The sequence below is a fragment of the Pinus tabuliformis genome, chromosome 8 (assembly GCF_031772625.1).
Source record: "Pinus tabuliformis cultivar Carrire ecotype Pingquan chromosome 8, CPIR1, whole genome shotgun sequence".
Classification (NCBI taxonomy): domain Eukaryota; kingdom Viridiplantae; phylum Streptophyta; class Pinopsida; order Pinales; family Pinaceae; genus Pinus; species Pinus tabuliformis.
In genome coordinates, this window is record NC_142294.1 from 650,579,997 (window position 1) to 650,652,085 (window position 72,089).

A 72,089-nucleotide genomic window follows, 5' to 3' on the forward strand; every position below is an offset into this window, starting at 1 on the left:
GACCCAAAACCTCCCTCGCCGAGCTTGTTACTTGCATTAAAATTGGAAGTAGCTTCCCTCAGAATTTTGTAGTTGAAAATGAATTCCGAGTTCGATATACTGAGCGGGAAGTTAGATTCTCCTGTGTCATCTGCGCAAATAATTGCAGAGCTTCAATATATCTTGGTAAACAAATAGGTGAACAGTTTACAAGATGCAAGATAATCATCGTATCTAAGGTCCTTAAACCTGAATGTGTAGCTGCAGTTTCAGGACCTCTGTTTCTAGAATACTGTTCCGGACGTTTACGACAAGAGAAACCATTCCGCTTCAGAATGAGTATGGCAGCAATAAATCCAAGTATACCGCCGACTATTACGCCCAGAGCTATCCCGTACACCCTAGTGTTATTTCGTCCTGCAAATAATTTGCACAAATATTCTCAGCAAATTTGTGAGTTAGTTCCCCAGAATTTCTGCTGACCTCTTATCCAAAAGAGGTGGTTTAAAGATGGCTCTGGTAAGATCTTTTATGCAGTTTTTGAAAACCATGTCATGATCAAAGATGAGGGTATTTCTGTTTTTTCCTTTTTATGTGGATGTCAAAACATAAAATGACAATAACTTCTTCATTTTTTTAATGTCTATGCTCCCTTTGTGTATGGACACCGAAAGAAGAGGTAACCAATTCTTGAATCTGGAAGAAGAAAGTGAAACAAAGAGTATAAAATAGAAAAACATGGATTTCCAGAGGTGATGGAAGACAAGATATGCAGAGTTTCATAGGAGATAAAAAGACAGAAAATAGGTTATTTATATGGGTAGTCTAATGTATTTGGGCTGGGAAGAAGAATACCATAAAATTTGAAATATATGATATTTTTACTTCCTCTTTTATCTACCCATAGAATTTGAAATACATGATATGTTTACTTCCTCTTTAATTTTTCTAATGAAATGAAGTGTTCTTTTCGTCTGAAAAAAGGTTCTCCAGAATTAAACCACTATATTACTTATTATCGTTCGTCAACTAGGTGAGGATTAATATACCGGAGGATACGCTTATACTGGAGCGTACGCGAGGACTTTCTGCTGGCGGTGGCGGTGGCGGTGGCAGGATAACGGAAATGTTGAAAAATTCATAAACCTCGTAACGTAAATAGCAGTTCTCAGATCCGAATTGTGCGCCAAGAGCTCCACTATGGCATTTAAAAATATCTTCTACGGCATAAGTCAAGCACGATCCGCAGCTTGTCCGGGACAGATCTCTCCAGCACTGTGCTAAGCTGTAGATATTCCTCGTTAAACCAGAGGTGACACTGACGGAATCGGCAGCGAAAAAGTTGGGGCTCCGTTGTGCTTCAGCGGTACTATTCGAGAGCAGGGATTTCACAGCAGTTGTGAACTGTTGTGGCTGACTGCTGTTCCCACCATTGCAGAGAATATTTATTTGCGCATCCTTCGTACTTTCAATATCGTTGTAAAAATTATGATCGTCGTAACGCAAGAAGCAGCCGTCTAATTGAATGAATCCAGAGGTGTTGTGGCATCCCTGAACAAGATTCATTTTAGCCGTGGATGCGCACTTCTCGCAATCCGAGGAATATAAATCTCCCCTGCACTGCACAAGGCCATAAACAGTACTATTGTTGCTTTGACTTTCAACAATAGAGGTATTGAATCCGGTGGCATAAACATTTTTCACCAGTGAATCCAAAACCTTGTTTAGATTAAGCTGAAAAGCGCTACCGTTTCTATATGTATAATTGCCGCACTTGCCCCAAACGGTAGAAATCTCCGGATCAGCTGCTGCGAAGCGCATTCCCGTACACAGACAGATTATAAGTAACACGCTGCCAGTTACTGAATTCATGTTCGTCCCCGCCCAGGTGCTACCAGAAGGCATGGCATTGAAAGGGCAGATGTTGTGATCCAATTGCCTTATAATGTTGAAGTTATAGCATTAATTTTCAGATTCATTTTCCAAAACCCAATCAATACCGGATAAAAGAGCTGCTAAGGACTCTTACCAGCGGGCGATGGAAATTAAGGGCGTAGAACACTGTCACGAAAAAGAAACTTAGTAGCGCGTCAAACTTGCCTGCTGTAGGAAAATCTTATGTTGTGGTTTGTGCGTGACCGGGTGTCTGTTTCTGACCGACTGACTCTGACCCGATGCCTCCTCCACATGTTTAGATAATACATACTGGTTCCATTGCGGCCAAATCAAATTTTGTGACAGCAAAGTCATATTTTTTTATTTGAAATAGTTTAGTCTTTGTCCGTTAACAGCTCCGGGAAAATGGCCGGTTGTGACGCGATAAGGGCGTAAGTTTTCATATGTGGACAAATTTCTAATGAGTTGTAGGATGCGAGTCAATTTTTAGAAATGTAGAATGGTTGGATTGAAGGGTAGAGACACCAAATTGGAATGGTATCGAACCATCTTAAATGGGAATATTTTATTGTAAATCAATTTTAAGTTTTAAATAAATCAATTTTGAGTTTGAATAAAATAAAAACACATCTACCAGGTTTGAAAGTTTGTAATAATTCTAATCAAATATCTATCAATAGGATTGCAACATCTTTACATCAGCCAGACATTGCACCTTCGGGATGGTTAGTGACATAATGTTATAAAACCAAATCACCTTTGGCAACCGAATCTACACTGGTATATAATACTGTAATTTCTATGTATAAATTCGGCTTAGTGTAACGAGGCAGAGGAGTTGCCCAGAAAATTATGGAAAATTTGGTTATATTTAGCGAAAATCTGGCAAAGATTTTTGTAAATCAAAGTTATAGTTGTTAAACTTCAAAATTTTAGGTGTTTTAAACGTTTTTGATGGTGCTGAATCCATTTCCACAATCAAAAACACAATTCAATCACTATCTCTACAAAAAAATTTAAAATTTTTTGGCCCAGATTCCGGCCACTTTTAGCAGTCTAGACAATTCCTCCTCCTATGTCATGAGAAGAATATAAAAATATCATAACATTTCCTTAATATTAATCATTTTTAACCATTTCTTTTACATAGTGACATTAAAAAAATATTTAAAGTTTAGATTTTAAAAAGTGGAGGAATAAACTATCAAACTTAAAAAATGATAGTTTATAAATGATTTAGAAATTTTAAAGGAATGATAGTTTATAAATGATTCAGAAGGAATTATATAAAAATAATGGAACTAAAATATTTGTATTCATTAAAAAAGGTAAAATACAACACGCACATGACGTGCATGTTTGGACGGCTGGGGCGGTTGGCTTTCGCACCCCCCAGCCGTGATCGAGTCCTGCGGCGGCCCCTCGCTGGGCGATTTCGAACGGCTACGCCGTATTCTGCTGGCTTCGGCCGTATTGTAAAAATATCTGTAGGCTTCGGCCATATGTGGATTTTCTCTCTGAAAAAAAATACAATTAGATTTTTATCAAGAAAGAATTTTGACTTTTTAAAAAGTTAATGGATAAATTATTAAATAATTGATCATTTATATGTGATTTAGAAAATTTCAAAGAAATATATGAAATAATGAAATTAAAATATTTTTATTTATTAAATTTTATATTAAATAATAAAATACAAATAGATTTTTATCATGAAAGAATTTTGACTTTTTAAGAAGTTAAGGGACAAGATATTAAAAAAAAAAAAAATTATTAATTATTTAGAAAATTTCAAAGAAATATATATAAAAAGTGAAATTAAAATATTTTTATTCATTAGCTTTAATATTTTATTTATTGAGTTTAATGGTAAATTATAATTAGATTTTTATTATAAAAGAACTTTTTGAACAAGTTTAAGTAATTCAAATTGAGACTTGTAAGACAAAAGTTGTACCCGTTGGTGTTGCTCTTGAGGATTGTGTAGTAGTTCTTCTATAATTTTTATATTTTTTTTATAATAGTTTTTCAATAGTTATTGAAGATTTCATTTGTATTTTAGTTTAAAAGTTGTAAAATGTTATTTTCAATTAGTATTTATCAATATTTCTCGAGGATTGTGTAGTAGTTCTTCTATAACTTTTATATTTTTTTTATAATAGTTTTTGAATAGTTATTGAAGATTTCATTTGTATTTTAGTTTAAAAGTTGTAAAATGTTATTTTCAATTAGTATTTATCAATATTTCTCGAACATTTCCGATTAGTAGTAGTTTGAGGATTTTGATTCCAATTTATAATTGCTAAAAAAAAATATAATTAAATTAAAACTTCTCAACATAATCTTCTAATCATTCCTTTCCTCCTTGGGTCAGCCTAAAGTTCTCATCTATAATATTTCAAAATTTACAATAATCCATATATGTTTTATAAACACTTTCTCCCTCTTTTCTTCAATATTGATGTTTTACAATAATATGTGTTATAAAGACTTTCTACATCTTCTCCTAAATATGGATATTATTTCCATCCAAACGCATAAACCAACATAATCATTGCTTCCTTCCCAATACACAAAAATAATCTTGACATTTGAGCATTGGTTTTATAATCGTATACCAATATAAGCATTGTTTCCTTCAAAGTACACGAGCATAGCCTTCCTTCAATATAAACATTAAAAATAACTGAATTTTTGATGTCAAAATAAATACATGTTTTAAAATTCCAGAAGATAAAAGAAAAACGCACTCCCGTAAAATCCACATGTTCAAGTAAGATGTAAATCAATATAACCGATATTCTAAAAGATAAAGATAAATGTACCCTCATAAAATCTACATGTTCAAGCAAAATGTAAATCAATATAAATTTACTTAGATTGTAAAAATGAAAAAATGAAAAAAACTTTTTATGTGATTCTCGATTTCCTTTATTCAATACACATGGAGTAAGGTTAAGAAGATTAATAGTTGCGAACATTTTATGTATTTACATGTTCAAGTGAAATGCAAATCAATATAAACTTGGCTAGATGGTAAAAATGAAAAACACATTTTATATGATTCTAGATTTCTTTTATTCAATACACATGGAGTAAGGTTAAGAAGATTAATAATTGTGATGCAATATAGTTCTTCTCTGGGTTAATAATTAACGTGCTCATATGGTTTTGTTTTTTATATATGTTTTTTAACGAGCATTTCCGTGCACAACCACTTTCATACATGCATAACCATCCTCTCCGCACGCGCACAACCATTTTCATACACGAATAACCACCTCCACACCTATTTCTGCACTCAATGATACTTTTCGTCACGTGCACAATTACTTCTGTACTCAATGATACTTTCTGTAGAGTCATTGACATTCAAAGTTGTTATTAATTAATGAATATGTTTTTAAATAATTAAACATTGCGCAAAGTTTTTTACATAGTGAAAGTTCTAGGTACATGCATTTGTTTTATGTGCATGCTTTTTTTGAGGAATCACCTCCGCACATCTTCATTTGCACCCCTCGGTGGACCAATACAATATTTTTGGTAATATTTTAATTGTAAATAATGTTTATCTTCATATTTCTCAATATCTCTATATTGTGCAGATCTCCCCATTTCAAATTAATTAAGCACATGTGCGAAAGTGCGGAAAAAGTCCATTGCATGGAGAAAGCTTTCAAGATTTCATCGTGTAGATATCCACACTTCGCATTAAATATTTTTATTGCTAATATTTTATTATTAGATAATCCATCTTTGTTGTTCACAATAACACCGATGAAAGTGATAAACCCATACAATATTATTGATAATATTTTAATTATATCAATAATTAATTGAGCAAAGGTTGTGCAAAGCACAAACAAAATTCAATACAATGAAAATCAGAATTATTTTCGAAGTTCTTGTTAGTTCTCCCACACATAACGACACACAAAAACATAACAATATTAATATCTCATATTATACTCATTATTTTTACAGTTTAACATTAATGTTTATAACATATTTAGTTACCTAATTTTTGTAATAATAACAGGAAACATAGAAAATGTTGGAAGTATTTAGTACTAAAGCATGTGAGAAAGGACAAATGTGTTATATGCAAAAATTCTATTGAGATGGTAATGTTTACACAGACACAAAAATTCGGAAATCAAACTTAGTATTGAATAATTAATTAATGCTTAGTAGTGATATTAATATGTATTTAACAAACCTTTCTTGCAATAAGAATGAGGCAAGCGAAGGGCCCATATGATATTATGAGTAATATTTTAATTGTAAATAATGTATATCTCCATATTTATGAATATCTCTTTGCTTAATATTATCTTTGTCAAATTAGGCATATGTGTAGAACTGCGAAGAAAGTCCATTGTGAAGATGAAGCTTTCATTGTGCATATCTCTACATTCGAATTAATTAAGCACATGTGCAGAAGTGTGGAGAAAGTCCATTATGCGGAGTTTTAATTGTGTAGATATTTGCACTTCACACTGAAGACTTTTATTACTAGTATTTAGTATTAAACAATCTATATTTGTTAATATCTATTTAGCAAAGGTTTTTCGCAATAACAACGAGGAAAGCAGTGGGCCCATACAATATTAGTGGTAATATTTTAATTATAAATAATGCATATCTCTTTATTTTTGGATATCTCTTTGTTTATGGTTATCTTTATCAAATTAGGCACATGTGCGAAAGTATGGAGGAAGTCGATTGCATTCAGGAAGCTTTCATTATGCAGATCTTCACACTTAGCACTAAAGGGTTTTACTGGTAATACTTTAGTATTAATTAACACATACTTATTGTTCACAATAACACCGAGATAAGCACTAGACCCATGCAATGTTATTGGTAATATTTTAGTTATAATTAATTCATATCATTGTATTTCCTTTTGCTGGAAGAGCCCTCTGGTCATTTTAGTATTTTATACATGTCGATAGTCAATTGAGTAAAGGTTGTCCAAAGTGCGAACAAATATTTGTCAAGGAAAATATGAATTGTTCTAAAAATAGCACACGGAAACACACTAATATTAATTGGAGATTTTTCCAGTCACCCTCGCCCCCCTGAGCCTATGCAAAGAACATGCAACCACATAAATTGTTGCATCATCAAGAAGAAGCTTTGTTTATGGTTATCTTCCTTAAATTAAGCACATGGGTGGAAGTGCAAAAAAAGTCTATTGTGTGGAGGAAGATTTCAAGCTTTCATTGTGTGGATCTCCACACTCCACACTAAAGGCTTTTATTGCTAATATTTTAGTATTAAATTATCCATATTTGTTGTTTGCAATATTTTAATTATAACTAATTCATATCTTTGTATTCCTTAATGTCACTAGTCAATTGAGTAAAGGATGTGCAACCTCCCCGACCCCTCCTTGCCTGAGCCTATGCAAATAACCTACAACCACATCAATTATTGGATCTTTGAGAAGAAGCCTTGTTTATGGTTATATTTCTGAAATTAGGCACATGTGTGAAAGTGCGAAGGAATTCCATTGTGCGGAGGAAACTCTTAAGCTTTCATTGTGTATATATGTGTTGTATAAACACTTCATAACAAATATGCAATATTAATTTTCATTTATCAAATTTAATACTGCATATTGTACTTGTTATTTGTTCAATTTAACATTAGTGTTTATAACATATTTTATTATGTAATTATTGTAATGATAATTGGTAATATACAAACTATTGGAAGCATTTAGTACTAAATCATCTTAGAAAGGACAAGTGTATTATATGGAAATTTTTTATCGAGATGGTAATGTTTACCAAGATGCAAAAACTTGGAAATCACACTTAACATTGAGAAATTAATTAATGTTTAACAATTAATAACAACGAAGTAAGTGGTGGAACCATATGATATTATTGGTAATATTTTAATTTTAAATAACAAATATCTCATATGAACCTAAACATATCTTTGTTTATGGTTATCTTTGTCAAATTAAGCACATGTGTGGAAGTGTAAAGGAAGTACATTGTGCGGAGGAAGATTTCATCGTGTGAATCTCCACACATTGCACTAAAGGATTTTATTGATAATATTTTACCATTGAATAACACATACTTGTTGTTCGCAACAACACTGAGGTAAGTGCTAGACACATACGATATTATTGGAAATATTTTAGTTATAAATAATGCATATCTCATATTCCCTTTTGCTGGAAGAGTGCTCCAAACATCTTGTTCTTTTATAGATATTAGTAGTCAATTGAATAAAGGTTATGTGGAGCGCAAAGAAAGTTTTGTCAAATAAAATATGAATTGTTATGAAAGTAGCACTAATTGGAGATTTGTTTCATTGCCCCTACCAACCCCCTCAGGCTTATGCAAAGAACTTGCAACCGCACCAATTCTCGCATAATTGAGCATAAACTTTGTTTATGGTTATCTTTCTAAAATTAGGCACAAATGTGGAAGTGTAGTGAAAGTCCATTGTACAAAGGAAGATTTCAAGATTCCATTATGTGAATCTCGATGATTTGCACTAAAAGATGTTATATTTTAGTATTAAATGATTGATTTTTGTTGTTCGCAATAACATTGAGGCAAACAGTGGACCCATACGATACTATTGGTAATATTCTAATTATAAATAATGCATATCTTTATACTCCCAAATATCACTAGTCAATTAAGTAAATGTTATGTGGAGTGTGGAAAAAATTATGTACAACGAAAATTTGAATTGTTCTAGAAGTCCTAGATCATTCTCCTTCACATAACCATACAAGGAAACATAACAATATTAATTGGAGATTTGTTTAGCTTCCCCCCCTTCCTGGCTAAGCTGATGCAAAAAACCTACAACTGCACTAATCCTCACATCATTGAGTAGAAAATTTGCTTATGGTTATCTTTATGAAATTAGTCACATGTGTAGAAATACGGAGGACTTCCATTATGTAGAGGAATATTTCAAGCTTTTATTGTGTGAATTTGTGTTCTCTACATTAAAGGCTTTCGTAGTTTTCTTCTCAAAACACGTGCGTGAGTACACAAATTTGTTTGAGTGCAGAGACTCAGTGTGGAAAAGTTCAAAGCTAACATGCAATGCCACAGGACCGCTTCATAGCCAATATAAAACATCAATTTTCACTTATCAAATTTAATATCAAATTTTGTACTCGTTATTTGTGCAATATAATATTAGCGTTTATAACATATTTTATTATGTAATTATTGCAATGATAAAAAATAACGTATAAACTATTGGAAGAATTTAGTGTTATAGCATGTGAGAAAGGACAAGGGTGTTATATGCAAAAATATGTTGAGATAGTAATATTTATGAAGATGTGAAAAATTGGAAATCACATTTAACATTGAATAATTAATTAATGCTTAGCAATCTTATTAAGATATATTCAACAAATCGAAACACACTTACGTTATCCTTGAAACACTTAATAGCATATACTCTGACGCATTATGTAATGATTACTAGTTTCAAACATATCAATAAAATCATATCTATTGATATTATAAAATACTCCTTTATATATTTATTTGGTGAAATGAAGATTACATAGTGCTTTTAAAGGAGCAGCTTCAGTTAGATATATTGTTGGTGTTGGTACTAGTGATATGTAGTTTGTATCTACATGTCACGAGTCAGAAATATTAGTCGTAAATGGAGGATATGTGGAGGAAGTACAATTGGTGTATTAGACTTTAAGTTGGAGGGAAAGTGATAATTATGTGAATGGACATAATTTTGTTTCTTCGATGGTAGATTGAAACTATTTTGAAGACTATTTCTTGACTAAATAGTTTGAGATTAATTTCTATTATGTTGTGCCCATATGAAAATGCAATATTGAAATTGATGGTGATATTCTGTTATAGCTTTCTAGTGATGTTCAAAGAAAAATGGTTTTTGGAAATGCAATGATCCTGAAATTTTTTTGGATCCTAAAAGTTTTGTTAAGGTGTTAAAGTGTAGAGTTTAGAATCAAAGCATTTATTTTCCCTACAAAGTTATAATAGTTTTGAAATGCTAGTTTTTAGCTTAAGGAAAAATGATAAAATCCACACGAAGTTGCAAATTGTTAGCTAATTTACTTATTTCAATGAAAAATTTTCATTTAATATTTGGATAATGAGACAAAGGAAATAAGGCATCCAAGTCAAAATTGACATATGAAATCTAAAATCACTTCGTCTTCTACAAAGTAAATGTTGATTGATAACAAGGCAAGTCTACATAGTAAATGTGTTGAATACACATTCATTTAGTGAATAAATACGGAAAATAATTTCATTTTTTGATAGAAAATCTTTAGTTAATCAAAATAAAATGTGGTTTACAATATTGATAAAATAGTATCTTGATATTGATTTATAAAGCGTGTAAAACAGATCAATCATGAAACATAATCATATTAATTGGACTATGTGAAGTTGGAATTTAAGTAAAGCATATATGATTTAAAGTAAAAAATTTACAATATTTTTTTTTTTATTAAAGATGAGGTAAACTAGTACTGGCCATATTGATTATGAACACTGGTTAATGAATACCATTAAAATTGATAGTAGTTCAATGTTGTTTCAATACTTAGATGTCAATTCATGATTTAGATGAATTATCACCTTTGATGCATTATATGTAGGTTTGTTTCCCATTAAAGCAAATTTTCAATGTTAATTTTGTTATAGAATCGTTAGTAATTTATAGGCTACCGACTTTCTCTGTTGTTCTGAAACTGTTAAGTGTTTCGAGGTTTTTCTTTATAATTTCTCTATTGTTTTTTGAATTTGTTACTAACAACGAACAAATGGCCCAAATAAAAAATGGTAGGAGCACACAAGCGGAGGTACATCAAGAAAGCCAACATATCTTAATGCTTAGTTAAGATATTTTAATGTTAGTGGATAAAATATTAAAACTTCTATAAACACTTAAGCCAGATGAAGATGTATTAGATGCCATAAAAATGTTTTCATAAGATCTCTTGCAAACATGAACAGAGAAATCAGTTCTCCATTCTGGCAACATAATCACTAGAAGTGTTAATGTCCAGAAAGATCGATTAATTAGTAAATAAATCGTACCAATTTTTGCTATTTTCTAAACTAATTTTGAAATTTAGTATATGTTAAAGGCTATGTACTATAATATTCTCAACTTGTCCTGACGATGAACCACACTCGTTGGTTCGAAACGTGTTGACAAATGTATTATCATGTGATTTATGCCAAAAAACTTTTTCTCATAAACTTGATATGGATCACAGAAGCCTTAATTCAACAACAAAAAAAACATATTGGACTATTCTGGATTATAAACATATGTATAAATGAAACATGTTTTATAAGTTATATCATAATATTTCTTATTCGATGTTGAAATACGTTTCAACGTTGTATGGCAATGATTTACTTAGACATTTGTTTAAATCTTGCATGAAATAACTTTTTTAATAGAAAGAATATTGGGTTGGTCGACACTGTAAACAAGTAAAACCATGATTGTGAAGTCCATTAATTAATAACATTGTCACTAGAAAATGATTAACTAAGTTGCTAATTGTCATCTAACCAACTTGGAATATTGTCTGACTAGTTATAGAACTTGCAAATTTGATAAATCAACAAAACAATGTAAGAAACGAGACTAAAATAAAGTAAACATGACATAGCATAGTACAAAACATAGAGTCATAACAAAATAGTGCATTGGAATATGTTCTTGTACAATGTCATACTAGTATTTGCATTAGTAGAAGCAATCACTTTGTTTGCTCTAATTATTAAATTGCTAATCTTGTTCTCATAAGTATAGCATATTGATTGACCATGTGAAATCAAATTTGAATCATTAAGTAAAATAAAAGCGTTGTTCGACAAAAGATCAATTACTGAACCATAAAATTTAAGGTAATGTTAGTATACTTGGCAATTTGAGAAACGAGAATTGTGTCATTACCAGATTTCTTGACAATGTAAATAAAGAAAATTGTCATTATATATGCATAAATACATTTTGATTATTTATGTAAATGTGCCACTTGTCTCGAAATTGGACAAGATGTCAATAACATCTATTTATTCTGCATAGTATTGCTCATAGGAAATTTTTCGTAGTGTCAATAATACACTTTCCAGCTCCACGCCCCTCATAATACACTATATTTCAGTCCTATCATTTTGATGTATGGTACAATTTAATCGATGGAAATAAAGTAAGCAAGAATCCTACTTGCAAGCGGTGCAATAAAGCATAGTTTTGTTCATAGTTCTAGTACTTGTAATTGGAGTACTATATTTCGCACATACAATATCGAATGGGTTCGTATATGCACTAATCATCGCGAAGTATCCTTGGAAGTACTATAAAATGAATATAGAAAATAAATGTTTAGTAACATGAAATCAAATGTCTTTTTTATTGCTTGTTCTTTATCTATGTCTATATAAAAATATAATGTAGTTTACATGCATATTCCACTTGGAGAGGAAAACATGTTTCTTATATTTTTGGCTTTCTGTCCTATTTTCAACGGACATATGAACATCGATTGTGAAATTTGGAAATCTCTTTCTTGTTTTCTAACTATTTTCTTTAGCAAGATCAACAAAAATAAATAAATAAATAAATTTTGTTACAATTCTCTTTGAATTGCAAGACATTCTGAAACAGCTTTATCGTGTACTTGAACTTATTACATATGCAACATTTGTAAAATACATTAAAATTGTATAACATATGAAGAATAACTTTTTTTGAACAATAGGATATACAAAGCTACGCATATGTAACTTCATTTTTATGTCAATGAAAATTTGTTTTTTCTAGTGGGAAAAAAATGGAAAATAACTTTGTAATAATAAAGCATCCAAATAAATTAAACCTTATTGTGACCCTATCCTAGTCTACATTGCCTTCTTTGATTTCTAGTACATATTGCATTGTTGTGTGCGTTACTAGAATTGTAATAGCAACGATTGTGCCAACTGAAAATGCATCATCATTACGTGATAGATTTGCAATTGTCATATGAATCAATACTCTTCACAAATAGGGCAAATGTTTTCTACACTGCTAAAACCATTTAGAAAAATAATTTTTTTCACAATCACTATTGTCTTATTTATTCTTTGGGATTATTTCTAAATTTATAATAGAAACACCAACATTTGCAATAAGTTTTGACTCATGTTGTTTGATTAGTTATGTTGGCACAAACAATGTTATTCTCATTTCCACTTTCTTATTTGTTAAGTCTGCACTGAGCATTTATTTTGTTTTTTTTCTTTGTCTGAAAACGTTCGATATGTAACCATGACAACGCCATGAAAAATTCTCCTTGTTATATTTTTACTAATATATTCGATGAACAATGGTGTAGACTCGATTTATTTTTTTCTGGTCATGAGCATTGAATTGAAATAATTTTTAAAAAAAGAAACAAAAAAGACAAATAAAAAAAGCAACCTAATACACAGTTAATTAAAACTGCTGAGAAGTACCTATTTTCCTTTATTTATTCACTTCTTTCTGTTTCTCTCATTTTGTTTGTTGTGATATCTTTTTATTTAGTATTGCTCATTGCTATCTCTACACTGTCGTCCATCTCTACTGTGACATCATTCACATTCAATATCTTTTCCTGTTCACAAATAGTACACTGAAATCACTACTTAAAAGGACATTATACTTGAAACTAAGTAAGAACTTTCTAATGAAAACATAATAAGATAATAAAAATTGATTACTAGTGTACATAAATTCTAATTAGGTTTTAGTTTTAGCAGATACAATGTTTATAGAAATGTTCAAAGTACTTTTTCCTTGTAATTGTTGTCCTGGATCCAAATCCCTAAGTGTCATATGTTTCTTGGAAATTGAAAAAGATTTTCTTTTAGTTATAATACATTAAAAATATGGGAAAAAAAACATTGTGTTGTGTAATGAAAACATAATCAAATTACAATAAGTAGAATAGGAAAATAGGTTCTAATTTCATAGCACAGAAGTAATTCATACGTAATAACTATATGGCAGTAACACATTTTGTGTAAATGTGTTTAGTATTATCACATTATGCAGTATTTAAACAGTTTACATCATTACTACAATATTGTACCATATATTGTATAAATGTTCTAAGCACTCGCATAAAAAAAAATTAATGCGTTGTTTACCTGTAAGAATGCTACACGTTTTGTAATTCCACTTCAAATGAACTTGTAGAGATCATCCCTCATGAAATGAAATTACTATAATAATACCGTGTAGCCCACACGAGCATTCTATTTGTAACCAGCTCGTTCAAAAGGTAATGTAACATGCATTCATAACATGTATGATAAAAATATTGCATGATGGACATCTAGTGAATGCCTCTATGGACAACACAACCATATTGCATGAAGGACACCTGGTAAATGCCTCTATAGACAACACAACCAAAATTAGTGGTTACAATTGTCACGTTACCTTATAAATATTGAACATACATATTAGATAGTCAATCGAGTTTGACGTGTAGATAGGAAAAATTGTAGTAAAGAAAAATCGATAATCAATGGATTTTGACAATAAGCAAGAAGATGTCAACACACATCATTCATGAACAAACTGCTACTAATAATACAGACTTATCATTGAATAAATTTGATCCAATGTATCATTGTACAATGTAAAGAAGACTATTCTTCGAAATTATTATTATTATTGTCATATGAAAAAATGTCATAAGTGAAGAAATATGCGGAAATAGATTTGAAATATTAATTTAATGTGAAATATTGGAAAGTAAGATAGAGCACTAGTTGAAGGAACAACATACCCCTTCCCGCTGAATAAATTTGCAATTAATATTATTATGTTGCATCATTGTGATCACAAATTGTTCTCTTATTATTAAATCACAATACTTTACTAATTCAAAATTATTTTAAAACATTTAAATATTTTTTCTAAGTGCCATGTTTTCGCTGTCATACACAATGGCTCATTATGATACACTTGTGTGGATATTTTCTTGTGTGGATCTTTCCGTGTGCAGAAATCTATACACAAGAAAATATTTGCACACTGTTGGAGAGGGACAAGCTAATATTATTATGTTTTATCATTGTGAACACAACGTGTTGTTTTCTTAATTACTAAATTACAATGGTTTACCAATTAAAATGTATTTAAAAAAATTTAAATGTTTTTTCAAATTGCTATATATTTTTTCACTCTCGTACACAATGGGGTGAATGCATGAAGATGGGTTACACTTTTGGGCCAAATGTGGCAATGAAATTTCAAAATTTTACTCTTTTATCGAATTGAATCCATCAAAATTCATATAAGCATTGTGAATTTTGATTAAGAGTAAAAATACAATTTGTGGAGAATTATGTTGTTGTCTTAATGATACTTTTTGCAAAAAAAATTAGTGTCATATAGTCTATTAATTTTCCATTAAATGAAATGCTCGTCTTTGCAAATTTTTGCACATCTTAAGATGTATGCATGTGTTCGCATAGCATATATTAGTCTAAAATGTGTAATTTTTAACATATACATACATACATACATACATACATACATACATACATACATATATATATATATATATACATACATACATACATACATACATATATATATACACATACATACATACATACATACATACATACATATATATATATATATATGTATGTATGTATGTGTATATATATATGTATATATGTGTATATATATATATATATATATATATATATATAAGCATGATCTAGATGGAGAGAACTAAGTTTTTTCATATCAATTTATTTATGCAAAATTACATTTTTTATTATTTTTTGAAGTTGGCGAAGTAATATTTCAATTTCCTTTTGCATACACGTGTTAACGTAAGTTTTTTTCAACTATTTAAATAAATTTAAAAACCAAGAGTACCCTTTTGAAGAGGACTCATAAACAAAGACACTGGTATTTTTTCTTTAATTTTTTCATTGTGTATATTTTATGTTATTGTTTTTTTATTCAAACCCTTTGAAACTATTGAAAAAAACTGAAGCATTACGTTTAAAAGAAATTAGATCAAAAATATCATATGAATTCAAAAATGTCAAACTCACATTCCATTAGATAGATGATTCCTTCACGAATCCAACATGATCAACTCTGCCACTTAAGGACAAATTTTTTCCCAAGTCGACAAGGATACAAAATGGTGTTGCAAATAAATCTATAGAAGGGGTGCTAAAATTGTTATTTTTAGGACTTTAAGAGCTCGACTGAGCACTTAAAATGCTTGATCAAGCTTTAAATGTGGTTAAACAAAGGCTCAATCTAGATTTAAGGGTCGATTAAGCCACTTTTTCTAATTCCACGCCTAGGATGTATTGGTGGGAAATTTCAAAAACATGACTCGATCGAGCCACTAGCTCAATCAAGCTTCTAGATAACCTCTATTTACACAAGAGCTCAATTGAGGGTTTGTTTTAACGTTTGATTGAGATATCTTTAGGTCCTCAAACAACTTGATTGAGGGTTGAGATATTTCTTGATCAAGTGCTTAGAATGGATCAATCGACTTGTTGTTTTTCACCCAAAACACACCCCTACATAAAAAATGTGTAACCTAGATTCATGCATAGACTTAATGCTTCATTATATGACCTCTTGAGTGAAGCTTTTCTTGTGTGGAGCTTTCCGTGTGCAAAAATCTCTAAACAAGCAAAGCTCTGCATTTCAATATTTATAAATGATCAACTTGAGCTCGTGTTACCTCTTACCCAATCATACATAGAATTTGCGGGATCTGGCATTATGTTTTCTAGGATGTGGCTAATGTTACGAATGCTAGTCTAGTATTCTATATTGTGGAAGAAAAAATATTCTTTAAATATTTGTTTAATTGAAAAGTGTTTGTAAGGAAAGTGTATTGAATGGTAAGTGGACAAGAGCCTCCTCGAATATCCGTATGGGATGATGTTTTCCTATGTGTCAAAGGGAAACATGAGGAAAGAGAAATCAATACAGTTATACGAACTTAGAATTTCAAAAATAGGCCATTGCTATTGCCGAAGTTTGTTCTAAATAGGTATTTTGTTGCTAATGTTTGTAGGCAATATCATCATTGGCTACTTACATTTGAACAGAAAAGGAAAAAAAATTAGAGCTCTTCAACAATATGTCTTGGAGACTAAAGCCATTTTTCTTTTTTGCCACGAACACAATACACTAAACGATAATTTAAAGACTGATTAATAATATTATGTATCATTGTTCAAAGATTTTACTATGAATAGGACAGGGTATGTGCGAGAGAATGAGGGTGCACAAGGAACTTTATTTGGCAGGGATGGAATTAATGTTAAAAGATTTCCTTGTATGGAGCTTCTACTATGTAGATGATGGAGTATGTGCAGGAGAGAAGTTTTTTTGTGAGCCTATTTCCAAGAGTTCTGGAGAATTTTAGAGAAATCATATGTAATAGGATAAGGTACATGTTTCATTTTGCAGATATTTTACTGTGCAGAGGACGGGGTATGCATGGGAGAAAAAGGGTACATAGGGAACTTTATTCAACAAGGATGAAATTAATGTTAATAGATTTCCTTGTGTGAAGCTTTTATTGTGTGGTGGACGGGGTATGTGCGAGAGAGAAGTTGTGTAGAGCTCTTATTTTATAGATCTATGAATATTTCTAAAGGATGGGCTATGTGTGGGAGAACATAATAATTAATATGATTATCTTCACATATTTAACTGTACGAGAGAGCAATTGTGTAGAGTTGTGATTTTCATGACTGCTCTCATAATGTGTTATTGCAAAATTAATAATTATGGTAAAGGTATTTAACCTTCTTTTTTTTTTTAATTCCATAGTGAGCAATTTCATATTTGACACTATCAACATGGTTTGATTGGGAACCCAATTCAATATATATAAATAAAATGATATTAGCTAGCAGTGTTGTCCAATTTGGCATTATTTCAAAGAATATATATGGGATTGTTGAGGAAGTATTGTGTGGAGGAAGCTTTCAAGATTTTTCCATGGTATTCAAAGCATTAAAATATTAATATGAACATATAAATTTTTATTAGTTGACTTAAGTTACATGATGGGAAGATCCACTCAAATTTCAAACCTCAAGATGTATAATGTTGATGTTTATAAATGATCTAATATTCATATTTGTTCACTAATAGTCTAACGTTAACAATAGTGTAGTTTGGAGTGCATAAGTGGAGTCGAAATTTTTATTGTATGAAACATTCTTGTGCTTTCTCTTACCTCTACATATAGTTCTTTTCAATAGCTCTACACTTCACACATGTATTTTCTCAATGATGTGTCTTAGAAATATAGGAAAATGTAGAGATGCGGAAGTTTTAATTATGCAACGAGACAATCAATGTTTTCATTGTACAGAGTGTGAAGGGATGTTAAACTTATTTTTGTAATGCTTTCACTGTATGCAATGAATTACCCCGTTATGACAGAATGCACCAAATTAAATATGTGCAACAAAAGTTTCATTCATTATTTATGAAATCTCCCCACACAATGAAACCTTTTCGCACAAAGCTCCACCATTAATTAGTTGGTTAAAGGTTGTGTAGTGCCACACAAAGCAAAATTGAAATCAAAATCACATAAAATCAATATATCAATTTTATTTTGAAATACAAGTAAAAATATTCCATTATGTACAGTAGGGAAATATGAGGAAATCATACTAAAATCATTTCCCAAAGTACCACACTCAGCAAATATTTAAAATATGAAGACAATCAACATTATTCAAGTTTCATAGCGAAAAAAACTACTTTCATGTTTCATGTTGTTGGCATATATGTATCCATGACATTATGCAAGATCTCAAAGAATTGGTTTATAACATTAAGCAATACAATCACAGTAACAAGAACTATATCAAGCTTTAAATTTCAATCATCATAGCTATGATTAAAATAAATACTTAGAATATAGATGCATATAATATCTTATGCAGAGCATTAAGAACTTTGATTCTCAGCCAGAATCACTTATATCGGTAATGAAAATTCTCAATGGCTAGTTAATTAGCTCATCCCCAATGCTATTTGGGCATATTTTACTTAACTATCTTCTCCTACATTCAGGAAATGTAAATGCGTTCAACCCAATGGGAACTCTGATTTGTCTCTTATGAACTATAATATGGAAAGAGGCAATTGCAAAAGAAAACAAGGAACTACATTGGGAAACTGGACTATGTGACAATAATAAAATTAATAAGTCTTAATGACAGAATACTGGTAAAAAAATGAATATGCGAAGATTTAAGTACACTTACAATACGTGAAAGCATATACATTAATTATTTCACTATCAACTGTCCTATGTATCCATAGTCTATTAAAACAATGTCTTCAACTTAGCTTCAATTAATTCTTTCATTAGACTCACTGTAATATCTAGCCTAACATGTTAATTGAATAATTGCTTTTCAATTTCCATGGCCTCTTATTGCGAATGAGAAGCTAAGACAAATTTCCCATCGTTAATACTAACAAAACCAACTATCAATTTGCTATTTTCTTCTGAAGTAAAATTAGTTATATCATCAAAATATTTTTTCATTGACTCTTTTATCTTTTCCAATTCAAATGTTAGCATATATTTTATGATCAAATCAAAATTATGTATGATGCATGGGCCATCTAGATTTTGAACCATTTTCATTTCCTTTAGAAATACATCGCTTGTTCTATTATTTATGCTTTCACATTCAAAAATAATGTTTTCTAGTGTATTGATTCTTTTGGACCATTCGACTTTTATTTGCCTAATTTGATTAGAATTTGGAAGTTATCTATTTGCTTGTCCATATCAGACAACAATTCAAGCCTATGACTAAAAGAAACTAAGACATTGTTAATGAAATACTTGTCTCCGTTAATATTAATTCTCACCAAATCAAGAAATGAGTTGATTTCATGTACTAACTATAGCAGATCAGAAATTGCCTTCCATGCATGTTCAATGATTTATAACCTCTAGCATATATTAGTGACAATATGACATTTAGATGCATTAACGAGTTTCAAATCTATAATGGATCCATGATATGTGCTAGTAGTGGGAATTGCAGATTGCAAAGTCCATATTGCAATTGAAGTCATCAAGAAAGGACCCAAATTTAAAGCATTTTCTATCTCTTCTATTGTTTCCCTCAGTACTAGGTTCTCTACTTCTTGTTCCTCAATATACATTTCAAGCGAATTCCCAATAGCTTCATGGAATCTCATAACACCGGTTGCTACAATTCTAAACATATGAACATTTGTTTCTACTTTATCAATAATATTTTTACTATGCATTCTTAATTTTTGAATTTTCATTGTTTTTCTGTCCATGTTATAGTTTGCATCTTGAAAAGTGACATAGTGATCATAGAAAATAGGAACTTATTTGGTAATTTTCTCCATTACTTCCTAATTTTCATTCAAAGAAGTATTGACCCAATCAAGTAATCGAGCACTTTCAATTTCCACGTTTATAACTTCTTGGTTGTTTCTTATTTCTGGGGGACTTTTGGATTTTTCCAATTTAGTGATTTACATTTTCTATGGAATAAATGTCTGATGAGGCTCCTTGTCATCTCCTCCAATTGGTAGTTGATCGTAAATTAGCTTTATGGTTTCAGTATCTTTTCATTTTATTTCACTCGAAGATGAAGCCATAACAATTCTAGATGTGCAAACTAAAGATTGTACAGGTTATTCACCTTTTTTTTTGCACTTTGTTTTAATGTTGATGCTCACTACTTTAGCAATTTCTCTAGTACTCATTGTCTATTCTTTATTATTGCTTGGAGCATTGTGACTCTTTTCACTTCCATTTGCAATTATTTTCAACAAGCTCTTGCATTTAATAACACCTAGATGTGTGATAAATAGGTCTTCTAGATCAATGTCTCGCCAAGATTCAAATTCTTTTAAATTAAAACAATTCAAAGACGTCACAAGATCTACAATGTTGCTTCCATTCTTCATGGTTACTCGTCCAATGGTAAATGGAAAAGGAATAAACTATTTTTTCTTTTGATATTCAATTTTAACTTTACAATCATAGTATTTTAGGTAGACTTTGGCAATAAAATACCTGCCTATAATAGTTCTTGGAAGCAATAGTGGTTTACCTTGAAACCCATAAACTCGCATAACCATAATATTTCCTCTTAATTCATGTATCCTGTTTCCCCAAAGGAAATATTTTTCTTCACCAGATATTCGATGGTGATCTTGCCCAATTATCATCCAAATAACATGTTTTACAAAAATATCTTAGATTAGACAAAAAATTGAAGTAGCTTCCTATCTCCACAAAATGAGATAGCATAACTGCATCAGTTCTTCATTAAAATTGAAGTTAGGGTTATGCATCAAGTCATAAAGGACATGAATCAAGAGAAGGGTTGTTATCAAATACACCATCATGAAGAATCTATCGCTTTTGAACAAATTGATTAATTGAAAAGCTATTTCATTTGAAATATTATCAGCCCATTCGAATACACAATTTTTTTATATGAATAATGGAGCACATAGAAAATGGATCTTGGGATACTGACCATATTTTCTTGGCCCATTAAATGGGCACAAATCCAATTGAACTCTCTAAACGGTTCTCTAATCAAAGTAACATCTAGAGAGGAAAGATTAGAAGGAACCTCATAAGATGGAAAAATGAACTCTTGTATGATGTTTGAGCCACTTGTCTCTGACTCTAAAAAAATATTTTATTTTGATAATTCTAAGTGCATATCTAGAATCAGTAGCTTGAATATGCACCAGAATGCCTCTAAACTCAAAGAAATATGAGTATTTCTACCTACTAGCCTAATTGATCTCATCTTTAAATCAAATTTCTCTACGCATAAATAAACGATTTCTCTTAAATTAAAGAATTATGGAACACATGCAACATTCACTAATTCGGTAGAAAAAATATTTTCGCTATTCTTCTCTTGCATAGACATATCCACATATTATTGATACACAACCGACCACTGAAATCTCTAATTGATATGCGCAAGTGAGTTAATAATATCAATGCAAATAACTTCTTTATTTCCCCTTGTAGCCATTTTTGCTTTGTACTTCTAAAATATTATGTCAATCAACAATGCTTTCACTACACTCTAGGTATAGATTTATCGATACGCTAAAAAACCACCACCTATTACTACTCTGTGTGTGAAATCTATTCTACATGACACTCTAAAAAATAACAATTCAGAATATAAAAGTCGACATTTATGGGAAATAGTAGAAATAATTCACATAGTCTAAACAAGCTACAATTCTCCCCATAAAATATTAGAAATTCCAACATGATTTTAAGAAAACCTAGCAAAGATTTTTGGAAAAGTGGATTATGTTGGAAAGCTTCAAGATATTTTGTATCATGGTAATTGTTGATAGTACTAAATTTTCTGCTTCTTTTGTCTCTGATATCCGTTACTATTTTTCATGTGAAATTTCTTTTATGAGACATTTTAAGTAAATAGCGATTCAAAAGAAACAAAGCCAATGTTTCTGAGAAATAGTGGAAATAATTTAAAAACAAATCTCAAAATTCGGAAACCATTTACTCCATGTACATAACAAATTAAATGTCAATCTTTTCTAATAATGACATCTAGCTTACAGGTTATCAATAATTACATCCACTATTGTATCGATTTCCATTTATAGGTAATATCAATTACATTCCCGATTACGCGTTGATTAGTTCATTCACCAAAAGGTTTCCAAACTATTAATGTCATTATATCGTGTACAAAAATGAGGAAACCATACTCCACACAATGAAAGTGTTTTTTTTTTGTGTGTGTTCTTTCTTCCGGTTGTTCATAACTATATTTTGTAATTTTGTGCCTTTCCCATTCACAATGTTCCCTTCCCACATTTATTACAATTACAAAATTGTATTAGTACCATTTCAATAACAATAAAACTTCATGCACAAACTTTGAATCGAGATAAGATTTCTTCGTATAATGAAAACTTTGCATACACTTACAACTCAAAATGCTTCGAAAAAATAGAACCCATAGTTTAATGTACTATTATTATTATTATCATATGTTGTTGTGCATAGGTTTTACTCCTAGCAGGAATATTACTCTACACAACGAATGCTTTCATTCTAAGCCTCATATAATGAAAATTTTGTGCATTGAAACACTGATGTGTGTAATTCCCATTTTGTACATGCATTCATAAATAAAGACAATTGGGACATGATAATCAATCTTTCTCACTAAGGATCCTTTAATATTAATCAACTTAGTTACAACAATTGTAATTGTATTCAGATTCAAATGCTAGTCACAAAAAATGCAATAGATATCTAACAACCAAAACTTTTTCCAAGCATTCATTTCCATTATAAATAGAATTAGAACAAAGTAATGAGTCTTTGTGCTTCACAAGCCTTGAAAAATAATGAACACAATTATAGCAACAACAATTGTATTCAGATTCAAATCCTAATCAATATAGCTATCATTAAAATAAACATCACAAATGTAATAGATATCTCTGAACCAAAACGCCAACTAAACATTCATTTTCATCGTCATCAATTTCACACCATTACATAGAATATAAAAGCTCAAAAACATATTCTCATAAACTTATGTTCAATCAATGATATTGAGGAATGCTAAAGAATCTAGAGTAATACAAATTCACATTCCAGAAAACTATATGTTGAAGCACGAATGTCAGTGAACATAGAGTAAACATAAATCCATTTAATTATCATTAATTAAATAACATTAGCTAATATATAAAATTCCAAAGGAAATATTAGAAAACACATGTTCAATTAGTGTTCTATGTACAACGGTCCAAAACTCAGGTCTATACAACATCCCATCGAAGACGCCATCTGAGAATTGTTTACATAATTGGTAAACATACATAGAAATAGAGAAGACAGTAATTAGAATTCAAGCAAGCTATGATTACAAAGCCATGGTCTAGAAAATAACCTTTGTTGCATAAATAATTTATGAAAAGGCTATTACTTAAGTCGCAAAAATAAATGCATTCATCCCAATGGGGACTATGATTGGGATCTCGTCAATAGTAAATTCTAAAAGTCATCTGCAACAAATAACAAAGAAATGTATTTAGGAATTAGACAATTCCATCATAAAATACCCAAAAAAAATCAATATCTAAATGCTTTCAAAAGAAAAACAATGTTCCAATGAATTAAAACACATACAATATGCAAAAGCACAACTCAATATTATTTAGCTCTTAGTTATCTATCAAAATCATTCTTTTTGCAACAAATTATTTCACTTTAACTTCAATGAATTCTTTCATCGGAGCAACAATAATGTCCTATTTAACACATTCATTGAATATCTCCTCCTAAATTTCTCTAGTTTATTCTTGCAATTTTAAAGCCATCACAAAGTACTCTTCGTTAACACTAAAAAAAGTAATTATCCATTTGCTTTTCCTTTGCAGTAAAATTAGTTATATCATTGAACTTTGTTTTCTGTGATTGTTTCAACTTCTCCAAATTAATCATCATCTTGTCTTTCATAATTAATCCAAACTCATATGTAATGCACAGACCATTTATACCCCAAAAAATTACTACCACCTTAAGATACACATCTGCTCTTTGATTTTCTATGCTTCCACACTCAGAAATAATGCACTTCAATGTTATGATTTTATCAGACCATGCAACCTTGATCTACCTCATCAATCAACATATGGAAACCCTTGTTTATTTTTTTCTAGTTTGAATATTAAATTAAGCTTTTGACTAAAATTTAATAGATCATTATCTATAAATTCTCATTCTCCCTCGAGCTCAATTTTGACAAAATCAACAAAATATTTAGTTCTCTACTTTAAATGCCACATATCGAAAGAAACTTTCCATGCAAATTCAATAATTCACAATTTTTTGGATATATTAAAAATGATATATGATTTCACTACATAAATAATATTGAGAGGTTTCTCAAATCTATGAGATCCGTTAGCTCTAGATATTTCCAATGGCACTTCGTGTATTTCTAGTGGAGTCTTCAACAAAGGACCCTAACTCAAAGTGTCCTCTAGCTCTTTTATTTTTTCTTTTAGCTTCAGATTTTTTTCTTTTCGTTGACTAACAAAATCCTTGAGTTCCTCAACACTATCTTAATGCAATTTCATCAGCCCTTGCATCGCAACACCAAATAAATCAACATTTATTTCTACTCGATCAACAACCTTTTATTGGAAAGTTGTACCCTTTCAATCTTCAATCTATTAACACCCATGTCATAATTTGTATCCTGCAATGTGACAGAATGCTTCCACAATATAGGATGTCTAAACTGCATTGGTTCGTCATGAAAATTGAATTTAGGATTATAGGGTAAACCGTTAAGCACATGACTTGAGACAGGAGCTTCTATCAGGTACACCATCATAAAGAATATATTGTTCTTGGATAATCTATGTAATTAAACAACTAATTCATTGGAAATTACATTCATCCAATCGAAAATACAATTATTTTTACATGCCTCATAAAGCACATAGAAAATGCATTTCAGAACATTTGTTGTACTTTCTTGCCCTACTACGTGGGAAAAGAGACAATAGAAATCCCTAAATTATTGCCTAAATAAAGAAATATATGCAATAGAAAGTTCAAAAGGAACTTTAGAACACGAAGAAATGAACTCTTGCACAATGCCAATCTAGCCTCCTCTTAGATTCAGGAAACTATTTGCAATGGAAAACTCTAAATGCTTGTTCGGTTTTGGTAACTTGAGATAGCATCTGAATGCATTGGGATTCAAAGGAACCTTTGTCAGTCATAGCTTCAATGTCCTCCTCATTAGAGTAAATTTCAGCCTAAAAGTGCCCATGAAATTTTCATGTACAAAATATGTAAACCAATCAAAGTCCTTTAAATTTAAAAAGAGGTATATGTAAATATTTTGGAGGGAAAATAAAATAAAATAAAAATGCTTTTTTTAGTTGTATTTTTGGCTTATCGCCTTATAGGTTTACTCAAATTTCATGTGTAAACACTCGTTGGATGTAGAATTAAATTCTGCATCCAGCAAGTACTTATTATGCATACTTATGAGAATACCGACATTGATAAAAATTGAGGATACATTAAAAAAGTGTGTTGAAGACACTTTTTTAATGTGTCTTTAATTTTTATCAATGTGGGTCTTCTTAAAAGTATGCATAATGGGTACTCGTTGGATGTTGAATTTAATTACAAATCCAATGAGTGTCTACACTTGAAATTTGAGTAAATCTATAAGCAAATAATCCAAAAATACAATAATAAAAAAAAAGTAGTTTTCTTCTTCGCCCTCTAAAATTCATAGCCCTTATTTTATTATTTTAACTATTATTTTATTATTTTTCCTTTGGAGGCCACTTTTGGCTGTAATTTCCTCTAGTAAATCAAAATTATTTACATAGAGCCAAACAATTTCTATGAAATCAAAGACCACTGGAATACACCCAACATTTGCTAATTTGGTACTCCAAATCTTGTTTCTTGTTTTCTCTTTTGATGACAGATTCATATATCACTCATACGCTGTCAACCAGTCAAAGCTATCATCGATGTCAATGAGTGAGTTAACAATATCACTGCAAATAGCCTCTTTGCTTCGTCTACTACCCATTTTTATATATGTGTCATAAGAAACAGAAACTTACAATATATTATAATAGACATTGTCGACCAAAACGACAATTTTTCCTACATGACCAAAAATCACCACAATTAGACATTTTTATTTTTTCAATCAAATATGTCAACATGAATGTTTGAATCATGTTGTTTTATAGTGGAAATTCATTCAGCATCATCAAAATCCCCATCGACAAATTTGCACACACGAAAAAAATTCGTCGCATTCCATAATATTTTTTTTTAATAAAAATTTGGAAGCACAAGTGCTTGAATCCTGTTTTTTGGTAGTGGAAATGGATTCAAGATCATAAAAAAACCCATCGACACACAAGATCATCAAATTCAACAGTTATAACCTAGAGATACAAAACAATTCCGCTATATTTTATTAGAAACATGCTAGAATTTCCATTATTTTTCCGGTCAAATTTCTGTTGGAAATAATACCAAGAGGGGGGGTGAATCAGTATTATCAAATTCTTTTCAATATATCTTCCTTATTTATACTTTGAATAATTCTTCAAATATTGATCATTACTTTGTATGTCAGTATCATAAAATAATGAGCAGGAACAAGAAAAGCAAATAGTCACACAAAAGAACACCAGATATAAGGTGGAAACCCAATGTGGGTGAAAACCACCTGCTGCAATATGTCTCTATCTTCTTTTAATAAGAAACTCCTTTTACAATGATTTTGTACTGGTGCAGTCCTTTACCAGTACGCAGGCTACAACCTGCAGAGAGCTACAACTCTCTCTCTCGTTTTCCAGTCTCTCCTGGAAGGGAGCTACAACCCCCTACTTCTTTTCTTTCAAGGACCACTTTTCATTAATTTTCAGACTGGATCCAAGAACATCAAAAACCCATCAACTACACTTGCATCATCAATCTCTGATTTATCCAATACTGAATCAATGCTTTCACCAAAGCCAACCGCATACAGATCTGCAAATATTTCCTTATAACTTTGCAGTTGTTCCATACATCAGACATACCCAGATCATAACATGTGTACAATAAAACATGCATCAATAATTCAGATCTATAAATTCATTCTTTCAAATATTTAGATATTAGTTAACCCAGATTATTAGATTTATAGATCAAGCGTGTGCCACATATCACAGATCAAAATCATATAGAGATACCACTATTCCAGCCTTAAGATTTTGACCCATCAATAGAACTTATCCTTCTCCTTATGCTCAGGTTCCTTCATTCAGATCTAGATCTGCACCATAACCCAATCACCATATTCCAGATCTAGCACTTTATCAGATATTCAATAATTCAGAAGATGCTTTGCCAAATGATCTCCTTCCTCTTTTATAGCCTTAGTCCTTTCTCAATACCACGGTCCAAAACCATAGGATCCAAAAACCCGTTGGACTAATACCATGAACCAACCATGAAAGTGCATGAGATCAACACTTTTGGATGCAATACCACGGACCAAAACCATAGGATCAAAAACTGTCGGACTAATACCATGAACCAACCATGAAAGTGCGTGAGATCAACACTTTTGGATGCAATACCATGGACCAAAACCATAGGATCAAAAACTATCGGACTAATACCATGAACCAACCATGAAAGTGTGTGAACTTTTCTCTTGCATGAAGGGAACTTTTCTCTACATGAAAGTGCGTAAACTTTTCTCTACATAAAAGTGCGTGAACATTTCTGTACATGAAATAAACTCTTCTCTGCATAAAAGTGCATGAACTTTTCTCTACATGAAATAAACTTTTCTCTGCATAAAAGTGCGTGAACTTTTCTCTACATGGAATAAACTTTTCTCTGCATAAAAGTGCGTGAACTTTTCTCTACATGGAATAAACTTTTCTCTGCATAAAAGTGCGTGAACTTTTCTCTACATGGAATAAACTTTTCTCTGCATAAAAGTGCGTGAACTTTTCTCTACATGAAGGAAACTTTGTTGCACTATAATTTATCAAATAAATTTGCTGCACTATAATTTATCATTTGTGTGATTTTCCATCAAGGACAACACTTGTCTCATAATGCCAACAATCTCCCCCTTTGGACTTGTCATACTGAGAATTGTCATCTGATATCTCTTCCGTAGATTCATCTAGATATATATAAGTGAGTTGATCTTCTATGAGTTGTTTGCCATCAAGTACAACACATGCATCATAATGCCAACAATCTCCCCCTTTGGACTTGATGGCAACAATACCAAATCACTCTCCCCCTTTGACATCAAGGGCAAAGGGCGAACCAAGATATTCTCTTTCATAGAAAGGCATTCCGCTGTTCATACTCCCCCTGAGTACCTGTTGAAATCTCTGAATGAGCTCCCCCTTTGTATATGCCAAGGTGTACCAATCTGTTCATGCTACATGATGAAAGCTCTGCTCTTTCTGAATTGTGCTGTTCATGCTCCCCCTGACTGTAGGAAAGATCTGCAAAAGATGTTCTTCAAGAAGAACCAAGACTTATACATCATGAAAGAGATAGAGACGTATTGCAGCAATATTCAGACCAGCATCCATGATCTCCTTCTGTACTTCCTCCATAATGCCAACAATGCATGATATGCTCCCCCTGAACCTGTGCCATTCGATCTTCGACCAATGTACGCATATAATTCAGATGAACCTTGCGTACAACCAACAATCAGAAGAGATTCAACAACAAGATGATACATCAACAACCACCAGCTTTTGCCTGAGGTATTCAAAGGTCTCCCTAGGCAATGGTTTGGTGAGTATATCAGCAACCTGTTCCTTAGAAGGAACATACTCCAACTTGACCTTTTTTTCAAGCACTTGTTCCCGAAGAAAGTGATACTTGATTGGTATGTGCTTGGTTTTTGAGTGCATGACTGGGTTCTTTGAAATGATGATTACACTTGTATTATCACATAAGATGGAGATAGGTGGTGTACAAGTGATTTGAAAATCCTGCAGGGTCTGCATCATCCAAAGGAGTTGAGTGCAGCAAGATGCAGCAGCAACATATTCTGCTTCAGCTGTAGACAAGGCAATCGAACTCTGTTTCTTGCTGAACCAAGATACTAATCTGGAACCCATAAAGAATGCACCACCACTTGTGCTCTTCCTGTCATCCACGCTTCCGGCCCAATCTGCATCAGTATAAGCATGAAGTGTGAGATCTGTATCTCTAGGATACCATAAGCCCTAATTTTGAGTCCCTTGAAGATATTTGAAGATTCTCTTTACTGCCTGAAGATGAGTTTCCTTTGGATTTGCCTGAAATCTTCTAACTATTCCCACTGCATGCATGATGTCTGGTCGGGTACCTGTCAAATAAAGTAGACTTCCAATCATAGATCTGTAGGTTGGTTGATGTACTGTTGCTGATTCATCATTTGCACTGAGGCTACATCCTGTGACCATGGGTGTACATACTGGTTTTGCATCTTCCATGCCATATTTCTTCAAAATCTGCTTGAGATACTTGGTTTGAGACAAGAAGATCCCTCCTTCCTTTTGTTGGATTTGCAAGCCAAGAAAATATGTCAATTCTCCAAGCAAGGACATTTCGAATTCTTTCTGCATCACCAAGGCAAAGCTTTGACTCATAGATTCTTCATTGCTGCCAAAGATAATGTCATCTACATACACAACAAGTATTAACAATTTGTCATTTTCAATTTTTATATAAAGATTGCTATCTGCTGATCCTTTTGAAAAACCTTGTTGATGAAGATATTTGTCCAAACGATAGTACCAAGCCCTTGGAGCTTGTTTAAGACCATAGAGAGCCTTTTTCAGTCTGCATACAAGATTTGGATCATTTCCAAGAATGAACCCATCTGGCTGCTCAATGTATACTTCTTCTTCTAAGTCTCCATTCAGAAAGGCTGATTTCACGTCCATTTGAAATACTTTGAACTTTTGAAAGCTTGAGAGAGCAAGGAACATTCAGATGGCCTCAAGTCTTGCAACAGGAGCAAAAGCTTCCTCAAAATCTATTCCTTCTTGCTGCGCATACCCTTTACAAACAAGTCTTGCCTTGTTTCTAATTACTTCCCCATTTTCATTCAACTTATTTTTGAAGACCCATTTTGTCCCTATAACATTCTTATCCTTTGGTCTAGGAACCAACTCCCAAGTGTTGTTCTTTTCGATCTGCTCAAGTTCTTCATCCATTGCTTTGACCCAACATTCATCTTTGCATGCCTCTTTTACATTTTGTGGTTCAGTGGAGGAGAGTAATGCCAAATAGCTTGAAGCTTCTGCAATTGTTCTTCTTGTTTGTACACCTGCTTCTTTCTGCCCCAAAATCTGAGATTCTGGATGATTCTTCTGAACGTACCAGGATGGAGTCTTCTCTTCTATTCTTATCTGTTCCTCTGGTGCTCCTTGAGGTTCTTCTTCTTCATCATTCTATCTTTGAGGGTAGTCTTCATCTTCTTCGATATTTTCATGATTTACTTGCCTAGGAATGTATCCCTTTTCATCAACCACTACATCAATGCTGTCAACAATTCTTCCAAGTCTTTTATTGTAGCACTTATATGCTTTGCTGTGTGGAGAATAACCAAGAAGAATGCCTTCATCTGCTCTAGGTTCAAGTTTGCCAAGTTGCTCATCAGTATTCTTAATATAGCATTTGCTCCCAAAGATTTTGAAGTGCTTTACCGAAGGAGTCTCACCATACCAGAGCTCATGAGGAGTTTGAGTGTTGTTCACTCGGACATTTGTTTTGTTGAGAATAACAACCGTAGCATATGCGGCTTCACCCTAGAAAGTTGCGGGAGTTCCAGACTCATCCAGCATAGCACGAGCCATTTGTTGGATTGTTTTGTTCATCCTTTCCACCACTCCATTTTGTTGAGGAGTTCTAGCTGTAGAGAATTCTCTTCTTATCCCATGTTCTTCACAGAAATCGAAAAATTCATTTGAGGTAAACTCCCCACCTCTGTCAGACCTGAGGCACTTAATTTTGTAACCTGATTCATTTTCAACCAAGGCTTTGAAGGATTTGAATTTCTCGAATGCTTCGTCTTTGTGCTTCATAAGTCCTAACCAAACAAACCTGGAGAAATCGTCAATGAATAATATCAAGTATTCTTCTCCTCGAGGTGTCCTTTTCCTAAATGGACCACATACATCTGTATGGACTAGCTCAAGAGGCATGCTAGCTGATCCTTCCTTCTCTGGAAAGTTAGTTCTGGTTTGCTTTCCAAACTGACATGATTTGCATATGGTGTTGTCTGGAATTTTGATATCTGGAAGACCACGAACTGCCTGATATTTGCATGCTTTCCTTATTTGTGAAAAGCTTAGATGCCCCAACCTCTGGTGCCATAACCAGTGTTCATCATCCTTGCTCAAATAGCATTGTTGTTGTCCTTCTTCAAATATGTATAGATTATTTGGAGTCCTTCTACCTTTGATCACTGTTTCACCTGTATCAAGATCACGAACACGACATCTGTTTGATCTAAATATCACCTCGGTTCCTTGATCACACATCTGGCTGACACTTAGAAGATTATGCTTCAATCCATCAACATACAAAACATTTCCAGCTTTGACCTTTTCTTTTAACTGAGCAGTGCCTTTTCCTTTTATAGCTGCAGGAGTATCATTTCCAAAAGAAACTTTCTTTCCTTTTTCTAAAGCAGAATATGATTCAAGTTTTTCTTTATCACCTGTCATATGTTTCGAACATCCACTGTCAATGTACCATAGATTTTCTTGTCCTTCTGCATAAATGCTATCCCACATCTTTCTGTTTGTGGTTCCTTTGTTCTCCATGTTCTGGTGCTTGAGGCTTGTTCCTTTGTCTGCTGAAACCTGCTCCTGCATTCAGAATCTTCATGACCAAAGTTATTGCAAATAGAACATTCAACTTCATTTTCAAGAGCCGAAAAGTTTTTATAGGTCCTTTTTGTAATCCCGATCATACTTCTTTGTTTTTGAGCTTCTCTAGTCATGATTGTTTTATATGCAACACATTGAGCTGCTTTGTGACCGAAGTTATGGCAAGAGAAACATTGCCCATTGAAGAAACTTCTGTGATTATCAAATCTACCGGCCAAATGATTGTAATTTCTATTGTCATCCATTCTTGAAGCAAGTTGAGAAGATTTTACCTGTGGCTGGTTGTAGCTTTTGTTCATCCTTAAGACAGATTGCCCCTGGTTTACCTGATAGTCTTTGTTCGTTCTTGATGTAATTCATCCCTGCTTTACCTGGTGATCTCCATTGTGCTTTTGCTCATTCCTTCTTGCTGCATCAAGATAACTCTTTGAAGTGGATGCTTGATATGTTTCTCCATTATACCCCAGACCTGTCTTGTTTAGCGGAGAACGCTGTACATTGATGATCTCATCCAGAGTTTCAAATCCTTTGACAAACTTAAGATTAATAGCCTTTGTTTTCTCAATTTCTTTTCTAAGGTCAACAATTTCACCTTCTAACTTTTCAAGATATTTTTCTTTTTCATCAATTTGAAATTGTAGAGTATCAATGATCATATTCTTTTCTTCTATACATGTCTTAAGTCTAGAAATCTCTTCATAAAAACTATCCACATCTATAGCATCCATGTAATCATCATCTTCAAATGCCATTAAAAGTTTATAGTCATTACCTCGTTCATCTTCATCATTATTTGATAGACCATCACTGTCTTCATGAGTGTAGTAGCTTTTCTTATTTGCATTCTGTTTCTTGTTCCATCTAGCAGGTTCCTTTCCTTTGTCAATCTTATCCTTATGAGGACATTTGGCAGCATAACGACCTACTCTTCCACAAGCAAAACATTTAAAAGGTAGCTTACCTCTGAACCTTCCAGTACCCCGTTGAAGATTTCTGACAAAATTTGATTCTTCTTCTTCTTCTGGCACGTGACTTGATTCATAGTAGTCTCCTTTGCCTGAAGCCTTAAAAGCAGCTTCTCTCCTATCTGATGGACCTCCTTTTCTCATTTCATAAGTAGTTAGAATTCCGTGTAGCTGAGACATAGTAAGAGTTCGTAGATTTTCCTTTTCTTCTATTGCAGATACTTTAGATTCAAACTTGGGGGACAATGATCTTAGGACTTTTTCAACCACAACAGCCTCTTTTATTTCTTCACCCAAGTTTTTCATACAATTAACAATCTCATCTACTCGAAGGAAATAGTTAGCCACACTTTCATCATTATACATTCTGAGATTCTCATACTGAATCCTGAGGGTTTGAAGTTTTGCACGTTTTACCTGTTCATCTCCTTCGTAGCTCAAAACAATCTTGTCCCATATTTCTTTTGCGGATTTATATTGCATAACCTTCATGAATTTAGATTGAGATAGACATCCTAGAAGAGTATTAACCGCCTTTGCATTTGTTTCATATTTCTTCTTCTCAGCTGAATCTGTAGGAGTAGCTGATGGAAAAGTATACCTTGTTTCTATAATGTCCCATACTTCTGTACCCAAAGATTGAAGATAGGCAGTAACTCTTACCTTCCAATATACGAAGTTTGTCCCATCAAAAATCGGTGGCCTGATTGATGCTTCCCTCTCGTAGTTGCTCATGATGTTAGATCTTCCTTCAAGCGATCAAGCTTCTTCAGAAGGACCTGCTCTGATACCAATTGTTGGAAATAATACTGAGAGGGGGGGTGAATCAGTATTATCAAATTCTTTTCAATATATCTTCCTTATTTATACTTTGAATAATTCTTCAAATATTGATCATTACTTTGTATGTTAGTATCATAAAATAATGAGCAGGAACAAGAAAAGAAAATAATCACACAAAAGAACACCAGATATAAGGTGGAAACCCAATGTGGGTGAAAACCACCTGCTGCAATATGTCTCTATCTTATTTTAATAAGAAACTCCTTTTACAATGATTTTGTACTGGTGCAGTCCTTTACCAGTACGCAGGCTACAACCTGCAGAGAGCTACAACTCTGTCTCTCGTTTTCCAGTCTCTCCTGGAAGGGAGCTACAACCCCCTACTTCTTTTCTTTCAAGGACCAATTTTCATTAATTTTCAGACTGGATCCAAGAAAATCAAAAACCCATCAACTACACTTGCATCATCAATCTCTGATTTATCCAATACTGAATCAATGCTTTCACCAAAGCCAACCCGCATACAGATCTGCAAATATTTCCTTATAACTTTGCAGTTGTTCCATACATCAGACATACCCAGATCATAACATGTGTACAATAAAACATGCATCAATAATTCAAATCTATAAATTCATTCTTTCAAATATTTAGATATTAGTTAACCCAGATTATTAGATTTATAGATCAAGTGTGTGCCACATATCACAGATCAAAATCATATAGAGATACCACTATTCCAGCCTTAAGATTTTGACCCATCAATAGAACTTATCCTTCTCCTTACGCTCAGGTTCCTTCTTCATTCAGATCCAGATCTGCACCATAACCCAATCACCATATTCCAGATCTAGCACTTTATCGGATATTCAATAATTCAGAAGATGCTTTGCCAAATGATCTCCTTCCTCTTTTATAGCCTTAGTCCTTTCTCAATACCACGGTCCAAAACCATAGGATCAAAAAAACCGTTGGACTAATACCATGAACCAACCATGAAAGTGCGTGAGATCAACACTTTTGGATGCAATACCACGGACCAAAACCATAGGATCAAAAACTGTCGGACTAATACCATGAACCAACCATGAAAGTGTGTGAGATCAACACTTTTGGATGCAATACCACGGACCAAAACCATAGGATCAAAAACTGTCGGACTAATACCATGAACCAACCATGAAAGTGTGTGAACTTTTCTCTTGCATGAAGGGAACTTTTCTCTACATGAAAGTGCGTAAACTTTTCTCTACATGAAATAAACTTTTCTCTCCATAAAAGTGCGTGAACATTTCTCTACATGAAATAAACTCTTCTCTGCATAAAAGTGCGTGAACTTTTCTCTACATGAAATAAACTTTTCTCTGCATAAAAGTGCGTGAACTTTTCTCTACATGGAATAAACTTTTCTCTGCATAAAAGTGCGTGAACTTTTCTCTACATGGAATAAACTTTTCTCTGCATAAAAGTGCGTGAACTTTTCTCTACATGGAATAAACTTTTCTCTGCATAAAAGTGCGTGAACTTTTCTCTACATGAAGGAAACTTTGTTGCACTATAATTTATCAAATAAATTTGCTGCACTATAATTTATCATTTGTGTGATTTGCCATCAAGGACAACACTTGTCTCATAATGCCAACAATCTCCCCCTTTGGACTTGTCATACTGAGAATTGTCATCTGATATCTCTTCCGTAGATTCATCTAGATATATATAAGTGAGTTGATCTTCTATGAGTTGTTTGCCATCAAGTACAACACATGCATCATAATGCCAACAATTTCAAGTCTCGTAAAACTATCAATAATAGATATAAATAGTAAAGTGCACAAGGACATTCACAACTAGTCCCCACTACTATGTAAAACCAAACCAAGTTTGATTTACGAATGACTTGACACACTTATTTCTTGTAAAACTTGACACAAAATTTTGATGCAATGGGGACTTTATTTTGCGTAAATTGATTCAATTTTAAACTCTTTGATTTTGTAGATGCAAAAAATAATTTAATTACTCGAAACAAAAAATTTAATTTGTAATGTAATAGGCACAACTATGAATTTTTTTTTTGTAAACTATCAATAACGAATATTTTATGGATTAAATACATATAACTATTATGCAATATTAGATTAAGCACATTTTTAATGGATGCCAACAAGTATTGGTCTACGGAAAAATGTATGTGCGTAAAAAATATGGGAAATGTCCATACCTTGTGTGCATTGGTATATTGAATAATATTTACCCACATTGGTATTTTTTTAATAAGAGAGCATACATCAAAATGATAAACAATCTGGATGAAATCTTTATCTTTAATAATAAAAATATTTCGTAACATGTTTCAAAAGAAAAATAGTAACACATAGTGATTTTTAGACAAACGAATCATCAAACATTTGAAATCACTACTATAGTAATGAAAATTGCCATTTAACATTAGAACTCATTCGAAATTAAAAAAACTAACGAGTTTGAGTAAACTGCACAATATAAGGAACAAAAAATAACACTATGTACATCCGCATACATTATGCTAATTAATTAGCCACAATTAATAATGTACCTAAATGCAACATAAGCACCTTTACTATAGGTTTTGCACAAGGAAAATCTCGTATCAGTATTATGTTTACATATTTGTAAGAAAACCTAATGTTTTCAATCTTCAAATGTTAACCTCTAGTAACGTACTATTGCTATGAAATTCAATAACGCAAATACGAAACATATTCGTTGCTTCACACACTCGTTTTCCTGCAACTGTTACTATCACTTATGTAAAAAATGCTACACACAACATGATCAATAATTAGCAATCAAACACACCAAAGCTAATCACAATCGTGTGCATTTACTCCACATTTTTCCACTGATTTAATATCATTGTTATACATGTGATAAGAAATAGAAATTTACTATACAAAATAAGTTTGAACTAGTTGTTGTCATGATAATCAACTAAGAAACTACCAAATGGGAATAGAAAGATGACAAAGGTGAATCGATTTAAAAACTTGCAGTATTGTAGAGCTTTTGTATTTCTGCACTATTGTTATCATCCACGATTTAACATAAATTCCATTAAGACACCATTGGAGTTGCAACCTCAACTTTAGTGATAACATCTTATGTAAGGAAATAAAAGCTCAGACAATACTCCAAGCTTTTAAACTCAATTTGCAAAGAGAAAATGTTACATGACCCATTATTCAAAATACTTAAATGATTAAAAAAGGATACTATCGATATCGGCAAATAACTTCTTTACGTTTCCCGCCAACGATTTCAAGGTTCTTGTCGACTCGTTTCCCTATAAATCACAACTTATTACGTTTTTGCGTCTAACATATGTCACAAAATATTTGTATCAGAGATAAAGCTGACATCTAGACCTTTCTATCATTCTAATGTTCATCCCGTCGTTAATATTTTTATTATCATTAATTCACAAATGTAAAAATTGGAACAAAGTGAGTTATTTGTTTGTATCACTTTAAATAATGTTTTTTCCGCACTATATTAGCTATTTCAAATGATTGCGTACTTGTTTCCCTAGAAATCATTACCTACTACTATTTTGCATTTGAGACACATTACAAAAATAAAGTTGCCATCTAGAATTTTTATCGTCCTGATGTTTGTCCTCTGATTAATATAAAGCAGATTTGTAGGTGAATACCATTTCTCTCAACGGTCAATTCAACAACTACACACCTGCCCACGTATTCAGTCAATGTATCCCTTGTTGTTTCTCTGAGATGATAATGGTTAGCTATCATGCCAGGGCATCTAAAATAATTGTTTTGGGGGTTTTGTTTTAATTTGGAGGACCAATGTAGGAGACAGATTTAAAACAATGAGGCTTAACCTTTTGAATAATATTAATATCTAAACAGAGGGCTGCTATTAAAATTCACACAGTGATTTTAGCTTGTAAGATGGTGGTGAGCAGAAACAGAGAAATGATATGATTATCACAGTGTTCAGATTGAAAATTAAATAATCATAAGTATGAAAACCTTTAAACTATGTTTAGAAGGTTTAACAGAATATGCTTAAGCTTACAAAAGATGCTGATGATTTATTGATTTAGAGGGAATTAATTAAGCAAATAGTTCATTAATTCATTCTCTTTACAGATTATCACTTCGGGAGCTTATATGAATAGATCGAAACCCAATTATTCCTACCTAGTTATCTCTGTAATACATAAGAATATGAAGAAAAACATAATAAATAATACTAGAAAAACATACAGGAAACACAAAACTGTGTAAACCAGAATTCAGAATCCTTTTCTTTTATATTAATTATCCATAAAAGTCAAGTACATTTGAGGCCTAAAAATTCTTCTTCAAGGGTGCAACCTTTGATAACTCTGAAGAGATTTATTTATACAATAGTAGAACTCAGAAAATATCCTAAACTATTTTTACAAAAATAGATTATTACAAAATCAAAAATAAAAACTGTTAGTTGATCTGGCACTATTTTGGTGATGAGGTGTTGATGACTGTCGCAGGAAAAATTGAAAACTATTGAAGCTAGCTAATTGTTCCTCAAAAAACAGAATGTTGTGTGATTACCTTCTAGTCGAGTAAATCTGTCAATTCTTCCTAGCATTTCTTACATGGGATAGAAATCTTGTTTACCCTCCTGTAAACTTCATCCATCTCTGTATATTTAGTAAAAGTGGGTTTTACTATAAATATGTGTCTAATTTCATTCAAAATAAAGAAAGTATCCCTGAGTGTATTTACTATAAGTGCTAGTGTTGTTGAACCTCTTATGTTTGAAGTTGAAGTTGCATGTTTTCCTACCTCTGTCAGCTTCTGAACATAATTCTCAATTGGAATCAATTTGTCATTGATCACAAGCATAGAGGGTAAACCCTTGCTGGTCAAGGGTTCTATCCTGCTGAAAAACCTCTGAACTATGGTATTGACATTGCTGCACTTTTCCTGTAGCTGAAGGATGAGGTTTTGCTTGGTGATGATCTTCTTTACCTCCAATATAGTTTTTGTTCTATCACTTATGCCTAATTCCTCAAGTTCATAGTTGTCTTTGGATTTTAAGAGCTTGATTATATTAGAGGAAATTTTTGGCATATCCTCAAGCTCTTTGGTAATGGTTTCAACTGCTTCCTCAGCTTTCTCTAAGAGATATTTCTGATCAAACACTATCTTGATATAGGGCCAAATATCCTTGATTCATTCTATAATTTCTTCCCACAGAATTTCCTTTGCTAAACCCAATTTGTTTCCAAAGAAAGATTCCTTGAGTTCCCTTTGACTCTGTTCAACTCAGCTACATGTGAACTGTCTCCTACTTACTTCATGAGTTGTAACTCCTTGAATTCATCCTTCAGTTTCTTAATTTCTCCTGCCTGGATAGACAGGTTATGAACAGCTTCAAAAAGTCATTCAACTCCTTCTGTTGTACCTGTAGTCGATGTTGTAGCTGAAGTGGAAACTTTGGTGGTGGGAATTGTTGTAAGGGGGACTATATCCATTGGAGTTTGAGCCTTGTTAACAACTTCCTCTTTTTCCTTGACCAGTTTCTCCATCTTCTCCTCCATTTGTTTGATCTGCAGATTTTGTTCTATGATGAGCTTCATCATGTCAGACTTTTGAGTTTCTGTCTCCTCAATTTCTTTGGCCATTGGGTCCTCAGAAGCTGGCAATTTCAACTGCTTCTTTAATGCTGCAACTTCAGCATTATTTTTATTAATAAGCTCCTCTGTAGTGTTTATGTTTGAGGGATCATATCCCATCTTCAGCAATATATTCTCCAAGGATTGAATCTTGCTATCCTTTGATAAAGAGGAGACTTTCTCCAACTTAAGTTGTGACTGAGTGTTGGCCAAGGTAACCTGCATTTTTGACAAACTCATGGCAGTGTTTTTCAAGGTGGAAGCAATCATCTACCCAGTTTTTTTGTGCATCTCAATTTGATCAATCGGATGCACATCCTTCACATTGAACTCGAAAGAGGTCCACTTTTTATATTAAGCAGCAGTCCTAGGCTATGGAACCTGAGCCTGCAGATAAGCCAACTGCATTTTACCCTTCTCAGAGTCAAAGACTGAAAGAATTCTGGCCTGAGAATTGGAGGAATGTTTCCAAAACTGTGTGTAGGTGTTCAACTTCAACTCTTCATTCTTCTTTTTTATCTCACTGAAAACATGAAAGATGTCTTCCTCCTTGTCCTTTTGAGTGCTTCCACTGGTCTGGGTTACCTATTGTTCCTGAGAAGTAGTGGAATGAGTTGGGGACTGTGTAGACTGTGCACCCAACTGTGTATGGAGCATAGTCTCTCCAAGTCCATCAAATGTGGTTTTTAGAGACTCATGTGTTGCACCTACAATCATAGAGATTCTAGGTCTCTTCTTTCTGTGCACAATCCTAAAACCCTGGCTTGATGCTTTAGTTGTAGGGGATGACTATTCTTCCCTCCCTCTCTTGGCTGTCTTTTCTTGTGCAAGTGGAGTTTGCACGTTTGATGTAGAAATTGCCTGCTCTTCAGCCTCTTGGAGGGTGTTCTCTGCCCATTCCAACTGATTTTTATATTGTTCTATCTCAGGCTTGGCTGTGTGATGATATGCTGTAAATTTTTTCTCCACCCTGAGCTTGGAAATGACTCCCATTGGGTCATAAGACCAAGTGAAGCTGAGACCAAACTTCATCTCCTTTAGTAATTTGTCTACTTCCTCTCTTGCAGCCCTGGTGTTACAGATAAATGGACCAACTAGGGCTTTCAGCTTGAATTGTGATTTCTTCTTTGCAGCCACAAAGTGTACTTCATCTGCATTTAACCTCTGCCTTATGTATTCCAATGCAAAGATTCTGTTAGGGAGGTACTTGGGCAGTTTGTAAGGTGGAATCTCACAACCATAAACCCTGATCTCTGTGTAGTTTTGGTAGAAATACCAATCCCCTATTGTAGCTTAATCAACCAACTGTAACACCTTGGTAATCTCCTCACTGATCCTTGGTACTGGAGTTCTGCTCATAAGACTGATAGCTAGGTGAATAAAAAGTTCTATGGACTGTTTATATGTAAAATCTTCTTTCTCCTTCATCCCCATTGAAGTCCAAAATATCATTGATTATTGATTTCCCTCCTCATCTAGCTTCTGTAAAGAAAATGGGAATTTGTCTCCCTGAAAATATATGAAAAGGTAAACAAGTACTGAAGCATACTTGAATACTTCTTCAGTATTAAACTTGACAAATTTCTCATGTATGGCTTCAGCTATGAAATGATTGAAATCATAAATAATAGTGGGTTTATAATCAACAGAAAAGATGGATAAGAAACCAAGGATGGCTTCTTTGACATACTGATCAGAGTTATGACCAAGTAGATAGGACAGAATAGTGGTGATTTTCTTGGTTCTATCAGGGAACATGGTTGAATCATAAGGGGGGTTTCTTTTAGGCAGAGGACTATCAATAGCTAGAAAGAGTTCAAGGGTCTGGCATCTTTTAGTAAATTCTAGTTTTTGATAGGATTCTATCAGTTTTTCATGGGAAAAAGGATGGGTTAGTGTAGTAGCAGGGGCATGTAGCATTTTTTCAATGGAATCAAAATTAATTGAACAAAGGATTTCTCTTGTGGGTGAAATAATCGCTCTTTGGATGGGATCATAAGATTCATGGAATTTTCTTACAAATTCAGGTGCTCTGTGTATCTGAGGTAAAATGTAGTGAGGAAATTGGTAATCCCAGAGTCCTATTTCATATTTCTGGTCAATTAGTTGATCTTCCATCCAGCAATAGATTTCATATAAATCAAATTGAGAAGAAGTCTCAATGATTTTACAATCTATGTCGAATAATGGGGTATGATGGAAGTAGACCTGTGGATGAATCATAGGATTTGGGACTTATACAAGTTCTTTTCCCTTGGGAGGCATTTTGTCAAACAAATTGCAAACTGAAAATGACAGAAATTGGTGTGAAATAGAGTGATAAAAGTAAAACCAGATAACTGACAAAGAGGTAAGTGGACCTGGATGTCGGCTTCTCGAACAAGAAAAATAATTATTTAATGTTGGATAGTGGTCAAGCTGTAGGTAAGAAACCTTCAATGATCAATTTAGTTGTAGAAATAGACTGTGTAACTGTTATCATGAATTAACAGGGTTTATAAATGAAAAAGGTGGCAATGAATGCTCAAATTTTGCATTAATAACCCAACGAGATTAATTAACAGGTCTTTGAATCATAAATTCATGGGAGCGGCATTGAATGTATAACACATAGGCAACAGTTGATTGGACAGTAGGCATGAGGTGGAGCGTGATGTGGAGCAGCGGTTAACGGTCACTTGATATACCGCATTCAAGGGTAAGGTGAGGAAGTAAGTAGTTTCAGGATTTTAAGTCCCGAAACACTAAAAAGTGGAAAAGGTTGTTTATGTCGGCGGTATTGGAAACTGCCCATTTTGGACCACCCCCCTCCCCCACCCCCCCCCCCCCCCCCCCAAACAATAAAGTTTGGACGGTGAATAAGGGGCGAGGAGGGACATGGGCCATCAGATCTTGGGGGCGCATGTGGGATTAAAGGTGAGATGGTGGGTATTTAACACATAAGCGAAAGTGATGGTGGGGTCATGACTTTGAGGGCAGATGTGACAGTTGCGGGTTATGGCGAATAAATAGATGAATGGAAATATTTATGAAATAACATTGCAACTTTTAAAACTTTGGTTAATTAAAACCCATCATCCAATATATGTTTTTCCAATGTTACAGCTTAGGATAGAAATATTTGATGCTCCAATTACATTTCATATGTCTACCTACCCCTTTTACTCCTAGCATTTTCACTTATTTTTCAAAGTGCATTTAAGCTAGCAACTCAACATTTCCTTTTTATGCCTAATCTACCTCTATCCCTTATTTCCTCCATTAGCTCAATTTAAACTATTGAGCCAATTTTATTTGCTATCTATTGCTACCTATTGACAAAAATTTAATACAAATCCAATCATGATGAAATTGTATAACTCGATTTTATAAACTAGTGTGGCATTTTAAACTAACTGCACACAACTTTTATTTGCAGAAGTAAACTAGACTAAAGTAGTGGCATTTAGATTTGCAACACTTTCAGAGTTTTTTTTTTTTCTTTTCTTTTCTTTTCTTTCTAGCCTAACATTTTATTTTTGCCTTCAGTTTTTAGGGCATCTATTTTAACATTTTATTTGATATGGACATATTTATCAAAATATTTGCTAACATTTTTATTCAATATTCTTTTTGTCCATATCCGAGCTTAACATTTTTCGAAATATATTTTCATTTTTTTTACTAATTGATTCCAACTTACCAAAACCAAAGAAAAAAATGCTACAACAGCCCTACGTAAACAAAACAAGAAAACCACAGAAGTAATAAAACATCAAATATAGAAACATGATTTTCAAAGTGATCCAAAATGGATCCAAATACCCTCTAAGTCTTTCAAAATCATTCAAAAGATCAAAACAAGCACATAATAAAACCTTCAAAATGGCAAAAAAACACTATCGGGGGGAAAAAACATGAAGAAAATAGTAAAAACGAGTCTATCGGAGGCTTGAACAGTGAATGCGCAGGAGCCACAGGAACTGGCCATTCAACAGTCCAGATCCAATTGGAAAATCGCAATCGGTGGTGGTAGGTGGAGGATATCGATGCATATCATATAACAATTGCAATAGCGATCAGCGGGGTCAACGAGGACCGTCGATCAAGTGCGCAGATCGATGGCCCAAGTTGCATCGCAATATCGCATCGGCAATTGTCAGTGGAGCACTTACCAAACGGCCCGGGGGTATGTGCGATGTGCGATTGCGATCAATCGCATCGCAACATCGCATTGGAGCAGCCTAACGAAGCAGGGCCGATATAAACATAACTCACGATAGCCAGACCTGATGGAAATATAGGTGATATCTTATATATTTTGAAGTCCGGAAAACCACATTTTCCTTTGTATTTGCATTTTCCGCCAAATAAATAAAATACAAAGGAACTAGGCCGATGCAATGAAACCAGACCCGAAAAGGGTTTATGAATGCATGTGTATAATATTTCAAGTCTGATATGGGCCATTTTGCGGGATTTTACAGTGTTTTAATGTATTTTTAAAATAAAAAGGGAAACCTTGGAACAAAGCCGAAGCGACTTGCGATACAATTAAAAGGCAGACCTGATAGGATAATAGGATGCATTTATGAATATTTGAAGTCCGAATGAACAGTGTTTTGGTGGTTTTTCCTGTGTTTGAATGCATTTCTTTGTGTAAACAGAGAATGACTGTTTCAGGGATTTCAAAGGTCCGATGCACTCATCTGTTGTGTAACAGGTGGCCGCCTTCCCTGAAGGCGTTATGCCATGATTTCAGATGCTTAGAAGAGGGATTCAAGCGGACAGAGACCGGGAGATGGAAAGCCAAGAAGAGGAAATGAACAGGTAGCGTAGATTGGCTTTAAATCCACAGAAGACAGAGGTAGGGAGTGCTAAGACAGAGCAAAGACAACGACATGGAGTGATAGAGAGAGTCTGTGTACTCAGAGAGGCTTGAGGGGTTCAAGCAAAACTCTTGTTGCTGTAACTGTTGGTGTTGAGACTTGAATTGAGCTCATTCTTGTAAAAACACTGCTTTTGAAGACATAATAGAGAGGTCACCACTGAAGGCTAGACCATGAGACGTAGCCCAGGAGTGTTGGGTGAACTCCTTATTAAATTGTTGTGTTTATGTGTGTTGTCTATTATGTTATTTTACTACTTCATTGTCTATGTATTTCGAAATCTTATCGATCCATTGCATAAAGTAACATAGGCAATTCCATGCACATGAGTCTATAATACCTTAATAATTATCTAAGATCTCATTTTCAGATCAAGTGGTATCAACGCTTTAGGTTTACTAAGGTTAGACAAGCTTGTGCTTGATTGTTGACTGATAACTAGGTCAAAGCTCAAATTAGGAGAAGGATAACTGGTTGAGAGTAACCCAGAAATAGGAAGAGTCTATCCTAGGAGGAAAATGGCAGAAGAATTTCCCTTAGAATAACACTCTCAGTTCATGACAGTTTCATGACCATGAGAGCCATGGTAGAAGAGATGTATCGAGAATTTAAGAAAGATCGAGGTGAAGATACTTCAACCTCCAAACAAGACAAAGGAACAGAGGAACCTCTTCTAGATGGCCATTCTGAAGGTAAAGGGAAAGGAAAAGAGCCTCCTCTGTCAGCACCTCCTTCTAGCCCTGAAAATTAAAAGAAGAAAACATCTTTGATTAAATTAGATGTTAAATTTGATTTGCCAGTCTATGATGGAGAATTAAATGTAGAAAAGCTAGATAACTGGATTAGACAGATTGATGTGTATTGCAAGGTGCATAACATTGATTCAGAAAGGAGTAAAATTAGCTAGCCAGCATTCGCCTTGGAGGAACTACCTTAGTATGGTGGTAAGGCAAGACACAAGCTGATTTGAAGAAGCATGGTAAAATTCTTTCTTCCTGGAGTGAGTTTGTTTCTGCCATTAAAAAACAATTCCATCCACTAGCTTATATGCAGCAAGTTATGATGAGTTGGCAAACTCTTTACCAATTAAAGGGGAAAAGTGTACAAAGCTATACCTAGGAGTTTAGAAAAAGAGCTTTAATCCTAGGCATTTATTTAGACTCACCTGAAACTTTGTTGAAGTATATAGGTGGTCTGCATAGTTATTTGAGGAACACCATTCTCATGTTTAACCCTACTAACATAGATGAGGTATCTGTTCAGGCTACACATCTAGAGGCTAGAGGTAAGAATGTGAACCCAGAGATTGGGGGATCATCAAAACCCACTGCAAGCAAGAACAAGGAAAAGAGGAAGCAGAAATGGAAAGAGAGGAAGACAAAAGTTGTACAGAAAGCCAAACCTTCATGCACTCACTACAAGAGGGATGAACATGATGATGAACATTGTTGGTCTTTGCATTCAGAACTAAAACCCAAGAAGTTCGATGGCAAGAAGAAGAAGATTGCTGCTACTATACAGAAAGATTTGGGGTCAAACTCAGGCAATGAAACAACAATCACAGCTACAGGTATAAAAGGTAAAAATTCTAAAGCATCTACTAGTAATTCTACACAAACTGTTGATAATGAAGAACATGAGAGGAAAAGACATGAGCTTTTTCATATTAGAGTTATTTTCAAGCATCAAAATATTGATACTTTATTTGATAGTGGCTCACAAGTAAACTTGATTTCTGAAGCAATTGTAAAGAAGTTGGGACTACTAACCACACCTCACAAGAAACCATATCCATTGGGTTGCGTATGTGATAAAGCAAAGCTACAAGTGACTAGACAATGTAAACTTAGGTTTGCTATTGGGTCAGCATTTGTAGATGAGGTTGAGTTAGACATAATTCCCTTGGATATATCTGGTATTGTTTTAGGAAGTACTTACTTGTATGATAGAAAAGTCATTTTCTATAGAGCTGAAAATAAGTAGCAGCTCACCAAAGATGGAATAGAATATATTGTAAGAGCTCATAAACTCAAAAATAATTACACTCTTATAAACTCAGGGCGGATGAAAAGAATTTTAAATTCATGCAATCAATTTTTACTGATGGTGGTAAAGGAAAAGAAACCTGATAAAACCAATGTATTTGAGAGCTATGATGCTAAACAAAAATCTGATTTAGAGAAAGTTGTTTCAAAATATGATATCCTATTTCAATAACCTAAAGGTCTACCACCCAAAAGGGAAATTGTACATGATATTCATTTGCAGCAAGATGCTCCATTGTCTAACATCGGAATGTACAGGTTATCTGCTTTAGAGAATGTAGAGATCAAGAAGCAGGTACAGGAGCTGCTCGAGAAAGGGTTCATAAGACCAAGCACATCACCATGCGGATCTCCAATCGTGTTGGCGAGAAAGAAGGATGGTTCATGGAGGATGTGCATCGATTACAGAACACTGAATAAAATAACGATCAAGAATTGTTATCCTCTTCCTCACATAGATTATCTATTAGATCAGTTGTGTTATCACTGAAAAAATTTCAAAAAAACAATTTGGACAACTTGTATGGTTTCAAAGTTGTAAGTCAGTGTTGGTCAAGTCATTTCTATTGTTTTATCTAAGGAGTCTAAATAGTATGATAGGAGTCTTGTTAAGAGTATTGTTGGTATGTATAAAGGGGTCAATTCTCTGTCTTAGTCTATCATTGGTCTCACATCTCACATGGATATCATATGTCCAAACTCATTTCAAAGCCGAAATTGTCTAGGTGATTTCGTAGCGCCTGTAATCATTTTAAAGTGGTTTTGCAGCACATAAATCCTTTTTAGCAGTTTCGCAGCGCAACATGTTTTAGGCAATTTTGTAGCGCATAATTCATATTTTGCACTGGCTACGCTACGAAATTGGGATTTGTTCGAATTCATATCCATTCTTTCACAGCTGTCATATCCATCAAAATCCATTAACAGTTGTCAGCCTATACACTTTGTCTATCATATCCAACCGCTTATCCTCATCATTAGGTCGTTAGGTGTCTTGGTACTGGCACATGTTTGCAGTTGTATTTTACTTAGCGGTTTTGGTCGTTCAATCAGGGTTTTCAAAATAGTATCAGAGCAATCAGGGAAATGTTCTTGTGGGTTTTGCTTCTATTCTTCGAATTTGGAGCAGTCTGAAACTATTCCTTGTAAACAATCTTGAGCTCAGTTTTCAGGGATATTCTCATTGTACTGGATATTCTGTTTTCTGAGATTTTTCACCCAGCTGAAAGACACACTTGAGATCCGCGATTTTTATACACGACCTAAACGAAAGCCAAGCCATCCATATCCTCGGAAGGCAGGCACTGCTAGTCAAATTGGTCCATCAACAAATGAAGAGGAGAACAGGTCACTATCAGCAGTTTCATCTGCACCTGACAGATTGTGTGCAGGTTCCAATCTAGGTGGTGAAACTCGGAAGAACGCAGCATTTGCTCCATACAATGCAAGACTGGGACCACTTCAAACACATGATAACATCAACTTGCAGGAAACAAATATGGAATCATCCAGTACAAGCATTTCACCATCAAGTCTCAAGCTATTTGGCCAGACGGTTTTAGTTCCAACTAATGAGTCAGGCTTAGATGTTAATGTTAAAGGAGCTTTCCAAGAGTTTACGTCTCATAAGAAGGAGAGACACTCATTAGATGGTCAAATTCCTGAGAATTCAAAGTTGGAAAAGATGAAAGGATCGTTGCATAATGTTGGTGTGAAGGCTAAAATGAAAGTAGTTAAATCTGAGAATGCCTCGGGGGTGACATCCAATATTCCACCATCAGACTCAGGGACCAGTATGCTCGAAGGTAGTGGTGAATCAAATGCAAATCTGCCCTGCAGGGAAATCCATACAGCACAGCAGGACTCGGATGAGCCGCTATCTGAACTGGATAACAACATGAATTCCCTTTCTAGAGAGCATCAAGCCTCTGTTCCTATATCCATTTATTCGAGACATATTCCAGTGCAAAATGTTGAAGGAGGGGCAGAAGAATGTGTGGCAATCAATACACTGAATGGTAACGGATCATTGTCTGACACAAATGGGAAGATGAAGGCGGATGTTCAAACTTCATAGCTAAATGTTTTTCCACCATTTCCTGGCATACCAGGTTTGTCGTGTCCCAAGTCTGGACATGCTGATGGTTTGCCAGAAGTTTTACCATCAAGTTCAGATCCCAACATAACTAGCTGTAATGAAGAATTCTGTGATGTAGAAATGCAAATAGAGAAACCAAATTGTCAAGTGGAAGAACAGGATGATAATTCACTTTGTATCAACTTGCCCAATGGAGAAACTACAAACAGTAGAAAGGTTATAAAAGAAAGGTCATCAAGTGGTTCAAATACACCTTCAAGTGCTGACCCTGAAGTTGATCCATGTTTGGGGATGAACACTGAAGTGAAGGGCAATAGTGAAAGGGATTTTGAGTTTAACTGGGTTGGTAGTGGAAGTTCTGATGCAGGAGGAGAAGAGGTATTAACCAGATTCATACAGTTATATTTGGAACAGTGAATGGTGTTATCGGTGTCATTGCATCTTTTCCTCAGGAGCAATATCTGTTTCTTGAAAAGTTGCAAGCAAATCTTGTCAAAATGATCAAGGGAGTAAGGCGCTTAAGCCATGAACAGTGGCGATCATTTAGCTATGAAAGGAAGACTGTGTTTTTGAAATTACACAGCAGTTTCGTAGCGCGCTACGAAACTGCTGTAGCTGCATGTTACAATTGAGTTGATCAATTATGATTGACAAAGCAGCAAATCTTTTTGAAAGGTTTTGTCATCACACAGGTACATGGGAAAGGCTTACAGCACATCAAGGATGTGGCAGTCTGCTCCATTTTGGGTAATTAAAGGATAAAGGACATGCTTCTTTGGATTCGAATATTTTGAGGAAAACTAAAGACCAGTAAACAGGGGTAGTTTCCTATGTTTCAGGACATTGGAAAACATGTGACATTGAAGAGCAACATGAAGCATTAAAGGTCCATCACAGCCACCGCCAGAAGGGAACCAGATGTCAGAGAACGAAAATGATTGTAGACCAAGGCTGTTATGGAATTAGAGTCCCATTTGATTATGGAATTAGAGTCCCATTTGATTTAGATGTCTAGAAGATCTAGTGGAAGTTTGTTATATTTAATAGGCAGTTAAAAGCTTAATAGGTGTCATTAGAAGTAGTTTTCGAATTCCCCTCATGCTGGAGGAGGAATCTCGATCAGTTAGAATAAGAGCTCTATATATAGTTAAAACAGCAATGTAATCAGGGTTGGAAAATTTTATGGAAAAGCTTGTATTTGGCCTATGTAAGACTCATTTTCAGTAATGCATGCTTGATTTTACTTCTCAGGATTCATGAAGGGTTTTTTATGTTCAGAATATGTCATGTTGTCCTTTTCTTAATTCTTACAGTGGTATGGATGTATAATCACTCAGAATTCACTGAATGTGCTCTGACTTCCTGTATACATGCATAAACTGTGTGGTCCCTTATGAGTTTATGTTCTGAATGTTTAAACGCTGAATGCCCTGACTTCCATGTAAGGTTGAGTTCTTTGTTATATTGAGGTGTTGTTGACTCCATAAGCCCAATGGATAGTTTTGTTTAATGTGTTTCCACCATTCATATTTTTCACAGTTGTTCTATAAGAGTTAGCCATCTTATCTTTAATCAAAATCATTAATCCATCAAGAGAGAGCCCTCTCAGGTTGAGGAGGCTAAGCCTCAGCCTAAAGTCGGTTTGAAATAGTTACTTGAAGTCTTCCTGGTCTGCAGCCTTCCAGGGCCTGATTTTGAGATAACATTCTGGTGCGTCTGCCGGGAGCCTGAAGTTTATTCATTCCCGAAATTAAGAGGTTGAACTTTTGAAGGTAGCAGGAGCTCAGACATCTATTTGAGGCTGCAAAACTACCTTGGGGACTCCACACATCGAATAAGAAATTGGAAGGTGACTCAACTGCTAGAAGATCAGTAGCTTGATGAAGTTTCAAGATGAATTCCACTGCAAGAATGAATGCCAGGTATGCTCCTATGAATCGGTCTCATATCCCTGGTTTTCCAAATCCTATGCCCAAGGTTGATTGGTTAGATGATATTCCAATATTCAAAGATGAAAAGAAAGACAATGCTGCTCTTCATTTGGTTAGGTTTCATATGCATGTACGTAGTCTTAAGGTTCATTTCCCTGAAGATTGTCTCATGAAGATGTTTATGACCACTTTAGAAGGAAAAGCATGGTCTTGGTATAAAAGTTTGGAAAATGGTTCAATATATTCGCTTGCTAGTTTTCATGATGAATTCTATGAGATGTATAAGGAATGTTATCCATCCTTATTGCTGCTCAAAGATTGCTGTAGACATTCTTTAAGTTTTATTCAATATTTGGAGGATTGTTATGATGATGATGAATTTATGGATGAAGAAATTTTAGAGGCTCTTCATAACAATGCATTTCAACACCATGAAGAAAGTATAACATCTCATGAAGCGCAGCATGAAGAGCAGCAGGGGTTTACTTATGAAAACCATGTTCAATCCTCTGATATTGATGTAGAGATGCAGTAGACTTCTGATCAGCAGGGGTTTACTTATGAAAACCATGTTCAATCTTCTGATATTGATGTAGAGATGCAGCAGACTTCTGATCAGCAGGGGTTTACTTATGAAAACCATGTTCAATCCTCTGATATTGATGTAGAGATGCAGCAGACTTCTCAGTCTTCGAATCATAATGAGTATGAAATTGATTGCAAACACCAAGGAAAAGTACTGGAAGATAGCTTTTATAACCCTCAGGCAGAGGAAAAGGTTGTTCATTTTTGTGATTCCTTGCAGCAGCTTACATCAAAGAATGATCACATTAGTGAGGAAAATTACATTGTCTATGGGAATCATGCAGAAAGGCAGTTGGATAGCACATCAAAGGAATTTTGTGTGGCTAAGGATCAGTTGTCTAAAGAGATAGAATGTTATGATGATTATCAAAATAACCATGTTTTCTTTGACCCTATAAATGAATACATGGCAAAGTTTTGCACATCAGCATTTCAGTTTCATTTGCATTATGAAGATCATATACATTATAAGTTGATTTGTTCATCTCACTACCATGGTTATTTTGAGGTTGAATGCAGTCAAGAGCCTCCAATATCAGAAAGGACAATTGATTGGCTTTATTGGAAATATCATGTTGCTTGAGCTACAAGTGGAGCTTGCAACTGATAGGGTAGGTAGGTAGGAAAATGCAAATAAGCTCAAGGTTGACTGAGCATTTTTTCAGTAGATCTAGATTTCTTTCTCCTACAGTGATCATCAAGCTTAAGCCCGAGGTGAAGGCCCAAGAAGCTTAAAGGGGATGCTTGTCTAATAAATTTCCATTTATCAAAAGAGGATAAAGCACTGGACTTGCGAGTTCTTAGTGTACTACAGGAGCACACTATCCCAAGTGGAGCCACTGTTATCACTGAAAAAATTCAAAAACAATTTGGACAACTTGTATGGTTTCAAAGTTGTAAGTCAGTGTTGGTCAAGTCATTTCTATTGTTTTATCTAAGGAGTCTAAATAGTATGATAGGAGTCTTGTTAAGAGTATTGTTGGTATGTATAAAGGGGTCAATTCTCTATCTTAGTCTATCATTGGTCTCACATCTCACATGGATATCATATGTCCAAACTCATTTCAAAGCCGAAATTGTCTAGGTGGTTTCGTAGTGCCTGTAATCATTTTAAAGTGGTTTTGCAGCACATAAATCCTTTTTAGCAGTTTCGCAGCGCAACATGTTTTAGGCAATTTTGTAGCGCATAATTCATATTTTGCACTGGCTGCGCTACGAAATTGGGATTTGTTCGAATTCATAGCCATTCTTTCACAGCTGTCATATCCATCAAAATCCATCAACAGTTGTCAGCCTATACACTTCGTCTATCATATCCGACCGCTTATCCTCATCATTAGGTCGTTAGGTGTCTTGGTACTGGCACATGTTTGCAGTTGTATTTTACTTAGCGGTTTTGGTCGTTCAATCAGGGTTTTCAAAATAGTATCAGAGCAATCAAGGAAATGTTCTTGTGGGTTTTGCTTCTATTCTTCGAATTTGGAGCAGTCTGAAACTATTCCTTGTAAACAATCTTGAGCTCAGTTTTCAGGGATATTCTCATTGTACTGGATATTCTGTTTTCTGAGATTTTTCACCCAGCTGAAAGACACACTTGAGATCCGCGATTTTTATACACGACCTAAACGAAAGCCAAGCCATCCATATCCTCGGAAGGCAGGCACTGCTAGTCAAATTGGTCCATCAACAAATGAAGAGGAGAACAGGTCACTATCAGCAGTTTCATCTGCACCTGACAAATTGTGTGCAGATTCCAATCTAGGTGGTGAAACTCGAAAGAACGCAGCAATTGCCTCATACAATGCAAGACTAGGACCACTTCAAACACATGATAACACCAACTTGCAGGAAACAAATATGGAATCATCCAGTACAAGCATTTCACCATCAAGTCTCAAGCTATTTGGCCAGACGGTTTTAGTTCCAACTAATGAGTCAGGCTTAGATGTTAATGTTAAAGGAGCTTTCCAAGAGTTTACGTCTCATAAGAAGGAGAGACACTCATTAGATGGTCAAATTCCTGAGAATTCAAAGTTGGAAAAGATGAAAGGGTCGTTGCATAATGTTGGTGTGAAGGCTAAAATGAAAGTAGTTAAATCTGAGAATGCCTTGGGGGTGACATCCAATATTCCACCATCAGACTCAGGGACCAGTATGCTCGAAGGCAGTGGTGAATCAAATGCAAATATGCCCTGCAGGGAAATCCATACAGCACAGCAGGACTCGGATGAGCCGCTATCTGAACTGGATAACAACATGAATTCCCTTTCTAGAGAGCATCAAGCCTCTGTTCCTATATCCATTTATTCGAGACATATTCCAGTGCAAAATGTTGAAGGAGGGGCAGAAGAATGTGTGGCAATCAATACACTGAATGGTAACGGATCATTGTCTGACACAACTGGGAAGATGAAGGCAGATGTTCAAACTTCACAGCTAAATGTTTTTCCACCATTTCCTGGCATACCAGGTTTGTCGTGTCCCAAGTCTGGACATGCTGATGGTTTGCCAGAAGTTTTACCATCAAGTTCAGATCCCAACATAACTAGCTGTAATGAAGAATCCTGTGATGTAGAAATGCAGATAGAGAAACCAAATTGTCAAGTGGAAGAACAGGATGATAATGCACTTTGTATCAACTTGCCCAATGGAGAAACTACAAACAGTAGAAAGGTTATAAAAGAAAGGTCATCAAGTGGTTCAAATACACCTTCAAGTGCTGACCCTGAAGTTGATCCCTGTTTGGGGATGAACACTGAAGTGAAGGGCAATAGTGAAAGGGATTTTGAGTTTAACTGGGTTGGTAGTGGAAGTTCTGATGCAGGAGGAGAAGAGGTATTAACCAGATTCATACAGTTATATTTGGAACAGTGAATGGTGTTATCGGTGTCATTGCATCTTTTCCTCAGGAGAAATATCTGTTTCTTGAAAAGTTGCAAGCAAATCTTGTCAAAATGATCAAGGGAGTAAGGTGCTTAAGCCATGAACAGTGGCGATCATTTAGCTATGAAAGGAAGACTGTGTTTTTGAAATTACACAGCAGTTTCGTAGCGCGCTACGAAACTGCTGTAGCTGCATGTTACAATTGAGTTGATCAATTATGATTGACAAAGCAGCAAATCTTTTTGAAAGGTTTTGTCATCACACAGGTACATGGGAAAGGCTTACAGCACATCAAGGACGTGGCAGTCTGCTCCATTTTGGGTAATTAAAGGATAAAGGACATGCTTCTTTGGATTCGAATATTTTGAGGAAAACTAAAGACCAGTAAACAGGGGTAGTTTCCTATGTTTCAGGACATTGGAAAACATGTGACATTGAAGAGCAACATGAAGCATTAAAGGTCCATCATAGCCACCTCCAAAAGGGAACCAGATGTCAGAGAACGAAAATGATTGTAGACCAAGGCTGTTATGGAATTAGAGTCCTATTTGATTATGGAATTAGAGTCCCATTTGATTTAGATGTCTAGAAGATCTAGTGGAAGTTTGTTATATTTAATAGGCAGTTAAAAGCTTAATAGGTGTCATTAGAAGTAGTTTTCGAATTCCCCTCATGCTGGAGGAGGAATCTCGATCAGTTAGAATAAGAGCTCTATATATAGCTGAAACAACAATGTAATCAGGGTTGGAAAATTTTATGGAAAAGCTTGTATTTGGCCTATGTAAGACTCATTTTCAGTAATGCATGCTTGATTTTACTTCTTAGGATTCATGAAGGGTTTTTTATGTTCAGAATATGTCATGTTGTCCTTTTCTTAATTCTTACAGTGGTATGGATGTATAATCACTCAGAATTCACTGAATGTGCTCTGACTTCCTGTATACATGCATAAACTGTGTGGTCCCTTATGAGTTTATGTTCTGAATGTTTAAACGCTGAATGCCCTGACTTCCATGTAAGGTTGAGTTCTTTGTTATATTGAGGTGTTGTTGACTCCATAAGCCCAATGGATAGTTTTGTTTAATGTGTTTCCACCATTCATATTTTTCACAGTTGTTCTATAAGAGTTAGCCATCTTATCTTTAATCAAAATCATTAATCCATCAAGAGAGAGCCCTCTCAGGTTGAGGAGGCTAAGCCTCAGCCTAAAGTCGGTTTGAAATAGTTACTTGAAGTCTTCCTGGTCTGCAGCCTTCCAGGGCCTGATTTTGAGATAACAAGTTGAAAGAAGCTATTTACTTTTCCAAGTTGGACCTGCATAGTGGCTATCATCAGGTCAGAGTAGCAGAACAAGATGCATGGAAGACTGCTTTCAAAACAAAGCAAGGGTTGTATGAATGGTTAGTTATGCCTTTTGGCTTAACTAATTCTTCTTCCACTTTCATGAGAATCATGAATGATGTACTCCGACCTTTTATTGGTGATTTTGTAATTGTATATTTAGATGACATTCTTGTTTTCAGTAAAACATGGGAAGAACATTTGAAGAATGTAAAGCAAACTCTAGATGTTTTAACAAACGAAAATCTCTATGTTAAGTTATCAAAATGTGAATTTGGCAAAACATCTTTTAATTGTTTGGGTCATATTGTAGGGGGTGGTGAATTGAAGATAAATCCCTCTAAGGTTGAAGTCATTGTAAACTGGCCTAAACCCAACTCTGCGACAGAATTTAGGAGCTTCCTAGGAGCAGCACAATATTGGAGAAAGTTTATTGCTAATTTTTCCTTAATTGCAGCTCCCTTACATGCTTTAACAGGATTGAACAAGGTGTTTCAGTGGGGAGGAAAACAGCAGAAATCCTTCAACACCTTGAAAGAAAAGATTAGTATAGCACCAGTACTAGCATTTCCAGATCGTCAAAGACCATTTGAGATTGAAACAGATGCCAGTGACTATGCCATGGGAGCAGTATTGATGCAACATGGTAAATCCATATGCTACCATTTTGAGACATTTAATTCTGCAATAGTTAATTATCCCACATATGATAAAGAATTGTATGCATTAGTACAGAGTGTGAAAAAGTGGAAACTTAATGGGAAAATAAACAATTATACATATTGATCATCAACCACTTCAGTATTTGACTCACAAACTAAATTGCAGCAATCAAGACACTATAGGTGGATGGGTTTTCTACAGCAATTTCATCTAGTCATCAGATATAAAAAGGGCATACACAATAAAATTGCAAATATGTTGTCCAGACCAATCATAAATGCATTTCCTATACTTAAGCATAACTAATGAAAGCTACATTGAACAATATGCTCAAGATATAGATTTTAAAGATGTATATGCAACTTTATGTCATGGCCAAAAAGTATAAGAACTGGATTATTATGTTAAGGACCAACTCTTGTATCATTTTGGAAAGCTCTGCATTCCATAAACTGAAAGAGTTAACATAATTCGGGAAGCACATACTTCTCTAATATTAGGTCATTTTGGTGTAAGTAAAACAGTTGCACAGCTGCAAAGATTCTGCTATTGGCCAAAGATGCATGAAACAGTTTCTAGATATGTTAAGGGGTGTACCATGTGTGCTAAAAGAAAGCCAAGCAATATAAAACTAGGCTTGTACACTCCACTTCTAGTTCCTTCTCGTCCTTGGGAAAGTGTTTCCATGGACTTTGTTGGAGGATTGCCAAAATATAGAAAAGGTCATGACTATTTATATGTTATTGTGGACAGGTTCAGCAATGTGTATTTTAATACCTTGTAATAAGTAGATTACAGCTGAACAAACAACAAAGTTGTTCTTTTAGCGTGTCTAGGTGCATTTTGGGTTACCCACTTCCATAGTATCTGATCGAGATTCCCAATTTGTTGGGAATTTTTGTTCAAGTCTGTGGGAATTGATGGACACCAGACTGAAGAAGAGCACAACCTTTCATCCACAAATAGATGGCCAAACAGAGGTGGTCAACAGGACAGTGATCTAGTTGCTCAGGGGTTATTGCAGCAAGCATCCCATGCTTTGGGATGAACATTTATGTTATGTGCAACATTCTTACAACCGTGCCAAGCATTCTTCTACACAAAAATCTCCTTGTGAGGCTTGTTTTGGTTTTATACCAAGGTATCCCTTGGATTTTTTATTTGAAAAAGACATAGCAGTTGATGGACATAATGATGTGGACAAAACAGCGAAGTTCATTGAGCAGATCCAAGAAATTCACTAGGCAGTGTAGGAACAGGTGGAAAAGAGCCAAGCCAAGTACAAGGCAACACATGATAAGCATCGGATGGAGCATAGCTTCCAAGTTGGTGATAAATTATGGCTGTATATCAACAAGGATAGAATGCAAGGTGAAGGAAAGAAGCTGAAGCCAATAAGGTATGGGCCTTTCAAGATACTTGAGAAAATTAGTGAGAACGCTTTCCACCTTCATTTGCCAACTTACATGCACATCTCTTCAGTGATTAATGCAGAAAATTTAAGATTGTTTGAACCTTCATTAATTGAAGATACCGAAGAGCAAAGTCAGTTGCCTTCTATTGATGATCTATTGCCTGAATATCTCAATGAGTTGCAGGAAGATACAGTTCTAGACAGGAAGGTGAGAACCACACACAGAGGGGATATTGAGTACCTAAGAATCAGAATCAAAGGTTCAAAACCAAGCAGTGCAAAATGGATAGAGATTGGGCAAGTGAGGAAGTTGTATCCTCGCTTGAGCGATCCTTAAAAACCAACTTTTGGTGGCCCAAAAGCCTTTTTCAGTGGGAAAGTGTGATGCAAAATGGATCCAAATACCCTCTAAGTCTTTCAAAATCATTCAAAAGATCAAAACAAGCGCATAAGAAAACCTTCAAAATGGCGGAAAAACACTATTGGGAGGCAAAAACATGAAGAAAACAATAAAAACTGGTCTATCGGAGGCTTGAACAGTGAATGCACAGGAGTCGTCGAATCTGGTCGATCAACGGTACAGATTCGATTGGCAAATCACAATCGGCGGTGGCAAGTGGAGGATATCAACGCATATCATATAACAATTGCGATAGTAATTAGCGGGGTCAACGAGGACCGTCGATCAAGCGCATATATCGACGACCCAAGTTTCTTCGCAATATCACATCGTCAATTGTCAGTGGAGCACTTACCAAACAACCTGGGGGTATGTGCAATGTGTGATTGCGATCAATCACATCACAACATCACATCAGAGCAGCCTAACGGAGCGGGGCCGATATAAACATAACTCGCGATAGCTGGACCCGATGGAAATATAGGTGATATCTTATATATTTTGAAGTTCGGAAAACCGCATTTTCCTTTGTCTTTGTGTTTTCCACCAAATAAATAAAATACAAAGGAATTAGGTAAATGTGATGAAACCAGACCCGAAAAGGGTTTATGAATGCATGTGTATAATATTTCAAGTCCAATATGGGCCATTTTGCGGGATTTTACAGTGTTTTAATGTGTTTTTAAAATACAAAGGGAAACCTTGGAACAGGGCCGAAGCGACTTGCGATAGCGATTAAAAGGCGGACCCGATAGGAGAATAGGACGCATTTATGGATATTTGAAGTCTGGATGAACAGTTTTTTGGCAGTTTTTCCTATGTTTGAACGCATTTCTCTGTGTAAATAGAGAATGGCCATTTCAGGGATTTCAAAGGCCCGATGCACTCATCCGTTGTAGAACAGGTGGCCACCTCCCCTAAAGGCGTTATGCCATGATTGCAAACGCTTAGAAGAGGGATTAGAGTAGACAAAGGCCGAGAGATAGAAAGCTGACAAGAGGAAATGAACAAGCAACATAGATTGGGTTTAAAGCCACAGAAAACAAAAGACAGAGGCAAGCAGTGCTAAGACAGAGTAAAGACAGTGACAGAGAGTGATAGAGAGAGTCTGTGTACTCAGAGAGGCTTGAGGGGTTCAAGCAAAACTCTCATTGTTGTAACTGTTGGTGTTGAGACTCAAATTGAGCTCATTCTTGTAAAAACTCTGCTTTTGAAGACATAATAGAGAGGTCACCATTGAAGGCTGGACCAGGAGACGTAGCCCAGCAGTGTTGGGTGAACTCCTTATTAAAATGTTGTGTTTATGTGTGTTGTCTATTATGTTCTTTTACTGCTTCATTGTCTATGTATTTCGCAATCTTATCTATCCATTGTATAAAGTAAGATAGGCAATTCCATGCACATGAGTCTGTAATACCTTAATAATTATCTTAGATCTCATTTTCAGATCACAAAGCATTAAAAAGTTAATGCTAACATATACTTTCAACGTAACATAAATGCATATGTGTGGGACTGTAGAGAAAATTCATTGTGTGGAGGAAGCTCTCAAACTTTCATTATACAAACCTTCACACTCTACACAACCTATTAATAATATAATAACCATTGGTCTTGTACTAGAGTGGAAATGAAGCTCTCAAGATATTAAATATAGAAACATGATTTTCAAAGCATTAAAATATTAATACTAATGTATACTTTCAAAATAACACAAATGCATATGTACTCTCAAGCTTTCATTGTGCAAACCTCCACACTCCACAAAATCTATTAATAATAAAATAACCATTGGTCTTGTGCCTAAATATGAACAAAGCTTTCAAGTTTTCATTTTCTGAACCTCCATGATCCACACAATCTACTAATATCAAATTTCACATGTACTAACTCCAAAAGAGGAAAAAAATCATTATAATTAAAAGATCCCTTTGCACATCCCTCATTCTGCACAAATTCAAAGCATAGTAAAATCTTCATGCATTTCATACATTGTCAAGTTTTTCACACATAGACTATACTTCTCATGGCACAAATTGCTACTCAATTGACTCACATGTAGCATGGTTCATGTATTTGTTTGACTGCACAACACTTCTTCCTCACATGGATTGAAAAAATAATTTATTTAATATTGCATAATATGAATAAATTTTATAGTCTAACTGTTATGATAATTGTTACAAAAACAACATAAAAGCAATCAATGTAAAGAGTAACATTAACAAATTTCCTTCAGATCCAACAAGACTACGTATAATCCGTAAAAAAAATAATGCATATAAGGCAGGAATTGACATCTAATATTTTAAATAACTCCATCTTCTGAACGACACACATGCTCCATTCTCCCACACATACACTGTCCTCTGCACAACAAAATCTCATCATATGGAAAGCACCTGGAACCACATCAATTATGGCGTGATTGAGCAAAGCAGTAACAAAAGGACCCATGTTTCCCATATATAATTTGTCCTCCGCATAACAAAAACTCTGGACAAGGAAACATAATAATATTAATTGGAGATTTTTTCAGCCCCACCCAAATCCTATGCAAAGAGCCTACAAACGCATCAATTCTCACATCATTGACCAAATCAATGCCAATGTCAAATAACTCACTATGCAAAGGACCCTCATTCGCCCCCCGGGGCCTATGAAAACAACATGCAACCGCATCATTTATAGCATCATTGAGTAGAGTACTAACATAACAGTTTTAGTTTCAGAGCACTCCCCAATGCAATGGCCACTCACAAAATTATTTTTATTTTAATTTTAAAATGCATTTTCAGGCACCGAAAAATACCAAAAATATAACGCCCTCCACTAGGGGTATTATGTCACATCAAAACTTCCTCAACCAATTGGAAATTAGGAAAAATATTTACTGAAAATTTGAAAATTATTTTTGAATTTATGTAAAAATAGAAATATTAAGCATTTTCTGAAAACTTTTGTTAAAATTGCATAAACACAACCAAATAATGCATTGTCAACATAACTTCACTGCGAGGCAGATGTTATAGTCCTTGGCAAGGTAGGGACTAATAATAGTTGGCTTTACCTTATATCTCTTGAATGTTAAAATTTGAACACCCCAATATATAATAGAAAAAGATAAATCTTGGTTTCTCATCAATTAGCAAGTGCAAGAAAATGCAATCAATTTGTTTTTACCCTTTATGCATGAAGTTTAAGGAGGTGACTTTTTTTCTCTTAAAACTATGGAAATTTTAATATGGTTTTGATAAAACATGGTGGAAATTTTTGGAAATATGAGTTAGCTATCAAGCTTTAGATTTTTGGGTTCCCCAAGAGTTTTTGAAGGTGCTGAATCCATTTCCACCATCAAAGAAAATGGAAACACTCCTACATTAGATTGCTTTGAAAAAAAACAATTCCAAAAATAAAAAGTGATCATCTGAGAAAAATTGTTTCCACGGTATGTTAGAAATAGTAATTAATCTCATATGCTTTCAATTCCTAAAGAGTTGAGTTAAGTTAAGAAAATAAAGTCGAGTCTAATATTAGAAGTCAAGTCGAGTGTGAGTTTGCATGAAGTAGTTGGTCGGAGAAAAGTCAAGTCTAGTTAGAGTTTGCATCATTCCATATTTAGTAAGTTTGGTCTTTATATACTCGTGGTTGGGTCATTGTAGTGAAGAAGCAAGAACAAAAAGATGAGCCACAACTCGGTTGATGTATATGAGAGAATCAAGTAATTTGGTTAGTATAGTAATTGAGTAGGAAATCACATTTTGTGTATATTTTATGCTTTCCTCCTCTTCCTTTCCAATAGATTGGTATTAAAGCTAAGAAGAAAGATCTTAGGTAAGGAGAAATATTATAGCTCGAGGACGAGAGTGAAGTGGAATCCTAGGAGAAAGAGAAGAAAATTGTGTTTTTTTTTTTTAAATCATGAGGGTTGATCGTTGCACCCTAGGAGCTAGAGATAGTGTGTCAACATCACACTTTTGAAGCTAAATACACTGTGGTACCATCACAACCAAGAAGTAAGAGAAGATGTGACTATTTTGTTCCACACTTATGCACCCTAAGATTTTTCCTATTGATGCAACTCCTCTACATTGAAAGGTGCAATAGTGTAAATTGAAAAAGAGACATAAATTTTGTTTAAAAAATCATTAGAAAGGAAGATTCCTTCTCAAATCTGAGTCGTAACTATAATAATTCCACATTTGAGGCCATGAGATAGAACAACTGAAAGGGTTAATTTTTTTTTATATAATAGAATTTTCAAAATTTTAAAAAGGTCTATTAAAAGGTTTATTTAAAGAGATCTCTTTTCTATTAAAAATTAAAAAGGGTTTTATTTGAGCCAGAAAAAGGGGTTTTATTTATGGGTTTTGTTTGAAAGGATTTATATAAGTTTTATAAAAAAAGGCCATGTTGTTTGAAGTGCCATGATCTATAAGAGGAGTTCCATTCCTGGAAGTAGTTGACAATGATTATGAGTGGCTTGAAGTGGCATCGTGATATTGAGAACATAACAGTGCACGGGTCTATAAATTTGTTTTCTATATTTTCAAGCATGGCTATGTTTTATGTTTGGAAAACTCCCTTTGTATGATAAGGACACAAGAATTCGGTGAATAACTTTCTTTGTGAGGGTGCATATTGAAAACCATATTTTTTTCAGGGGCGATAGGGAAAGAAGACAGATGCAATAAGGTAAGAAGAAAAAATACAATAGAAAGACGGAAGTCATGGGTCCCAAAGTGAGACTAAAGCAGACCAAGAAGGGAAATCAAAAGGAAGAGCCAGAGTATTTCGAAGATCTCATAGAGGTTCTCGCTGTAGTTGAGGCATCTAAAAGAAAATAAAATGAAGTATAACAATTCAAGGATGAATGGATCGAGATGGATTTGGTAACACTTCCAAACGTTATTGGTAAAAATATTGATTTTTGGATTGTCAAAAAGAAAAATTTTCTTCAATGTAAAGAGTTGATTGAGTACTAGTCTAATAACCCATATGATGAAGTATGCAATAGTTTAGTATTATATATTATAACCCAAGAATTAGATGAGAAGTTTTTGTGCAAGGTAGAAAAAACTACATCTTCCAAGGAAGAATGGAGGATCATGGACGCAAAATTTGGTACAAAGGAAAGGGACAGGAAACAACAAGTTGTGTCACATTTTGTTGAATAATCAATAGAGAAGTTAGCCACAAGTCTAAGAGAAATGAGAAAAACTCTATTAGGGAAACAAAGCTTTCAAAATCCTACTCATATGTAGATGATAGTCGTGAAGACTGTAAAATTGAAACCCAATACCTAAATGTGCATATGGATGAAGAACATGCAAAATATATTGCAGGGAGAGAATTTCAAGCCTTTGTGTGTGAAGCAAAGAAATATCATAACAATTCTCGAGAACTTCACTATAACATGGATGGTGAAGATGATAATGAATCCCACAATGATGAGACACATGTGGATGATGACTGCAAAGTGAGTTGTGACTAGGTGAATCTAGTAATAGACCTTGTTGATGATGACCCTTTGCATCAGAGGTTGAGGCATTTAATTTTGAGAATGACAAAGAGAGTTTTTCATATGAATTAATGGTTTTCAGAGCTAAGAGTGCATCTCTCATGAATTGAGTAGCAACTAATGAATTTGGTGAAGTTTAAATTTTTAATGAGCATATGCATGCTCAGATATCCCACCATAGAGTGGATATAAATTATGTTGATGACATTTGTGGTCAAGGACCATTGTGGAAATATGGAAATTTCCATGTTTGATTAAGAATTCAAGGTTGAAGCTACCATTGTAGCAGCAAGTTATGATGCAAAATTTGGAACTACTTGCGAAATAATGCATGAACTAGTAGCATCTCGATTTGACATAGATAAACGTATCAATAGAGTTACAACAAGTGGTTTGGTGGATCCAACAATTGAAATTGTTGATGCTAAATTTGATGTAGAATAATTAACTAGTGATGAGTGGTTGCACATGATGAAATAGAAATATCTAAGTGATATGTTGTTATTTGGTACAAGAAGCCCACTCGTGTCTAGAAGCCAAGAGAAAGACAACATGTTTGCAGCAACAAAAGGCTGGTAAAGAAGTGAAAAATAAATATTATGATACAACGATAGAGGAAGAGAAGGCATAGGCAGAGAAGAAAGAAGAAGCAGAGAAAGCTCTCACTACAGATCATAATGAAGATTTTTTTAACATTGATTTTGAGTGTGTAGATAAATAGGAAAACAAACTAGTTACCATTATAGCTGAAAGAGAAGATGAATAAAAATATGTATGAAAGGACATGGAATTTTCTGAAGACGAAGAAGAAATCATTGAACTAAAATTTTAGTAGTGGAGTCAAGAAGAGATCAAACTATACTATCAAGAAATAGGGTAGAAAGAAGTTTAGAAATATGAAGCGCAAGAAGTAGAATAGAATTCTTAGTTTGAAGATGAAGAGTTGTGGTAGTAGTCCGCGAGTGTACAAATATTGGAAGAGGAAACTATAGAAGACAAACTTAGAAGGCATAAATTATTTTCTCGCAGAAATATAATAGAAGTCAAAGAAAAATTGAGTAGCAAAAAGTTTAGAAATATGGATCTTACAACAAAAAAGCGTAGTTGAGAATGAAGTGATTTTGAGGGTATAAAATATGGAAGAAACAAAAAAGAAAATTCAACATTGTAAAAGAGAATTGAGTCATTGTAAGACTAGCTAAGACTTGGACCAGTGGGCATGTTTAAGTTATTTTGAGTCATGACTAAGTTAAGGTTAACTCATATGGTTGCAATTAAGGGGTAGTGTTCGAAATATTAACTAGTCACATATGCATAGAATGCATGAAGAGTTGATTTAAGTGAGGAAAAGCAAGTCGAGTCTAATATTACAATTCAAGTTGAGTGTGAGTTTGCATGAAGTAGTTAGCTCTAGAAAATTCTTATCTAGTCGTATTTTGCATGATTCCATATTTAGTAGGTTTAGTGTTTATATACCTATGGTTGGTTCATTGTAATGAAGAAGAAAGAAATGAGACGAGTCACAGCTCGATGGATGTATATGAAAGAATCAAGTATTTTGGTTAATAGAGTAATTGAGCAGCAACTCATGTTTTGTGTTTATTTTCTGTTTTTCTCCTCTGCCTTTTCAACATGCTAGACAACACCCCCTTTAAGTGAGATCATTCATGACATCTTCATATTAGCTATGTCATCGATGTGGCCGCAACATCTACGCAGTATGATGGAAAGCCACATATAGGGGTGAAATGTATTTCATGAATTTAAAATACCATATATAACACATTTACCCTTTCAATAATAACTCCATGGTTTTTACAGTTTGAAAAGGGTTAAACTACACACTTCATGAAAAATATATAATATTTATTAATCCAATAATAATACCCTGTTATTTACGAACTTAAAAAAATGGTGTTATCTATATGTGAGACTTCTTAAAAAGTTTTTCGGTTTATTTTCCAATCTAATTTGTCTAGAATCCAATAGGGGTTCATTGAAATCACAATTTTGATGGGTGAACTCTTCATAATCGAAGTGCCTCGGGGGTTTTTAAGGGTGTTGAATCCATATATGTACTCAAAAAACCAGTTTAAACAACACAAATTAAGATTTCACCATAATTTATTTCATCAGATTCTGGCTAGAAAATTGTCGGAAACTCCAAAAAGTCTCACATATAGACAACTCCTTAAAAAAATGAGAAATTATCCACTTTATGGGAATTATGCAAGCTTACTAAAAACGTAGAATTATGTATAGAAATCATTTAATGCTAGGGGTATTTCTTCCTTTAGCCATTTTACTTGCTCTAATAAAATATAAATAAACAAGTTCAATCATTTTTACACTTAGTCAAATAGTTTGATTAGCTTCCTATTGTTTGTTTGACTAGATATTTCATTTGTTTGGGGACGTTTTTCATTTTCAATGTTATAAGGAAAAAATGATATAATGGAAATTATTTTTCCACTTACATTTTTATAAATGATTTCTAATCTTAATTCCATTTTTAATCCCACTCCCAACCTCGCTTTCTCCCATAAAAATATAAACCATCAATGAAGAGATTTGAATCAAACTTGAATCATGGAAATTATACTCCAGACATACCAACATACTAACAAATATATAGTTCATGAATTGTTTAGTAAAATAATTTTTTTCTTGAGAAAAATATATAATATTAGTTATGAAAAATAGTTTACACGTATAAATACTTTTGTCATTCTGATAGTTGTAGAAACGCCAAAAAAATACTAAAAATATCGTGCATGTGTTCAATTATGCTTTATATTTCATTTTATCTTTTTACTTTTTAAATTTTGATAACTGTGTGAAAAATAAACTACTTATTTATTCAAGAAATTAAGTTATATATAACCTGCAAGTGTAATTCAATAATTTGGCTTTGAAGGTTTCTTACAGTTCCACTCTCTAAAATGGTTGATAACTAAACTTTGAAGGTATTTGAAACATCTAATGGAATTTTGTTTTGTTCAAGGGTACAATTCGTTCATCTTATGCATCCCAATGGATTTAAATGACTCTCACTGCTTCACTAACTTCCTGATTCAAAAATCATTATAATGTAATTGAGAATATAAAATAGCTTCCTCTTATAATAAACAAATATCAAGATAATATTGAGATTCATTGTTCGACTATCATCTTGGCCCCAAAATGCTTAATGAGGGGTAAGCACCTCCAGATTCGGTATTAGAAGGTCTCATTGAAGAACTTGTTGCACTTCTTGATGTTTTTAATGGGTCTTCAAGAGGAGGAGTCACATTAATTCTAGGGCATTTAACTTGGTCGTGTACCTCCACCACAGAATCCATATCTATGAAAGAAACATTTTCGGGTGAATAAATATTTTCTCTCTTTTGTGGGCATCAACACCACCTGCAACATTGAAGGCCAAAACACTGCAGTTACTTACGTACACAAAATACCAACTGTAATCACTTTAGTTCGTCCTCCCACATATAACTACCCTTCAATATAGGATCAACAATTTATAAATCTCTTTGTAATCTATACAATCTCCATGTCTCATAATTGTCCAATATCAAAAAAATATTTCAGTTCAGATATCAAGGGATCATAATGTTACGGAGATCCTAGAAACATTCTACCTCAAGACGAGATTGCATGAGTCATACTCCTTTGATGAGAAAATCTACATCATGAACAAAACTCTAACTCTTTCTTTTGCTAATAATCTCAAGTACAAGCACTCTAAACCCAAATACATTAAATTTCTCTTCCAGTTGTTCCTGTAAGGCATACTTGGGGGCCATGTAACCTCTGCAAAATTTCATCATCTAGAATGAAATATCCTTATCTTAACCCTCTCAAAAAATGATGATCCCTTTTTTACATATAATCAATCAGTGTTTTGCCAATTTTCTGAAACGACCTAACTAAAATCTAAATCTTTGTTGAAATTGAGAATCAAATTTATTGAAATGGCAGATTTGATTTCACAAATGAATTTAGAAACCTCTAAACCTCAATTTCATTCTAATTATACAATTTGTATTCAATTTCATCAAGAAAAAATAATGTTAATTGGATATTTATTTAATCTCCCATTTAACTTTAACTGGGTGGAAAGGAGGAAAAATTTTTGCATGCCATTCGAATATTATTATGATATATTGTAGCATGTAATCAGTCTATGAATTTTAATTTAATAATGAATCAATATGGAGCCTCAAGGGAATAACAACAAAGAAAATTCTTATAAAGTTCCTACAATGTTAGTGTTCATGTGGCTCTTATCTTTGGCAAAGAATCTTGCTAACCCAAAATTTATTATTTTTGGTATATATTTACCACTGAGTAAAATATTGCTTGTCTTAATATCTATGTGGATGATCATAATATTAGATTCATCGTGAAGATAAGTTAGCCCACATATAGTTCCAACCATTATTTCATACCCTTCTTTCTAGTCAAGTAGATGATGTTTTATTGCATCTGCAAAACATCACATAGGAAAAATAATAGAAACCTACATGTACAAACTCAAGTAAATCCAATATATTTACATTGATTATGTAGTTAATGGGTTAGAAGGAACCAAGATTCAAGGAACCAAATAAAATCTTGTCCAGACAGTTATTCTGGAGATATTCATAAACCAGTAGCCATGCTGAGTTTCCAATGGGTAAACCAAGAAATCTCACAAAGTTCTTTTGTTGAACATGGCTAATGAGATTTGCTTCATTCAAAAATGTAGTATCTCATTTCCTTGAACCCATATACAATCACTTAACTATAAATTTTCTACCATCAGGTATTATCCATTGCACATAATTGCAACTCAAAATTATCTTTATTTTCCATATGATAAATTGGAGGTGTTATTTTAAAATATTTATGTCAAAGCACTGATCTATTTAAATATGTACCCAAAACTTCCCTCCCCAAGCTTGTTATTTGCCTGAAAATTAGAGGTAGCTTCCGTCAGAATTTTTTATTTGAAAATGGGTTTTGAAACCGATATGTTGATAGGGAAGATAAATTATCCTTTGTCACTTGCACAAATAATTATAGAGCTTATTTATATGTTGGTAAAAAAATAGTTGAATAGTTCACAAGATGCAAGAAAATCATCATATCCAATATCCATAAACCTAAATGTCTAACTGCAGTTTAAGGACCCCCGGTTCTAGAATTCTATTCCAGATGTTTGCGGAAACATAAACCATTTTGCCTCATATAACTAAGGTAGCAATAAATCTAAGTGTGCTACCAAAGATTATATCCAGAGCTATCACATACACACTAGTGTTATTTAATCCTGTAAATTTGCACACATATTCTCATTAAATTTGTGTGTTAGTTCCCCAAAATTAAACCACTATATCACTTATCATCATTTGTAAATTAGGTGAAGAATATACTGAAGGATATGGGAGGACTTTCCATTGGTAGGATAACAGAAGTGCTGAAAATTTAATAAACTTTGTACTGTAAATAGCAGTTCAAATCCAAATTGTTCCCCAAGAGTTCCATTGTGGCATCTAAATATACTTTCTAAGGCATCATTTAGGGACAATACACAACTTGTATAAGACTGGTCTCTCCAACACTACGGTAAGTTGTAGATATTCGCATTAAACAAGAAGGATATAGGGAGAGAGAGAGAGAGAGAGAGGGTTGGGATATACAAAAGGAGAGGGACAGAGAAGGGGAAGGGAGAGATTGGGTGAAAGATAGAAAGGGATAGGGAAATGGGTAAATAGAGTTGGAATTAGGGAAGGAGAGAGAGAAAGAAAGGGATTGGGAGAGACAAAAAACAAGGGATAGTGGAGAGGGAGATATGGGGACATAGGTATAAGTGTTGAAATGTGTAGATAGGGAGGTACTGCCACAAACCCTAGTGTACTAGGTTTGTGAGGAGTTGACCCACTAAAATGGAGCTTTGTGGGAAATCTAACCAAGCAGTGGGTTTTGTGCCCAATGTTGTGGCCATAATACCAAGGTAAAAAATAGTTGTTTAATCATTGAAATCATGAGGAGAATACTTAATGGACTAAAGGGAACCTGAGGCTTCAATAATGTGGCGAAAGATAAATGAAATGAAATTTATTTCTAATGATAATTGGCTTTTTTTGGTTTGGTTCAAGTTGGCATGACCCATGAGTCATGATCCTTGGTGGAGGATGACACCAACTTTGATCAGTCTAAGTAGAAACCAATTCAAGCTCATTTGGACATCCAAGTGAAATTAATCATAAGAGGACATAAAAAGTGAGCCACATATCTCTAAGGATCTGAGTTTGGAAGGAGGAAAAGGATGAGGTATGTCCCTTCTCTTATGATCTAGCTAGCCGAGTGTAACGAACAAAATTCATATATTGGTTAAGTAATACAAAATAACTGGAAAATAAAAAGAATCTATTGAGGATAAGAATACATATATTGAATAGTTTATAAGAGAAGTGATATGAGATATGATTGTCATAAATGAGGGCCCACATATATACCTACACAGGTGCCCCTTCATGAAGAGTCATGTCCTTAGAAACATGTCTCTTCATTAACTAATTATTATTTAATTAACTATTATTATGGTTATTATTTATTTATTTATATTTCTATTATTTTTATATAAATTATATTCATAACATTGCCTTCCTCTTCAAAAATCTTTTTCCTCAAATCTTATTACTAACAAGGCATTCCATATGTTCTTTGTCTTGTAATCTATTCACATATTTTAGAATTATTCAAGTTGTCATATTTGATGATACAAGATGATAGGATCCTTTGAGTGATAAATAAAATTATTGAACTAATAAGGCATCTGACCATCCTAAATTATTTTTTTGTGAAATAGTGCAATTACTGAAAACTTGAGATGAATTGTTATCACAAGACTAGATTATGGTGACATCAATATTCTTTGGAATATAAGTCACTTATTTCTGGTTTGAGTGATATGGGTTTGCATATTGGTTGAAGTATTTACTCGTATGATTCGGATGTTGATATGAAGCTCTTGTGCTTTTATTTTCCCTTATCATGCGTGTGGTAATTTCCTGATTTACTTTAGATACTGATGTTATTGAGTTGGTTACAGAATCTTCACTTGGAATTTTCATCATCTGAATATGTTTTTACTTCAATTGATTTTTCATTTTCTTGAGTTATGATATTGACTAGATCACTATCCGTTCCTTTTACCTCAACTTGGACTGTTCCATCTAAAGATTTCGATGCTTCTTTCATGATAAGTTCTTCTATTTTATTTTTCAACGATTTATTATCATTTTTAAGCTTCGTAATTTACATTATCAATTTCTCATTGTGTTCCTCAAGTCGAGAAAAATATTCATTTGTATTTATGATAATCTTATCAACTTCCTTTTGCATATTTTGTATTGACTTTTGACTTTCTTGAAGGATTACCATTGAGATATCTTTTATGTCTTTTGGTTCCATTGAATTTGGTTTCAATGTAATATCATATAGCATTATTTTTTCTTCTTGTAAGAAAATGTCAAAAAAAAATTCTTCATATTTAAAATGAATGACCCTAGTGATTCCATCCATGGTCAACCTAAGATTATGTCACTCGATCACCCCATAGGGATTGAACAGAAAATTTTGATATAAATGTATAGTCCCCTACATTTAGTTCAAAATAGTTTATTTCATATTGGTTGGTGTTCCAGAGGTCTAATGTTTCAATTATATTAGACTTGGGAAACACTAATTGGTCACCAAGTTTAGGGTTTATATAATTTTTATCTTCGACAGGCGAGATAGAAATAGTAACAAATTTTGCTACAAAAGTCCCTTTAATTTTATATAGCACTAAAGCATAGTTATATGAATTTTTTCCTTCATTTCCAACTTAGACTCTATTCCTTTATCATCAATGATTGATTCCATTTTTCTTAGTCAAAATGAACTTACAGTTTTAATGGTAAGCCTTTCTAATATTTGTATTAAAATATTATTATTTTCAATTTTTTTATAAACCTTAAAAATGTTATTATTACTTCAAATCTTAGTATTGAATGTTTAATAATATTTCTCTTTTAAAATCCCCAAATACTTTTAAAAAAATATGTGTATATTTTGTCAACTAATAAAAATCTAAATAATATTTTTATAATTAATTTTTTATTTTCCTATTTTATCCTCACAATATAGTTATGCCCATATATGTTAGGTCCCTATACTACTAGTGTAACCACTTATTATTGTTAGTACAACCCCCTTATTATATCGTTGTGCCCATGTAGTCCCCATATTGTTATTATTGTGCCCCATGGAAGCCCACTATTGTTATTGTTGTGCCCTTACATTATTATTGTTATGTCGGCTCTGATTATATTATGACCCCTTAGACTCATATATATAGAAAGGAGGCCTTTTCATTTGTATCATCCAAGAATTGTTCATTTGTGTAATGTAAAGGAGGTTTCCCCCTTGAAGAGGCTGAATTCTAAGGTATTGATCTATC

The 72,089-nt window shown here is 33.9% G+C and overlaps 3 protein-coding genes across 3 annotated transcripts in view; 2 read left to right on the forward strand and 1 right to left on the reverse strand.

Moving 5' to 3' along the window:
• Positions 1–2,060, reverse strand: part of LOC149237217 (cysteine-rich receptor-like protein kinase 2) — a 4,243-nt gene extending 2,183 nt beyond the window's left edge. The window contains exons 1-3 of the mRNA XM_089372598.1: positions 1,029–2,060; positions 229–396; positions 1–130 (exon numbers count right to left, since the gene is read on the reverse strand). The exon at positions 1–130 is cut by the window's left edge and continues 10 nt beyond it. Coding sequence (XP_089228724.1) covers positions 1–130; positions 229–396; positions 1,029–1,884 — 1,154 coding nt within the window. The 5' untranslated portion in view covers positions 1,885–2,060. The remainder of the gene's footprint in view (positions 131–228; positions 397–1,028) is intronic.
• A 1,161-nt stretch (positions 2,061–3,221) lies between these two features.
• LOC149237218 (uncharacterized) lies at positions 3,222–48,842 on the forward strand. The gene is made up of 2 exons (XM_089369204.1): positions 3,222–3,362; positions 47,931–48,842. The coding sequence occupies exons 1-2, from the start codon at positions 3,222–3,224 to the stop codon at positions 48,840–48,842; spliced, it is 1,053 nt and encodes a 350-aa protein (XP_089225330.1).
• A 141-nt stretch (positions 48,843–48,983) lies between these two features.
• Positions 48,984–54,253, forward strand: LOC149237219 (uncharacterized). Its single transcript, XM_089369205.1, has 2 exons — positions 48,984–49,241; positions 52,961–54,253. The coding sequence occupies exons 1-2, from the start codon at positions 48,984–48,986 to the stop codon at positions 54,251–54,253; spliced, it is 1,551 nt and encodes a 516-aa protein (XP_089225331.1).
• Positions 54,254–72,089: the final 17,836 nt, after the last annotated feature.

Excerpts from the sequence above, each read along its gene's own strand:
- LOC149237218 (XM_089369204.1), top strand. The coding sequence starts at position 3,222 with ATGACGTGCATGTTTGGACGGCTGGGGCGGTTGGCTTTCGCACCCCCC. Across the intron at positions 3,363-47,930 it reads GCCGTATTGTAAAAATATCT|TTTTCAGGGATATTCTCATT; the intron begins GTAGGCTTCGGC and ends TCTTGAGCTCAG.
- LOC149237219 (XM_089369205.1), top strand. The coding sequence starts at position 48,984 with ATGCAAATAGAGAAACCAAATTGTCAAGTGGAAGAACAGGATGATAAT. Across the intron at positions 49,242-52,960 it reads CTGATGCAGGAGGAGAAGAG|CTGAAAGACACACTTGAGAT; the intron begins GTATTAACCAGA and ends TTTTTCACCCAG.